The sequence below is a fragment of the Theropithecus gelada genome, chromosome 14 (genome assembly GCF_003255815.1).
Source record: "Theropithecus gelada isolate Dixy chromosome 14, Tgel_1.0, whole genome shotgun sequence".
Lineage (NCBI taxonomy): Eukaryota > Metazoa > Chordata > Mammalia > Primates > Cercopithecidae > Theropithecus > Theropithecus gelada.
This window is the reverse complement of record NC_037682.1, coordinates 77687463-77757960: the sequence shown is the minus strand read 5'-3', so window position 1 is coordinate 77757960 and position 70498 is coordinate 77687463. Positions and strand designations below refer to the sequence as shown.

Below are 70498 nucleotides of genomic sequence, written 5' to 3'. Positions count from 1 at the left end.
TGTGTGCCAAGGGCTCCAGATACGAGGATTAACAGGGTGAAGTGTCTGTCCATATAGAGCTTAAGTTATTGTGGCAGTGGCAGGGACAGAAAAGCCTTCATCACTAGTCTGCCCTGTAAAAATATTTATAGTCCTAAATGTATGCTTTGAGTAATAACAATAACATTTATGGAGCACCAGTCACTGTATTAAATGCTTTATTTACATTATTTCACTGAATCCTCACAGGTCTATGAGGTAGTTACTAATGTTACCCCCAAAGGAACTGATAGTTCAAGAAAGTAAGTAACACAGCTACAAAGTGGCAGAGCCAAGATTCAAAATTGAGTCTGTTAGACACTAAAGCCTCAGTCACACTAACCTAGAGCTCATCCAGTGTCATCTCCAACCCAGTACAGGAGTCCTCCTAACTCCCTTATTCCCTGATGAATTTTCGTCTGGCCTTTACATTAACTTGAAGAAAAATCATTGCTCTGGAAATTATGGTAATGATCACAAAAATGGAGTCACTCAGACAGTTGAACAGTTCTTCCTTATATTGAGTTTCACATCTGCCCTCCCAGTGAAGAAAGCTCTTCTTAGCTTCCACTGGTGGTTATAATTGGGTAATGACTTTCCCTCTTTCCCCTACCCTCAATGAGCTGTTTCTTTATAAATACAAAGCTTCCTTTTTTCAGGTAAAAGTTATGGAACTGAAGTGGACTGGATGGACTCTACTTCAGAGGAAGTTGCTCTCTGGGAGAAGATGGTAAACTCCCCCAATACTTGGATTGAAGCAACACTGCCTCTCAGAATGCTTTTGATTGCCAAGATTTCCAAATGAGCCCAAATTCCACTGGCTCCTCCACTGAAACTACTAAACCCGTGGAATCTGATCTTGAAAATCTGAGTAGGTGGACAAATATCCTCACTTTCTATCTATTGCATCTAAGGAATACTATACAGCATGCAAAAGCCAATCTGCATGTGCTTCTTTGATTACAAGGCCCAAGGGATTTAAATAATAACAAAATGTGTAATTTGTGACTCTAACATTAAAGAATATATTTGAACAAGCTAGGAAAATTGAACATCTGCTGCTGCTTCAAAGAAAAAGTTGCCCCAGAGCATTAAACATGGGGTATTGTTGATAAGCAAAATGTTCTTGTTTGCCATCATGTGTTTCACACCACAATTCTGTGCCACAGTTAAGAGGGTCTGGTACCCTTGCAGGACCTTTGTAGGTTGTGGGAAAAAGTAGCAGAAAGATACTCAAAGTGGGGCGCGGAATGGAGACAGGACATCAGTGATGATTAAAAAAAAAAAAGTGGATCTTAAGAAACTATTTACTCTGCAATCTCTAATAAAATGCGGAATTCCATGTTAGGACAATGAGACTGAATTTACTGGTGTTTTCTGCCTTGAGAAAACAGGCAGTTAAAACAAGCCTCAAATGTATTTTAGTGCCACCCACTGGCCATAGGTAAAATTCAGTTGTTGGCTTGTTTTGACTTAATTCTAAGATAGATCTCAAGCCTGTATTTTTATGAGTTTATTTTTTTAAAACCCTGCATATATATGATTGTTTTTCTTATAACTTTATTATATGAAATCAGCATAAGAGTAGTCACAAACATGTTTTACAACAAAGTTTTAATTAGAATGTAAGTTGTTCAGTTATACTGTACTTCTTATGTATGTAAAATTTTCATAAAGTATTTCGTAAAAACCCTTAGAATAAATTGTCATTTGATTTAAATTGTATTAGAAAATTAGCCTGACTTCTCATTTTAAATAAAATATTTTAGGAATTCTAAACATCTAAATTTCCTAACAAGGCTAATGAACTTCTTCTGGGCTAATATTTCTACAGTCTTCACTACAGTTCTGGGAATCATCTCCTCTAAGTGGGCAACTTTGGCTATGTTATTAAGAGTAGGAGTTTTATTTTTATTTATTTTGTTTTAAAGGACATAGCAGATCTCAAGGATTTTTTTTTAAGTAGTTAAAATCCTTTGGGGATGATTTTAGTATATGAAGCACATTACTCTTCCTTAGGACCCAACCAGCTTAATTTTCTCAAAACAAGCACTGATTTAATGTAGGTTCAAGAAAGCCTGAGTGACAGGTGAACATGGGATCTAACAACAAGCATCTCATAAATGTCATTGAAAACAACTAGAATACTTGCCTCTTTTCCCAAACAGATACTAGAATCTTCTACCCACTTGCCAATAAGAGCAACTAACCTAGGTCAATGCCCTTTCCATTGTCTCCTCAGGTCTTTTTTTTTTTTTTTTTTTTTTTTTTGAGATGGAGTTTCGCTCAGTCACCCAGGCTGGAGTGCAATAGCGTGATCTCGGCTCACTGCAACCTCCGCTTTCTGGGTTCAAGCAATTCTCCTGCCTCAGCCTCCTGAGTAGCTGGGGTTACAGGTGCCCACCACCACGCCCCGCCAATTTTTGTATTTTTAGTAGAGATGGTGTTTTACCATATTGGCCAGGCTGGTCTCGAGAATTCCTGACCTTGTGAATTGCCCACCTCGGCCTCCCAACCCAGGTTTTTTTATTAGAGTGCTTAGTCCAGCTCTATTTCTCATTCCTGCTCTGAACTTAAGGAAGGGCAAAATGAGCTAATTAGAGTCACGCTTCCTAGAGCACAGTGGCAGAAGCACAAACTCTGTTCTGGCTTCTGCCACATCATAGTACAAGTGACTTTCTCAGCCTTTCTTTCAGTTACCTGTAAAACCAGCATCTGGCCAGCTCTGGAGCACTAATGAGATTGGCTCCATTATCTCTCCATCTAGGACCAGGACTGCCTGCCTTGTCCTATCCCCCGATCCCTCATCTTCAAAACACCAAAGTGGACAATAGAACCCCCCACCTTCCTTGCATCTATCCACAGCACTTCTGACTGACTCAAGAAGTCCAAGGAGATGTTTCACATGAAAAAGAAAGTGTAAGTCATAAAGTGAATCTCTCCTGGTTCAAAAGGAAGGCCAAGTGTGAGCTTCATGCTTTATGAAATGTAAGCATGGCTGGGTGTGGTGGCTCATGCTTGTAAATCCAAAATTTTGGGAGGCTGAGGCAAGAGCATTGATTGAGGAGTTCAAGACCAACCTGGGCAGCATAGCAAGATTCCATCTCTAGAAAAACTAAAAAAAATTAGCCGGGCTTGGTGGTGTGTGCCTGTAGTCCTGGCTACTTGGGAGGCTGAGGTGGGAGAATTGCTTGAGCCTAGGAGTTTGAGGCTGCAGTGAGCTTTGATTGTGCCACTGCACTCCAGCCTGGGAGACACAGAGATATTCTCTTTTAAAAAATGTAGGCAACTTGAATTCTTTAGTGAACTCGGGTTGACATGCTTTTGAGCCAGTGTAACTTTTAGGCAAAGACCCTGCTAAAACTTCAAAGTACATTTTTTTAAGCTAGAGACATTTTCTTGAACTGCATATTTTAGGGCTTTTTTTTGTTTTTTTTTCAGAAGCCCAACTGCAAATAAGCCAAAAAGGAGGATTTATTGGAAATATACTGGGTTAGGTCACAGAATAAAGAAGTACTGCAGGAACCTAGGTTATTTTGGGGACCTGCAGGCTGGAACCAGAAACTCAGATGTGATCTCTGTCCTTCAGGGAGTGAGAAATAGCACCTCAGCCAGGTTCAGCATCACAACCTCTCAGCTCAAGCACTTCTTTTTCCTAGGTTCAGCTTGAGAGACCTATGGTGGAAACTGGCCAGGTCTGTGTCATATGCCCACCTATTGGACCATTCACTGTGGATGGTATGATTCACTTAGCCTGGGTAATGTGCCCACCCTGTGGCCAAAGGAAAATGGTTCGTTGTTAGAAGAATGGGATGTTATATAGACACTGGCGAAATCAAGAGCTAGGCATACATGCAGTTTGTTTCTACCTCAAGTGAAAATATTTCAAAATACCATTATTTTTAAAATGAAGTAAAATTTGTAAGGGTCACTGCTGACTCTTTTCAGAGAGGCCTAAATTCTTCCACTTACCATGACTACTGTAGCTTCTAAGTAGGTGGTGAGGATCCTGGGAACTCCATGGACTTCTCACATGGTCTAGCAGTCCACCCAAAGCCTGGTTACTGTTAACCTAGGCTAGCTTCTTTCAGAGATGCCTACCACCCTTCCCCTCAGCTGTATTTTCCAGGGAACTTGCTTAGACATCTTTTCAGATCCCTGGCATCCATACTCACTATAGGAGTAAAAAGCCCCAAATATCTCCTTCCACTGTACTTTCATTCCCATTCTGCTTTGGGATTGCTCTCTCATCTACTCTCATCTTCACTCTCTCCCAGGCTTATTCACTAGTTTGTTTTATTAAAAAACATGTCCCCACATACTTGATTCAATCACAGACTATTCCCTCTATTTCTTTGGCTGGCTTTTTCCAAAAGAACTGGTTCTCCTTCAACCTTACAAAAAGAAGACTCACTCTCTCACACCCAGTACCTCAATCAGGATGTGGGATCAGATTTCAGATCATTGCTCCTCTCTCTTCCTGTAAATGTTTCTAAGGCTGTGTGTTGTCCAGCCTTAGAAAGGAGTACAGTGTATCAGGAAGGGAGTACAGTGTAATGGTTAAGTGACCTCCAGAAACAGGTAGCTTGGATTTGAATCTCAGTTAAACCACTTAGTAGCTGTGTGACCTTGGATAAGTTATCTAACGTCTTTGTGTCTCATCTGTAAAAAAAAAAAAAAGAAAAAAGAAAGGGGGGACATTGTGCCTACTCTATAGGTGAAAATAAATGAATCAATATAGTGCTCACTTTTGACAGATAGCATTCTGTAAATGTTTGCTGTCCCTTCCACTCATTCTTGTCCTCTACTATCCTTCTCAACTCATTCATTGATGACCCTGGCACCTGACTCTACAGCATATGAATGTTCATCAGACACCCTGGCTTCTTAGTTCCTTGACTTCCTCAATTTGAATGTCCTTAACCTCTATTCCTTTTCAGCCACACAAATCCATGAACTTCCTTGTAACTGGGAAGTTCTACCATTGAAGCATTAAATGTAAACATCCCACTCTGACCAAAATCTTCTATGCTCTCAGCTTTCAGTTCATTATTCTGTAACATTATTTTTAAAAGTCACTGTGGACTCCATCCCTCAAACCCCTATCAGTCATCTCCCACTATCACTCCTCTAGCCAGTCAACCACTCTCTTGCCACTAGCCTCAAAATTTTTGCTTTCTTTAATTTCCACTGTTACAGATCCCATCCCCACATAAATTCAGTGGAACTACCCTGTCCTTGGTGTAAACTGTGGCTGGAGAAAATCACACATCCACCCTGTCTACAATAGAGATGAGAAATAGATGGAGAAATAAAGAGTCCTGGTGGCTTTGCATCTGCAGTTTTGGTTCTTGAGGTCCTACCTGGTTCCTGCCACTCCTGCTTTGACTCTATGAGCTCCTTCAGTGCACTTTCTGTGAGCCAATATATTTCCACTTGCTTAGCTAAATTGAATTGGGTTTCTATTAAAACAATCTTGACTAATATGCCCCTTCCATCCAAGACTGGTTTTGTATCCCTTCTTTGTTCCTTCAGTAACATCCAGTGTTTACCACTGTATTTTTGAAAAGAGCGATGTCTAATTTATCCATGATTACTTTAGCAGTGGTCACACTGAATTGTTGTTATCTGTTTATCTGTCTCTATCACTAAACTGTAATCATCCTGAGAATTGGGACTTCAATCTTGGATATAATAGTTTCTCAGTCTATGTGAGATGAATGAATGATCAAATGGACAAATGAAGTGTGATCTAAGATCATGGGCTTTGGTATCAAAAAGATCTAGACTTGAATTCTGGCTGTATCACTTATTCTCTGGGTGACATGAGATAATTTGCTTAACCTCTCTGAACCTTGGTTTCTTTGTTACCTGTAATCTACAAAATGTGGATAATAATGGCTACCCTTCAAGAATATCATTAGAATTAAGTGAAAGATGTACAAATAAATGCCCGCTACCTAGAAGAGCTCTGTAAATGGTAGCTTTAAAAGGGAGGGAGGCATGGAAAGATGTGAAGATAAGTGGAGAGGACTCATTGGTCACTACTAGGGAGAGCACTGGTCACCTTGGATCTCTGGGAAGGGAATATACAGGATACTTTCAGGAGGGTAGCTAGAAAAAAAATGATCGAGCAAAGAAGACAACCACAACAGAGAGGAACCAAAGTGATTACTAAACTAAGTTATTTGAGGATAGTGACCGTATCTATTTTATTAATATATTTTTAGCACCTAGCATTGCAAACAACCTTGCAAATGTTTATTGAATAAATGAATGAATATTGATTAGGATCTTATCAGATTCTTGGCCTTGATAAATAATCTATAGATGTATGTTATTTAAAATAATGTAAATATAAATTTAATAGAAACGGGTATTAAAATATATTTGCAAAAAAGAAATATAAGCTTTTTTAAATGTGGAAAATTTAGCTGGACATGGTAGTACACACCTGTAGTCCTAGCTGCTTGGGAGGCTGAGGCAGGAAGATTGCTTGAGCCCAAGAATTCAAGACTGCAGTGAGCTATGATCACACTACTGCACTCCAGCTTGGGCAACACAGTGAGACCCTGACTGGTATTTAAAAAAAAAAAGGTATGTATATTTTTTGAGTATTTTTCTGAATTCTTTTCCTCCCCTTTGGAAATATATTTTGTGAATTCACTTTACGATATCAGATAACCATATAATCAACAAATAAAATTTTCAGTGTTTGTAAGACCCTTTTATTTAAGAGGACCATCCTAACTCTCTAGTCATTTACCTTGAAAATGACTAGATAAACTCCATTTAAGCATATGAAGCTTTAAATTTAAGGAAAAAGACAGAAGAGAAATGTGGAAAAATTACAAATAAGTTTAATTCACATTTTTAAAGTCTTTGGAACTCACTTCACAAAACTTCAATAGCCTATTGTTTATGTAGTTGTTAAAATTTCAGCTTAGGAAATTTCCCCAGTCCTCAGTCTTGGTTTCCATAGATAGATAAGAAATTCAGGATTTGAAACATGAGACATTGATCTTTGACAGTGAGGGAAAAACCTGAAACTCTTCTTTCATTTTTGTTTTGTTCCCAGTGAAATCTGAAGCATTTAAAAATTCATCCCATGTCTATATTGACACCCAGGGTTTTTCCTTATCATCATGACTTGGGAGATAGTAAGTCTGACCACCAGAAACTGTGACCACAGGAATAGTCAACTCTTTTCCCTACCCTTAATTTTCACAGGATTGAAATCATCTGAATTTTAAGTTTTGTATTTTGCCTTTTTCAGTTATATTTCTAACATAAGACTTTTCCGTGCAATTAAAAATTACCTATAAATGTCATAATGTTTAGTGGCTGCACAGTATTTGTTGTATGAATGTATCATAATTTTTGTAACCATTCCCCTTTTTTTGAACACTTGGGTTTCCAACTTTTAGTTGTTACAAACCACACTACAATGAAAAGTTTTGAGCAAAATGTTTTATTTCAGATTATTTCCTAAGCAAAGGTCTCCCCAGAAGAGTTACTAGTTCAAAAGCCATAAAAATATCTTACTTTCTCAATACCTACTGTCAACTGACTTTCACCAACAGTTTACGAGAGTGTCTATTTCAATATGCCTTTCCAGTCTTGGCTAGTCTTAAGAGAAAAGTTTTTGACTAATTTGATACATGAAATTATGTCTAATTTTAACTTGTATTTATTGGATCACTGTAGAGGTTCAATTCTTGGCCATTTTTGTGAATTGAATTGTTTATTTTTCTTTTTAGATGTTAATGTTTTGTTGATATGCATAAAATCTTTATTTAAAAAATGTAGTGTCTGGGCTGGGTGTGGTGGCTCATGCCTGTAATCTCAGCAATTTGGGAGGCTGAGGCAGGTGGATCATTTGAGGTCAGGAGTTCAAGACCAGCCTGACCAACATGGTGAAACCCCACCTCTACTAAAAATACAAAAAGTAGCTGGGTGTGATGGTATGTACCTGTAATCCCAGCTACTCGGGAGACTGAGGCAGGAGAATTGTTTGAGCCCAGGAGGCGGAGGTTGCAGTGAATCGAGATCCCACCACTGCACTCCAGACTGGGCGATGGAGGGAGACTCCATCTCAAAAAAAAAAAAAAAAAAAAAAAAGTAGTGATGTAGTGTCTGTCATATTATGGATATTTTTCTCAATTTGATTTTTACCTTCCACTTAATACACATTTATGTGAATCTCCCCCATGTGCCAGGCACTAGTCTAATCATCAAGGATGAAATAGACACAGTCCCTGCCCTTAAGGATCTTACAGTCTAACAGAGGGAAGCTGGCAGATAAACAGTGACTGCAATAAAATTTTCACATCCTCCACCAGAAGTACAAATAGGCTATAGTGGATGCACTAAAAGACATGAGTGGCCAATTGGACATGTCGGGGCCAGGAAAAGGCTTCAGAGACGATTCTTAACTAAGAATAAAAAGCTTTACTAGAGTGACAAGGGACAAAGTAGGAAAGGCATTCCAAGCAGAGGAACACCAAAAGATAGGGCCGGAGATCTGGTTAGTGGATTTGGGTTTGGCTTCAGTAGTTGGGTTTGTCTGAGGAGTAAAATGTCAGGAAAATCCAGTAGAAGAAAGGGCTGGAGAGACCTCAGAAGTCACATAATTTTAAAAATCATACATAACTTTTTGAGTAAGCTTTCCCTTTCTGATCTTACATAATGTTTAACATTAAAAAAAAAAAATCCTTCCTAGCCCCAGAGATTTGATGTTTACCTTCATTTTCTTCTAGTTTCTGTTTACATTTAATCTATCAGGAGTTGACTTTGGTATATAATGGCAAACTTCATTTGGATCTTATTTTTTCTGTTTTAATGTTTATATGGTTCACTAAACTTCCTTCTGTAACCTTACTTTAATAATGGGTAAAAACAGGGGGTGTTAAATATCTAATAAAGAGTATTTATGCCCAGGTAGGGACAATGCTAAGGACAACAAAAGAAATTTCACTGGGGTTTGCTATTTTAATACCTAAATACAAAAAGGGAGCTGTGCCAAACATCACGAGTGCAGATATGCAGCCTTTTAGGGTCCTGGCTCTCAGAATACCACTACTACTTTGTATTCATAGACCTCAAAAATTCATAATTTTTGAGGAGCCAACCATGTTTCCACAAAAAGTAATTTATTTACATGATAACTGAAGAGGGGAGAGGGAGGAGAAATATATCATTGCCTGCTTCATTTGTTTACTACTACCAGAAATTAGGTGGAGTCAGGCTTTCTCCCCTGATGCCAGCTGGAGATTGAGTGGGGTTGGCATCTCTCTGCTGTACCGGCCAGACACTGAGACAGTTGACAACTGAGAGCTGTGATTGGTTAGAAAGGCAAAAGTAACCCTACCAGATTGGCTCTGGACTCCCCCAGATTCCCCTGTTGTTACTGCATAACATTCTGAAGACCTGTCCACCAATCACAGGACTCCTTACTGGAAAAACCAACTGCTGGGGAGTGCCAAGAATCCCTAGCAACGCCCTGCCGCTTTTGAAATCTGAGGGGAAAATACTGTAGTCAGCCCCTAGTGGATGAGAGCACCTATGCCCCAGAAAGAGCAGGCTCCCAGGATGGACACCTCGCCCCCTGAAGAACGCTTAGAGAAGCAAAATGAAAAACTGAACAACCAGGAAGAGGAGATGGAGTTTAAGGAACTGGACGATCTGAGGGAAGCCTTGGCAAACCTGCGGGGACTGTCAGAGGAGGAGAGGAGCGAGAAGGCTATGCTTCGCTCCCGCATTGAAGATCAGTCCCAGCTCATCTGCATCCTGAAGCGGAGGTCAGATGAGGCCCTGGAGCGCTGCCAGATCCTAGAGCTGCTCAATGCAGAGCTGGAGGAGAAGATGATGCAGGAGGCTGAGAAGCTCAAGGCCCAGGGTGAGTACACTCGGAAGCTAGAGGAACGCTTTATGACCCTAGCAGCCAACCACGAGTTGATGATCCGCTTCAAGGATGAATACAAGAGTGAGAACATCAAACTGAGGGAGGAGAATGAGAAACTGAAGCTGGAGAATAGCAGCCTCTTCAGCCAGGCTCTGAAGGATGAGGAGGCAAAAGTATTACAGCTCACAGTCCGGTGTGAGGCCCTCACTGGGGAGCTAGAGACGCTGAAGGAGAGGTGTGCTCAGGATGCTTGCCAGGCACAGGCGCGCGAGAAGGAGCTGCTGGAGCTACAGAGCCAGCAGGCCTGCACCCACACCAAGGAGACAGGACAGCTGCGCAGCCAGCTGCAGACTCTCAAGCAGCAGCACCAGCAGGCTGTGGAGCAGATGGCTAAGGCAGAGGAGACACACAGCAGCCTGAGCCAGGAGCTGCAGGCCAGGCTGCAGACCGTCACTAGAGAGAAAGAGGAGTTGCTGCAGCTGTCAATGGAAAGGGGCAAAGTGCTTCAGAACAAACAGGCAGAGATCCGCCAGCTTGAGGAAAAGTTGGAGATAGCAAATGAGGGCAGGAAGCATGCGCTGGAGCGGTTTAAGCAAGAGGCAGTGGCTGTGGACAGCAACTTGAGAGTCAGGGAGCTTCACTGCAAAGTAGATGGGATCCAGAAGGCCTACGATGAACTCAGGCTGCAGTCTGAAGCCTTCAAAAAGCACAGCCTGGATCTTTTAAGCAAGGAGAGAGAACTCAATGGCAAACTCCGCCATCTCTTTCCATAAGCAAGTTTCTGCTTCCTCTGGCCTGCAATTCAGAATTCAAATATTTGTGTCATAGCATTATGGCAAGAGTAAAGATGATATCCCATTTATTATACTTTTAAGCACAAAAGGCAACTCAAAGAAAAGCTACTTTACTATGATATTGTTGTGATTATTGTAAAGCCATTATTAATTTTCATTTCTACCACCTAGAATACACAAGATTTGCCAGATTTCCTTCTGTGCCTTAGAAATCTTAAATTTACTAGTAGTATCTTCTCCTACCCATTACTTCTTAATTCTCAACCTCAGCTATCTTCATATATTTTAGGATTTTAAATTGGCAACTTCTATGATTTAAGTCAATCTAAATGCAGTGAGATGTGCCATTGTGAAAAATAATTAGCACAATTACCCATTGTAGATAGTTAGGCTTATAGTCTCCCATAGTTGAGACTGTAAGCAAACAGTTATCAGCATAATAGCATGAATACTTTGCGGGAAAAAACATTGTCTGACTTTATTTTATTTTGCACTAGCTTGGAAAATGATTGAGATCAAGTTCTTTAACGAAGTGGGTCAATTTTATTCTATATTAGCAATATGATTCAAATAAGTTATATAAAACCATTTTTATTTTTTCTGCAAGCTTAGATAATATTCCTTTTTTTGTTTTCTCAAAAAGAGGATTTAGATGTGCAATAATGCAAATACCAGTAGCTTAATTTAATATTGCAAAATATGCTAATAGACAATTAGACAATTTCGGGTAATAAATCATAGCAGACATCTATAGAGTAACTCAGAAATTGTTTTCTGTTTCTATTAGCATTTTTTGTAATTAAGTTTTTCCTTTTTAAAAAAAAATCTAAGCTGAATGTGTATATGTATGCTTGCAGCATTTTTGTAGTAATACCTACATTTTGTAAGAATACTTATAAAAGCATAGTTTTTATATATATATATATATATCTCCATATATATATATATATATATATATATCTCCATGTAAAGTTCTTTAAAAAGTTCTCAAAGGTATATTTTCTTCCTGTAATTAGGTATTGACATATAAACATTATTATGAATACCTCTCAAAATAGATTGTAATGTAGTATTTTTCTCACCCATTTTGGTGAAGGCTACCAAGTTACATAATGAATTTACTTAAAAAATATGACTTGGTGCCTTTTTAATAAAACTATTTCCAAGCAAGTGTTACCTTACCTCAGGTAATTTTTTACACCCATTTTTTCACACTTCTATTAAGATTATGCTATTAAATACAAACTTTTCTCGTCAAAATAGAAACCACACTGCCAGCTTCAAAGGACTATTTACTTCCTCCTACAGGTTACCAAGAGTCAGAATATAGGAGCTAAGTTAATCATGGATATCCTTTATTGAGCCCATACTATTTATCATTGTGCTGAAGCAATTTGGATGAATTACTTTATTTAATCCTTAGGACTATTCAAGAAGGAAAGTGTGCTCATTTCTATTTTAAGGAAGAGGAGACTGGTTTCGGGAATTTTGCTTAAGGCCAGTTGGTCACTGGAGGAGCTGGGATTTTGATGAGTACAGCACATTGAAAGATAATTTTTGGCGACTGAGTGCCAGGTGCTGGGGTAGGCACTAAGAAGAAGCATAAAGAAGCATGTTTACTGCCCTGGAAGAGCCCTCATACAGTCTAAGGGCAATAATAATAATCATAATAATAATAATGATAATTACATATACTGTGATCACAGGGGAAAGACATAGGTAGTATCTAGCCCTGCCTGGTGGTAAGGGTTGGGTTGGTGGGGAGGACTCCTAGGGATGATTAATTTCCTCAGGTGGAGAAAAGGGAGAAAGGGTTGAGACAGCATCGTGTAGAAAGCATAGAGGTATTTTTAAATGCCCAGAATACTTGGGGGAATCATAGCAGCTGGGAAGAGAGGAGACGCATGTGTGCAGATAAAACTGTAAACAGTAGGTTGGGGCCATAATATAGGGGACCTTGAAAGCCAGGCTGGCCCGTTATATGAGAGAGAGGGAGGGGCGCGAGAGGAGGGGCAAACGTACAAACGGAAGCCACGGACCCAGCCCGCGTTTTCCCATCCAGGTCCGCGCTGCTCTGCGAGGGGCCTGGTGCGCATGCGTGCCGACCCTCACGCGGCTCTACCGCTCCTCCTACCTCACGTAACCCGCAAGTCCTTGCTCGGCTCATCCACCCCAAACTGCGGCCTCGTGGTCGTCCTTGGGGCTTAAGTTTTGCGCCCAGCCTGCTGGGAGAAGTCCCATGGGCAGAGGCCGAACGGTTCTGGAACAGGCTGAGGGCCGTTTGGGTATGAATCCCGGAATTCCGGGTACTGGAGTGTGGTCTAGAAGGGGAGTGAGCTCCAGGGACTCCACGTTACGTGGGGGAAGAGTGCGTCGGGAAGATCGCGTCGGGGGAGTAGGGCAGGGGGTAGGGGCGCATGTCCCCCAAAACTCGGGCGCAGGGGAAAGAGCCCAGTTGCCCTGGTCTGAGGACCGTAGTGTTCCAAGCTGTGCCAAGGAACACATACGTTTGATTGTTATTTGCCGTTTTGTAGATCCTAAGTCGTCAGATACGGGCCATTTAATAAGATTCACCCTAATACCCATTTGAAAAATTTTGAAAGTGGGAAGTGAGAGTAGAAAGTTAAAGATAGATGGCTCTGAAGAACAACTGCAGAAGAGCCCTCAACATAGGCCAAGAGGAATGTGCACCTATCATGTGTCAGGTGCTTTTCATTCCGCCCTCATAACAACTCTTCAAGGGAGGTTCAGTTATCACAATTTTACAGGTGAAAAAAAGGGAGACTCAGGGTGACTTGTCCAAAGCCAGGAAGGTTTGGAGAGGCAAGAGTGAGTTTTGAACCTAAGGCCCTGGGTATGCTGCCTACACAGGCCCCCACACCTGGTTTAATGCTCACTGTTGCTGTCGCGAAATTCTTATTATTTTTTTAACAAGCGGCCCCATATTTTAATTTTTGTTCTGGGTACTATCAAGGAAGTAGCTGGGCCTGTTTTCTGGCTCTAAAACCCATGCTCCAGAAGGAGCAAACTCCTTCTTAGGAGCCTTAAAAAGGCATTGTCTTCCTCTGTGCTCCGTGGTACTTTATATTCCACTCTGTCAGTCCTCATATTTAATCTGTGACCCAGAGCCACATCAGGGGATAAGCAACCAGTTTATCTATTATGGTATGTTGCTCTATTAAGTGATGCTTATCACTGGAACAAAGTGACAAAATGTAAATCAGCCTCCTCCAAACTACTGCCTTTGAAATTTAAGCAGACCTATATCCCTGCTGAATTTTTCTGTAACATCTACAAGCAGTAGCTCTCAAATGAAAGCAGAACAGAGATCCTAAAAGCAAATAATGTATGAGTAGTGCCGTGTAGCTGATAGCTGTGACTTTTTGTTACCTAAACTGTGAGCTCTTCAGTGTGCTGTAAGGAACTTGTCTGGTTCCAAAAAATTATGAAAGAGAGCTTGAAAAGAGGAGAGCTACAGGAGAAGTGAACTGACTGGTATTTTAAGAATACTAACTCTGCTTCAGTTAGAGAAAATGAATTCAAGTTAGTTTGTTTCTAGTAAACAAAATATTAATAGAAAATTTTTGTCAACTTGACTCCATATATTAAACAATTATTTAAAGAAAGTTGTTTGAAGGAGTACCTGCCCAGGTGCCTGCTGTTCTACTCAGCCCTCCTTTCCCCAGATACCGATGAGGTAGCTGTGGCTGAGTCAGGTCAGGGATATTCTGCTTTCTACTATGACGAGACCAACAGAGCTGGGCAGACTTGAGATACCACCTCTTTGCCCACAAAGAAAAGAGGACGATGACTCTTAACTGCTCCCCTAAAAGCCTACCCTCCCCCTCCAGACAGCTTGTCTGCCAGTGTCATTGGCCAAAATTGGGTCATATGCAAATACCTCAGCCCAGCATCTTCATAGGGCATGTTGCCAGCATGATTGATTTAGACCAATCAGGATCCACCCTGAGATGGGAGTGAGGCCAGTCTGTGCCACATAGTGGAAGGGACTACCTGGCAAAGGCAGGGCTCTGCCAGCAGGAATGAAGGAGGATGGATGTTGGATGGTCCATCAATAGTGTCTTCTGTGCTACATCTGTTTAGACTGCCAGAGCCTTATCAGACAAGGGAGCCTTTTTAAATCCTTAATCACAAGTCTTGGCCTCTTAAAAAAGTTACTGGAATTTGGGGAAGTGGCTGAGAATAAGCTTTTCTAATTATTGTGTAAATTGGATGTTACTTTCTAAACACTAAAAACATTAAACTTAGGGGACACCTAGAGCTCTACAGATGAGTCTCCCTACTTGATGCTGTTCTCTCTAAAACCTCCTGTTTATTCCACTTGGGAAAAATGAATTGAAGAAAAAAACTTGTTCTTGCACAGATCTGTCTGGTCATTCATTACACATTCAACTGACTATGGTGCTCTCACAACACCCTTAATCCCCAGTCCCACAGAGGGACTCCTACCTTAGCTACTTGCCAGACAGTTCCCACTTAATGCTGTAATCCACTCTTATTTGTACTAGTCTAAAATAATCTTCGTTTTCATGTTTAAGGTTATTCATTCCATCATTGTTACAGCAAAAGATTGGAAATAGCTTACATACCATCAATAGGGAACAGGTTATATGAACTATGGATCCTTCACACTGTGGAACACAGTGCAACTGTAAAACAAAAGGAAAAGGAAGATGTTAATGTATTGATATAGAACTATCTCCAGGATATATGCAGAAAAAAACACAAGCTATAGAGCAATATCCATATAATACTATATTCTGTGTAAGGGAGAGAGGAGGAGGGGTATTAGCATGCAAACATTTCCAGCTGCATAAATAAATATTGGAAAAAAAGTTGTTATTAGTGGTGTGGAAGCATAAAGGGAATGAGGTGGTCAGGGATAGGAATGGGAAAGAAACTTCTTAATGTATACCATTTTGTATCATTTGACTTTTGAACTATGTGAATATATTACCTATTCAAAAGATAGTAAAATTGAAAACAAAAATAAAAGAATCTTCCATATATCTGTTTAATTTCCCAATAAGCTATATTTCTGTTTAGGCGATTCAAAAGCCTGCACATTTTCCCCTCTCCAAGAACTGGGTAGGCACGGCATATTTTAGATAAAGCCAAATATGGCCTGACAGATCTGGGTCAGAACGTTCAGCTGGAAGCTGCTGCTTTCACAAATGTTCAACAACATATGCCTAATGATAATATCTTTTTCTTCCCTAAAGAATGCCTCTCAATGATTAGTATTTCTCTCCTAAAGATTTGGATGTGTTAGCTTCTTTCATGGATTTTCACATGTCTGTATAAATCTTAGATTTTAGAGAGTCTGTTTTCTTATATATTCAAGCTTTTAGGCTTTTGGTATTCATTTTTGTTTTTATGCTGACATACCAACAAAAGGTAGAGGAGGTAGATCAGCCATTCTGATCTTTCATTTCTGATCTTTCTGATCCTAATTACTAACTCATTCACTGAGTATATTGCATTAATTTAACAAATATTTATTGAGAGTCTATTAGCCAAGACACTATGCTAAGTGGTGGGATACAATGTGAGCAAGATAGAGACCTTATCTTCACTGACTTTGCATCTTTCTGGATGAGAAAAATGCTGAACAATAGGAGGACATGGAAGTGCATAGCAGGGTCCTCCAACCTAATGTAGGAGTGATTAGAGGAAGCTTTTCCTGGAGATGGATTTAAGGTATCTGTAGAATGTGTAAAAACTGTCCAAGAGAAGAGGAAAACATGAGAGTACAGTAGCTTGGAAAGCTTCACAGTACCTCCTGTTCCTGATCAAGAAAACTGCCTTTCCCAACAACTGTACCATTCAGGGCTACAGAATAAGCAGCTCCAAATAGATTCAAGAGATTCTCTGGCCAGATTAATCCCATTATGCTCACATCCACATTTACATTAGTCCTTTCCAGAAGTCTGAGCCTTCATAATCTTACTCAATCCTTCCCCTCCCCCACCACCATTCCCATGCAAACTCTTTGACTGAGCCCTTTGGAAACTCAGATCTATGATCAGCAAACCAGCTGAAGTATTAGTGTAGTAAGCAAAAGGGTGCATTGGCATAAGACTGCCTAGATTCAAATCCTGACTGTTACTGGGTGACCTTAAATTAGGTCTTAGTGGGTGAAGAGGTAATCAAAAAGCTAAAATCTTCAGTAAGGAAGAGATATGAGGATGACATGGCATGAATTTCAAATTGGTATAACCGTACAAAGAAAAGAATTATCCAAAAGGCTTTAGAAAACAGTATTTTCAATGAATATCCTTAATGGAGTATATTCCAAGGACAAATTGAACTGCAAAGAAATCTTAGTAAATTTCATTCATTAGCTTGTTAGTTGTAATATTGGCAATTATATGAACATTTTTATATATATTGAAGCGAAAGCAAAAAATGATTATGTTATTGTTGCTAGGGAGAAAATTTTCAAGACTTAAGTGCAGATATTTAAAAAGTTAAGTAAAAAATTATTTAATGTTTAATTTGAATTTAAAATACCAGTCTAAATCCCTGACAGTTTTTCTGTTAAAAAAAAAAAAACATATTCCCTAGCTCTGTCAACTGAAATGCCTAGAAGCAATAAAAATCCAATGCAGTGAGCATCCCTAGGGCCTGTTTCTGGCCTCCCAAAACTGTTTTCCACTAAATTGAAGAAAGGCTCCCTGGAGGAGACGCTGATTTCAGAACTGGTGTAGGAAAGGTACAAGATAAACCTGAAAAATCTAGGTGTGTCAGAAAGCAAATTAACTATCAGAAACTAATGGAGTTCTGTCAAATAGACAAGAGAGCTAAATTGGAGGGGCTCTCAGTGGCCAAAGATGATTGATTTGAGCACCAAAATCTATAACCACAATTGAGTGAAACACTGAATATCATGATACACCCCCCAAAAAGATTAATTACAATTAAAGAGAATTAATTGAACATTTATTCTACTTTGCCTGTTCTCTGTATTTCAGGAAAACAAAGTGACTTCTAAGTAATGAAAGTTGCTTTTCACAGAATAATACCAGATAAAAGTAAAAAGGCATTTTAAAAATAATTGTGTAACCTTGACTGAAATAACTTAGGAACTGATCATCATTAGATGAAACCATTAGGAGAAAGGTTAATGGGGAATTTTGCAGTGGGGGAATTAGACTGTCACCACTTGAAAACATTGATCAATCTTAGCATCAGTACAGTAAAACAGGACAGCTAAGTATTGTGTGCCTCCTGGTATAATGCAGTATGCAGAGCAGCACCTCCTAGGAAGTATTCTTGCCAAAAATGTTGAACCTTAAGATAATTAAGCCCTAAGAACTAACTTCCCATTTACAGAAAATATGTGGGCTATTGGGATAAGTAAAATAACATCACAAGAAAGCAGACAAATCTAGAATATGAGACATTCAATAGGACAATTGACCTGGTTTCACACAAAAGGCATTTCGGAAAGGGAGCGGGGGATTGCTGTCCTAGATTAAAAGAAATTTAAGAGACATAACAACCAACTGGAATGTGTAGAATTGTTTGGATCCTGATTAAGTTATCTGTAGATAGACATTTTTGAGACTACTGAATGTGGACTAAATGATATCAAGAAATCCATAATAATTTTATTAGTTGTAATCATGGTGTTGTGGTTATAGAAAAAAAAGACTTAGGCTGGTGGCTCACACCTGTAACCCCAGCACTTTGAGAGGCCAAGGCGGGTGGATCACCTGAGGTCAGGAGTTCGAGACCAGCCTGGCCAACATGGTGAAACTCCTCCTCTACTGAAAATACAAAAAAATTAGCCAGTTGTGGTGGCTGGCGCCTGTAATCCCAGCTACTCGGGAGGCTGAGGCAGGAGAATCGCTTGAACCTGGGAGGCGGAGGTTGCAGTGAGCCGAGATTGCGTTACTGCATTTCAGCCTGGTGACAGAGCGACACTCTGTCTCAAAAAAAAAAAAAAAAAAGATTTTACAGTCAAACATGGTGGCTCACGCCTGTAATTCCATCACTTTGGGAGGCCGAGGCAAGAGGATTGCTTGAACCCAGGAGCGTGAGACCAACCTGGGCAACATGACGAAATCCCGTCTCTACAAAAAAAAAAAAAAAAAGAAAGAAAAAATAGCCCGGTGTGGTGACTTGCAAATGTAGTCCCAGCTACTCAGGAGGCTGAGGTAGGAGGACCACCTGAGCCCAGGGTGGTCGAGGCTTCAGTGAGCCATGTTTGAGCCACTGCAGTCCAGCCTGGGTGACAAAGTGACACTCTGTCTCCAAAAAAAAAAAAGAAAAGAAAAAATGACATTATAGTTAAGGATGTACACTGCCATGTATAGGGATGAAACGACATGATGTCTAGGATTTATTTACTTTAAAATATTTCAGTAATAAAAAAGATAAAGCAAGTGTGGAAAAATCTTGATAATGTTAAATCTGGATGATGGGTCTATAAGGATTCTGTGTACTATTCTCTTCAGTTTTGTGTCAGAGTACAAATTTTCAGTATTTAAGAAATTTAACTTTTAAAAGTTTTGGGGGTTTCTAAAGGAGAGAGCAGAAGGAATGATTTGGAATTGGCAATGAGAAGTAAGAGCACAACAGCCAAGTTCTGACTCCGAGGTGCCCGTTGTGGTGAGAGAGGAAACAACTTCCACTTGAGAAGTGGAGTTCTTGCTATCAGAATATAAAAAGCTTTTTTCCTAGCCTTCCAAATATTTCATGCTCAAACTTCTATGCCTACTCCCTTTCCCCCACTGAAATAGCAATTCTCAACTTGAGTGGCAGCAACTGTGAGGTTTGATTAGTTAGGACATATACTAGTAATTTCTCACTATTTCAGTTGGTTACAAATGATGGTCATTTTAAAATAAAACAAAATGTATTCCACATTAGTCCACAATAGTATAATTCTCATTCAGTTGCATTTAGAAATGCTTTCTTGAGAAGGAGTTAGAGGAGTGGAAATATAATACAGCTAGCACACCTGGAATTGCACATTTCATGCAAATACGCATGTAGTGCTTGTAAACACAATCCAGCAGTGCTGTAGACATCGTCAATCACCTGATTCTTCAGTTTTCATCCAGTCATAATGTCCTGTCTCACTACCCCTTACACATTATACTTCATGGGTAAACAGGCAAACTATAGTAAAATGAGCACCCTCATCTTTGTGCTACTGGTATACCTTGTTTTATTGCATTTCACTTTCTTCTGCTTCACATATATGGCATTTTTTACAAATTGAAGGTTTGTGGCAACCATAAGTTGAGCATGTCTATCAGCACCATTTTTCCAACAGCATGTGTTCACTTTGTGTCTCTGTGGTTTGTAACTCTCACATTATTTCAGGCTTTTTCATTATTAATGTCTCTGTCATGGGGATCTGTGATCATTGATCTTTGATATTACTATTGTAATTGTTTTGGGGTGCTGTGAACAGTACCCATATAAGGTGGCAAACTTAATTGATGAATGTTGTGTGTGTTCTGACTGCCCCTGACTGGCCATTCCCCAGTCTCTCTCCCTCTCCTTGGGTCTCCTTGTTCCTGAGACACAACAATATTGCAATTAGGCCAATTGATAATCCTACAATGGCCTCTAAGTGTTCAAGTGAAAGAGTTATACATCTCTCACTTTAAGCCAAAAGCTAGAAATGATTAAACTTAGTGAGGAAGGTGTGTTGAAAGCAGAGACAGGCTGAAAGCTTGGCCTTTTGCACCAGTTAGCCAAGTCATGAATGCAGAGGAAACATTTTTGACGGAAAAAAATTTGAAGGAAATTAAAAAGGGCCACTTCAGTAAACACATGAATGATAGGAAAATAAAACATCCTTATTGCTGACATGGAGAAAGTTTTAGTGATCTGGATAGAAGATCAAACCAGCCATGACATTCCTTTAAGCCAAAGCCAAACCCAGAGCAAGGCCCTAACTGTTTTCAATTCTATGAAGGCTGAAAGAGGTGAGGAAGCTGCAGAAGAAAAGCTGGAAGCTAGCAGAAGCTAGCAGAAGCTAGCAGAGGTTGGTTCATGAGGTTTGGATATTCTGAAGGAGAGAGGAGAAGAAATGATTTGGAATTAGCAATGAGAAGTAAAAGCACCACAGCCAAGTTAGAGAGAAAAACCCATCTCTATAACATAGAAGTGCAAGGTGAAGCAGCAAGTTTTCCAGAAGATCCAGCTGAGATAATTGATGAAGGTGGCTACACTAAACAACAGACTTTCACTGTGGACAAAAAGGCCTTTTATTGGAAGAAGATGCCCTCTAAGGCTTTAGTAGTTAGAGAAGTCAATGCCTGGCATCAAAGCTTTAAAGGCCAGGCTGACCCTCTTATTAGGGGCTAATGGGCTAATGCAGCTGGTGACTTTAAGTTGAAGCCAGTGCTCATATTTACCCTTCCAAAAATCCTAGGACCTTCAAGAATTATGCCAAATCTGCGTTGCCTGTACTCTATAAGTGGAATGACAAAGCCTGAACGAGAGCATATCTATCTACAGCATGGTTTACTGAGTATTTTAAGCCCACTGTTGAGAACCACTGCTCAGAAAAAAGGATTCCTTTCCAAATGTTACTGCTCATTGACAACGCAGTTAGTTACTCAAGAGCTATAATTAAGATTTACAAGGAGATTTAAGTTTTTATGCCTGCTAAGACAACATCCACTCTGCAGGCCATGAATCAAGGAGTTCTTCAACTTTGAAATCTTATTGTTTTGGAAATACATTAAGGCAAAGCTGCCATACATAGTGATTCCTCTCATCAATCTAAGCAAAATAAATTGAAAACCTTCTGGAAAGGATTCACCATTCTAGATGCCATTAAGAACATTTGTTTGGAAGTTTGGAAGAGGATTCCATCCTTTATGGATGACTTAGAAGGATTCAAGACTTTAGTGGAGGAAATAACTGCAGATGTGATAGAAGTAAGAAGGGAGCTAGGATTAAAGTTGGAGCTAGATGTGACTGAATTACTGCAATCTCATGATAACACTTGACTGGATGAGGAGTTTCTTCTTATGGATGAGCCAAGAAAAATGGATAGTTTCTTGTAATGGAATCTATTCTTGGTGAAGATGCTGTGAACATTGTTTGAATGACAACAAAGGATTTAGAATATTACATAAACTTAGTTGATAAAGCAGCAGCAGGGTTGGAGAGAATTGACTCCAATTTTGAAAGAAGTTCTCCCATAGGCAAAATGGTATCAAACAACATCATGTGCTATAGAGAAATCTTTCATGAAGGGAAGTGTCAATTGATGCTGCAAACTTTATTGTCATATTTTAAGAAATGCCACAGTTACCCCAACCTTCAGCAACCACTACCTTAATGAGTCAGTAGTCATCAACATTGAGGCAAGACCCTCCACCAGCAAAAGGATTATGACTCACTGAAGGCTCAGATGATTGTTAGTATTTTTAGCAATAAAATATTTTTAACTTAAGGTATGCACATTTCAAAGACATAATGCTGTTGCACACGCAGTAGACTACAGTATAGTGTAAACATTTATATGCACTAGGATACCAGAACATTCACATGACTCACTTTATTATGATATTCACTTTATTGTGGTGGTCTGGAATCAAATCTGCAGTACCTCCGAGGTATGCCTGTACATTTGTCATTCTACTATATCTACTCAGAAAAATACTAACCCATTCCCTGCTATCACTGCTTCAGTTGTCTGCTATAGAAAATCCAGTAAATGTATATTGGTGCTGGAGTACCATAAAGTCATGATCTTTGGGGAGATCTGATAGACTTGGACTGATCTATTCCAATCCCCCTTTCAATGTGCTTTTCTGTGTTGCAGAAATGTAAAAGCTGAAACAAAAGAAGCACAGAAACAAACTATATTTGCCAGACTCCTCTGCAGCCATATTTGGAAGGTGCAAATGAGGCAAGGATCCTTGGTTTCCTCCTTTTGCCACTATAGCTTCCAAGTATATTCTTGTGGAGACATCAGGTTTTTCTGCAACAGCATCTCGATGTCCATTCACTAACTTTATAGGATGTGGTAGCCAGCCCCTTAAGACAGGCTTTCTAATGATTCTTGTCTCCTAGTATTCATGTCCTTGTCTCATCCTCTCCCAGCACGAATAAGGTCTGACTCATGTGACCAAAAGAATCTTACATAAGTGATGGTATATCATCTCTGAGGCTAGGTCATAAAAGACATTGGTGCTTCTTCCTTGGTCTCATGGACCATTTGCTCTAGGTGAAGACAGCCACCGTGAAGTGTAGACACTCACACAGCTCTGTGGATGAGCCCACATGGAGGAGGAACTGAAACCTCCCTTCATGGCCAACGAGTTAGCCATATGAACGAGCCACTTGGAAGCGGATTCTTTAGCACCATTCAAGCTTTCCAGAGGACTGCAGTCCAAGCCAAAATCTGACTAAACCCCATGAGGATTTCAGAGCTAGAACTAACTACCTAGCTAAGTCACTTAAAAATTTCTGACCAACAGAAAATGTGAGCAACAATAAATGTTTATTGTTTTAAACCACAGTAATAAACAAGTGCTTATTCTTGGATATTTGTCCTTTTTTAAGTTTTGGGTAACTTGTTAGGTAGCAATAGTTAGTCAATAGTTGGAGTTGAGTTGCGCGTGGTGGCTCACACCTGTAATCCTAACATTTTGGGAGGCCAAGGCGGGTGGATTACCTGGGTCAGGAGTTCAAGACCAGCCTGACCAATATGGTGAAACCCCGTTTCAATTAAAAAATACAAAAATTAGCTGGGCATGGTGGCGGGCACCTGTAATCCCAGCTACTCGGGAGACTGAGGCAGAATTGCTTGAACCCGGGAGGTGGAGGTTGCAGTGAGCTGAGATGAAGCCATTGCACTCAAGCCTGGGTGACAGAGTGAGACTCCGTCTCAAAAAAAAAAAAAAAAAAAAAAAGAAAGAAAGAAAGGAATAGTTGGGGTTGAGAATTTGGGGAGCAGCAGTTTTCCTTATCCCTAAATCACAGCTAAAGCAGAGTTTTTTGAAGTCAACATTCCAGCTGTCTATTTTACCACTTTTCCAACTGGGGCAGAGATAGTAGCTACCAAGTGGGCCTATTTGGCAATATTGTGCTGAGAGGCATTCTTGATAATCCAGTCTAATGCCCACTCCTCCCTCCAGTCTTTCCAATGACTTTTAAAGCACTACATTCTCTGAATTAAATTTCATTCCTCCTAAAGTAGCTAAGTTGGTTTCTGTTTCCTGTAGTTGAGCACTGAATGATACAACAGGCTTAGCTAGATTCTTGGCATATTTGGTTAGCCTCTCTTCATCTCCTTTAACAGTTTTACTGAATGGCTGCCATGACAAAGCAGTACCCAAAATCAGGTGGTTTAAAATAACAGAAATTTATTGTCTCATGGTTCTGGGGGCTAGAAGTCCAAAACCAAGGTGTTGGCAAGGCCTTGCTTTCTCCAGTGGCTTTGGGGGAGAATTTTTCCTTGCCTCTTCCAGTTTCTGATGTTTGCTGGCAATTCTTGGCATTCCTTGGCTTGTAGACACATCATTCCAGTCACATGGTTGTTACGGTTTGGCTGTGTTTCCACCCAGGTGTCATCTTAAATTGTAGCTCCATAATCACCACATGTTGTGGAAGGGACTTGGTGGGAGGTGATTGAATCATGGGGGAGAGTTTTTCCCTTGCTGTTCTCATGATAGTGCATAAGTCTCACGAGATCTGATGGATTTATAAAGGGCAGTTTCCCTGCATATGCCCTCTTGCCTGCACTATGTAAGATATGCCTTTGCTCCTCCTTGGCCTTCCCACATGATTGTGAGGCCTCCCTAGCCATGTGGAGCTGTGAGTCCATAAAACCTCTTTTTCTTTATAAATTACCTAGTCTCAGGCGGTTCTTTATAGCAGTGTGAGAATGGACTAATACAGTAAATTGGTCCTGGGTAGTGGGGCGCTGCTGTAAAGATACTTTAAAATGTGGAAGCAACTTTGGAACTGGGTAACAGGCAGAGATTGGAATAGTTTGGAGGGCTCAGAAGAAGACAGAAACATGTGGGAAAGTTTAGAACTTCCTAGAGACTTGTTGAATGGCTTTGATCAAAATGCTGATGTGATAACACTAAGAAGTCCAAGCTGAGGTGGTCTCAGATGGAGATGACGAATTTGTTGGGGACTGGAGCAAAGGTGACTCTTATGCTTTGGCAAAGAGACTGGTGGCATTTTGCCCCTGCCCTAGAGGTTTGTGGAACTTTGAACTTGAGAGAGATGATTTAGGGTATCTGGCAGAAGAAATTTCTAAGTAGCAATGAATTCAAGAGGAAGCAGAACATAAAAGTTTGGAAAATTTGCAGCCCGATGTTGCAGTAGGAAAGAAAAAACCCATTTTCTTGGGAGAAATTCAAGCTGGCTGCAGAAATTTGCATAAGTAACCAGGAGCAACAGGTTAATCACCAAGACAATGGAGAGAATGTCTCCAGGGCATGTTAGAGATCTTCGAAGCAGCCCCTCCCATGGCAGGCCCAGAGGCCTAGGAATAGAAAATGGTTTCATATGCTGGGCCTAGGGCCCCATGCTGTGTGCAGCCTAGGTTCTTGGTGCCCTGCATCCCAGCTGCTCCAGCTGTGGCTAAAAGAGGCCAAGGTACAGGCTCAGGCTATGGCTTCAGAGGGTGCAAGTCCTAAGCCTTGGCGGCTTCCATGTGATAATGAGCCTCTGGGTGCATAGAAGTCAAGAATTGAGGTCTGGCAACCTCCCCCTAGATTTTAGAGGATGTATGGAAACACTTGGCTGTCCAGGCATAAGTTTGCTGTAGGAGCAGGGCTTCCATGGAGAACCTCTGCTAGGGCAGTGTGGAAGGGAAGTGTGGGGTCAGAGTTCCCACACAGAGTCTACACTGGGGCACTGCCTAGTGGAGCTGTGAGAAGAGGGCCACCGTCCTCCAGACTCCAGAATGGTAGCTCTATCAACAGCTTGCACTGTGCACTGGAAAAGCTGCAGTCAGTGCCGATGCATGAAAGCTGCCAGGAGGGGGCCTGGACCCTGCAAAGCCACAGGGATGAAGCTGCTCAAGGCCATGGTAACACACCTCTTCCATCAGTGTGACCTGGGTGTGAGACATGGAGTCAAAGGAGATCATTATGGAAATTTAAGATTTGACTGCCCTGCTAGATTATGGACTTGCATGGGGCCTGTAGCCCCTTTGTTTTGGCCAAGTTCTGTCATTTGGAATGGGTGTATTCACCCAATGCCTGTACCTGCATTGTATCTAGGAAGTAACTAACTTGCTTTTGATTTTTCAGGCTTGTAGGCAGAAAGGACTTGCCTTGCCTCGCCTCCGATGAGACTTTGGATTGTGGACTTTTGAGTTAATGCTGAATGGGGGATTGTTGGGATGGCATGATTGGTTTTGAAATGTGAGGACATGAGATTTGGGAGGGGCCAGGAGCAGAATTATGTTGTTTGGCTGAGTCCCCACCCAAATGTCATCTTGAAATGTAGCTCCCATAATCCCCACATGTTGTGGAAGGGACCCAGTGGGAAGTAATTGAATCATGGGGGCAGGTTTTTTCTATGCTGTTCTCACTGTAGTGAATAAGTCTCACAAGATCTGATGGTTTTGTAAAGGGCAGTTCCCCTACATATGCTCTCTTGCCTACCGCCATGTAACACATGTCTTTACTTCTCCTTTGCCTTCCACCGTGATTGTGAGGCCTCCTTAGCCATGTGGAACTGTGAGTCCATTAAACCTCTTTTTCTTTATAAATTACCCAGTTTTGGGCAGTTCTTTGCAGCAGTGTGAGAATGGATTAATACACATGCTTATCCTCTACCTATGTGTCTTTCCATTGTCTTCCCTTTGTGTTTGTCTCTATGTACAAATGTTTTCTTTTTATAAGGGCAAAAATCATGCTGAATTAGAACCCACCCTAATAAGCTAATTTTAGCTTTATTATCTCTGTAAAAATCCTATTGCCAAATAAGGTCACGTTCTAAGGTACTACGGATTAGGACTTCGACATGTCATTTTTGAGGGACACAATCTAATCTATATCAACTCCTATCCTCCTCTTCACTCTTAGCTGACAACCTCTTCTTCTAATCTATCTAGATATTGATGCTACATTGTATTCTGGTGCTCCAGCTGAAAAATTTATGTATGCATGTCTCAGGGGATGAGTTGACATTCTTTTCCTATGTTTGGAAAATCTATGGTTAAAGAACTTGAGAGGCCTGGTGCGGTGGCTCACGCCTGTAATCCAGCACTTTGGGAGGCTGAGGCAGGTGGATCACGAGGTCAGGAGGTCAAGACCATCCTGGCTAACACGGGGAAACCCCGTCTCTACAAAATATACAAAAAATTAGCTGGGTGTGGTGGCGGGCACCTGTAGTCCCAGCCACTCAGTAGGCAGAGGCAGGAGAATGGCGTGAACCCGGGAGGCAGAGTTTGCAGTTAGCAGAGATTGTGCCACTGTACTCTAGCCTGGGTGATAGAGCGAGAATCCGTCTCAAAAAACAAACAAACAAACAAAAAACCTTGGGATCTTATTGTGGGGGGATTAAAATGTTAAGAGGAAATAAAGAATGCAAAACAAAGTATCAATGGCCCTACATGTCTTAAATTAATTTTCATTTTGTATTACATGCTTGCTAGAAACTTTCAGGATTTTTCTTCTTTCAAGTTCCAATGAAATGCTTGTGTATTTACAAACATGTAATTAGGCCGGGCATGGTGGCTCACACCTGTAATCCCAGCACTTTGGGAGGCTGAGATGGGCAGATCATGAGGTCAGGAGTTCAAGACCAGCCTGGCCAACATGGTGAAACCCTGTCTCTACTAAAAAATACAAAAATTAGCCAGGCATGGTGGCAAGCACCTGTAATCCCAGCCACTTGGAAGGCTGAGGCAGGAGAATCGCTTGAACCCGGGAGGCAGAGGTTGCAGTGAGCTGAGATCATGCCACTTTACTCTAACCTGGGCAACAGAGTGAGACTCTGTCTCAAAACAAACAAACAAAAAACATTTAATTAATTCAGTTGTAAATAGTGTGTATACAAACACATGTCCTATGATGTCTCTTCTTACCCACTCTGCTCCAACCTTTTTGTCTTTGTTTCTTAACACACTATTGAGGTTTCAGCTGAAATTTTATTTCCTCAGAGAATTGTCCATTGGCTATCCAATCTAAAATAATTATAGATTTATTTTCAATTGGGTGACCCTTTAAAAAAATCTCTGTATAGCATTTTTATAAAACTTTCCTATTTATTTGCTGTCTTCTCTCATTACAAAGTCGGCTCCATGAGAACTTTATCGACCTTGCCCATCATTATACCCACAATGCTTATAACAGGATCTAGCTCAAAGTAGACCGTGTGTGTGTGTGTGTGTGTGTGTGTGTGTGTGTGTGTGTGTAGAATGACTGAATAAATTATTTTCTTGCTTTGGTCTTGCAATTCTAGACAGATGCAGAATAATGTAGGTATGTGAGATGGGTCAAGTTTTGCAAAACCTTTATTTAGCTACGAGAAGCTGAACAGATGTTTTTCAAACTGCCTCCCCAATATACAAAACCCAATACACAGAGTTATAAAGTTTAGGCTTCTCTCACAATTATCTTAAGCTAGTGAACCTTACACAGTTTTTACATGGCTTTATACCTCCTTCCCTCCAAAGATTTGGAGTATAGTTGAATCCTGACACATGCTGCAAGTCATTTAATAAAACAGCCATTCATGTTGTTAAAATCTCCATGTAAAATACAAATAGGAGCATGTTTCTTAATCTAATAAAAATACTAATCTCAAGTCAATAGCTAGACAGTAAAGGCATTCCTGTTAAAGTCAGGAATAAGACAAGGAAGTTTGCTATAAACACTATTATTAGACATGAATCTGAAAGTGCTATTATATTATCAGTCAAGATAATAATAAATATTGCAAAGAAGGAAGCAAAATAGTTATATATAAGGTTATGTAATTATTAAAAATTGATAAGCTGAAAATTAAAACAAGAAAGTTTGGTGCACTAGTCAGTTAAAAATTTAACAAAAAAGATAAATAGCTCTCCTACATAGTAACAATAACCATTTAGAAATAGAACGGAAGAAATAATCTATTTTATGCAAAGTTTGCATAAAAACTAGGTAAAGTTTGCATAAAAACTAGATAAAAGAAATGAATACATTTAATGCAATTTCCATAAAAAATTCTAGCTTTTTTGAACTTGGAAAGTCTTCTAAAGTTATGTGGAGAAATAAATACTTAAGTATAGCTAGAAAATTCTGAGAAAATAAAAGTGACAAAGAGGGACTTGCCATATGAGATATGAAAATGTAATATAAACTCCAATAAAAAGTGGAGTGATTTTGCTTCTGGAATTGCAGAACTGATCAATAAAATAGATAAAGACCAGAAATAGAGCCAAGTGTATGTAAGAATTTAATATATGGCACACATGTTGGGAAGTCAGTGGGACAAGTATGGATTATTCAATGAATTGATAAGTGGATTTTTTTTTTTTCTTCTAAGACATAGTCTTACTCTGTCGCCCAGGCTGGATGGAGTGCAGTGGCACGATCTTGGCTTACTGCAACCTCTGCCTCCAAGGTTCAAGTGATTCTCGGGCCTCAGCCTCCCAAATAGCTGGGATTACATGCATGTGCCACCACACCTGGCTAAATTTTTTTCTAATTTTTTGTATTTTTAATAGAGATGAGGTTTCACCATGTTGGCCAGGCTGGTCTCGAACTCCTGGCCTTAAGTGTTCCGCCTGCCTCGGCCTCCCAAAGTGCTGGGATTACAGGTGTGAGCCGCTGAGCCTGGTCTTTGATAAATTGACTATTTAAAAATTACAGCCTAAGAAAGAACTTTACAACTCCACCCCTAGTAAATCGTAAAATTATTTTTTAAAAAAGTTGGAAAATATAAGAGGCAAAGGGATGTTTCCCTTATAATGTAAAGAGTTCACATAAATCAAGAAGAAAAAAGACAAACATCTTCCCTGAAGAACGTTTTCCCCTACTTCAAAGATAAATAAATGGGTTAGGGAAGTGAAAATCCTATTCACATTAGAAGTCAGTTGGTCATGTGACAAACATTCAACCTTCCAGTAATCAAGGAAAAGCAAATTTGGGAGGTTGCGGTGGCTCACGCCCACAATCCCAGCACTTTGGGAGGCTGAGGCAGGTGGATCACCTGAGGCGGGCAGATCACCTGAGGCCAGGAGTTCAAGACCAGCCTTGCCAACATGGTGAAACCCCATCTCTACTAAAAGTACAAAAAATTGGCCAGGCAAGGTGGTGGGTGGGGGTTGGTGGGGGGGGGTTGGTGTCTCTCTATGTTGCCGAGGCTGATCTCAAACTCCTGGGCTCAGGCAATCCTCCTGCCTTGGCCTCCCAAAGTGCTGGGATTACAGGCGTGAGCCACCACACCTGGCCAAATCATGTGTATTTAAAACAAAATTTTGTAGTTTAAAAAATATAATAAATCAATCAATAATATTGAATTTTGCCTAAGGGGAAAATGCAGTTGACTGGGATTACCAGCCATACAAAACACCTGTACTCAAGGGAGGCCAGTGTATACATATATCACCTTGAACTGTGTGCTGTTGTTCTTTAGCAAAATCTTTCCTAATGGAATGTTAAGCAGGACAAGGAGTCCTTTTATTTATTCTTCTAGATACCACAGGTCATACTTTTTTCACACCTTGAAATAATTGTTTTCATTCAGTTGAGCTTTAGTGTTATGCCTTCAGTCAAAACTGTAGACTTTGTTCACTCACTCAATAAATATTTGTTGAAGCCTGTGCAGTGTACCAAGCACGTTTCTCAATATTTAGGACCTGTCAGTGTTCAACTTTCCTGGAACTTGCTTTCTGTCTCTCTTAAGAAATACTGTATAGAAGCAGCTATCCTAGAGGATATCTGCTACATTATTCAGTATCCTATAGAGAAGTTTCTTTAAGATTTAAGAACTAGAAAAGTGGTTAAAGAATTCATATATACTTTACTTATGAACAAAGGAAAATTCATTTCTCTTTTTTTGTTTGGGCTCTCAGGAAACAATTTTAGCCCAACTGAAACAACTGAGTAAGATATTGCATCCATCCAATTCCAATATTAACCGTTTCCCCTTTCAGAACTCCTTCTCTTCCTAGTTCATCTTTTTTTTGGCCTTGCTTTTTAAAAATTCAAAATGTTTTGTTTTACTATATTCTAATGTACTTGTAAACTGCTTCAAATCTCAGATCTCTTGTGGGATATGAACCTAAATATCTGTATTTGTAAACTGCTTCAAATCTCAAATTCTTTGTGGGATGTGAACCTAAATAACAAACGGAAAAGGTCTCTAAAATAAAAGATGTGCATTGAAAATAGAGCATTTCAATGGGAAAACGCATGCCATAGTAAACTATGTGTGTATGCAAGAAGACGAAGGAAGACAAAGGGTTTTAAAGGAAAAAAAATGAGGATGGTTACACATTGTTTTGAAATAATTATCTTGACTACAAAGGTCAATAACAAGGGTGACGTCAGTTCAAGGTTGGACAGGCAGCTTCTGGGCGACATCCTTGCAGAGGTTTTGTATAAGGTCGTGATGGTTTTTGTGCAACGTTGTGGTTTTGCAGTCTTTGTTTTCAGGCATACAAGTATGAGTACCCTCTCTTCATAGCCTTTTCTGGCTCTATTTGTCAGAGTTTTTGTTCGTTACCCCAATGCAGTAAGTCAGTACTGATTGGATCTTGGCTCAAGTGAAAATACCTACTTGTAAAAAATGGCATGAACAACCGAAGACAATTTTTGTAAGGAACGTTGTATTCTACATTCCTTTTTTTTTTTTTAATTGACAAATAATAACTGTCACATTCATGGGGTACATAGTGATGTTTCCATACATATGGAATGTAGTGATCAGGTTAGGGTAATTAGCATATCCATTATCCAACTGAGGACATCTAGTATGGCCCAGGTATTAAATAGTATTAGTAAACGATTGTTAATTTTCTGAAGACTTGGTAATAGTATTATGATTATGAAAAAAAGTCCTTAGTTTTAGAGATGCACACTGAAGTACGCAGGGGTATGGTGTCTTACCTGCAACTTTAGGATGATTCAGCAAAAAAAATTTACAAGCATTTATGTAAAGATAAAGCAAATATGGCAAAACATTGTGTTGAACTGTTGAGTCTGGGTATTGGGCGGTATTATTGAATTAGGGTGGATAAATCTAGAGTCTGTTGTTATTTTTGCTGCAGTTATTATGACGTCACTAGAAAGCTGGAATTATTCCCACTCCAAAAGCACCCTAAAACCTCGCGATAATACGGCCTGGTGGCGCGCGAAATGCGGTGGGCGGGGCTGGGGCGAAAACCACTGACTTCCGGCCAGGCCGTTGTCTGGGTGGCGCGGTTGAGTCATCACTGGGCCTCACCGCTTCTTTCTCCCGACCCTCCCCGCGCCCTGGCGCGGGGGGTCGACTAGCCAACTGAGGCGGGAGGCTACTCGGACCTTTCCCTGCATTTCGTTTCGGCCAGTGCCGGGGGCTACCCGCCCTGGGGCCTGGGATCCTTGGGGCCCGTGAGGCCCACTCTTAGCGGCCAGGGCCTACCGCGGCCCGCCGCCGGCCCTCATGAGGCATAGCCTGACCAAGCTGCTGGCAGCCTCGGGCAGCAACTCCCCAACCCGCAGTGAGAGCCCAGCCCCGGCTGCAACCTGCTCGCTGCCCTCGGACCTCACCCGGGCGGCAGCGGGGGAGGAGGAGACAGCAGCGGCCGGATCTCCCGGCCGCAAGCAGCAGCTTGGCGACGAAGGGGAGTTGGAAGCCGGGAGGGGGAGCCGCGGCAGGGTGGCCGTGCGCGCGCCCTCGCCCGGGGAGATGGAGGAGGAAGCGATCGCCAGCCTCCCCGGAGAAGAAACGGAGGATATGGACTTTCTGTCTGGGCTGGAACTGGCGGATCTCCTGGACCCCCGGCAACCGGACTGGCACCTGGACCCCGGGCTTAGCTCGCCGGGGCCTCTCTCCTCGTCTGGCGGAGGCTCGGATAGCGGCGGCCTGTGGAGAGGGGAGGATGACGATGAGGCCGCGGCTGCTGAAATGCAGCGCTTCTCTGACCTGCTGCAGAGGCTGTTAAACGGTATCGGAGGCTGCAGCAGCAGCAGTGACAGTGGCAGCGCCGAAAAGAGGCGGAAAAAGTCTCCAGGAGGAGGCGGCGGTGGCGGCAGCGGTAACGACAACAACCAGGCGGCGACAAAGAGTCCCCGGAAGGCGGCGGCGGCGGCTGCCCGCCTTAATCGGCTGAAGAAGAAGGAGTACGTGATGGGGCTGGAGAGTCGAGTACGGGGTCTGGCAGCCGAGAACCAGGAACTGCGGGCCGAGAATCGGGAGCTGGGCAAACGCGTACAGGCACTGCAGGAGGAGAGTCGCTACCTACGGGCAGTCTTAGCCAACGAGACTGGACTGGCTCGCTTGCTGAGCCGGCTGAGCGGCGTGGGACTGCGGCTGACCACCTCGCTCTTCAGAGACTCACCCGCCGGTGACCACGACTACGCTCTGCCGGTGGGAAAGCAGAAGCAGGACCTGCTGGAAGAGGACGACTCGGCGGGAGGAGTCTGTCTCCATGTGGACAAGGATAAGGTGTCGGTGGAGTTCTGCTCGGCGTGCGCCCGGAAGGCGTCGTCTTCTCTTAAAATGTAGGGTCAAGTAATCTGCTCTTTATCCGCGTTTACCCCTTTCAACTCCCTTACACCATGTCAAACTTATCTTAGTGGGACATCTTCACCGGACACATTTCAGAGGAGAGAAAAAAAGTAATATTGAATCTTAAAGTGTTTAGCTAAAAGCATGAATGTGACACAGTAACCAACTCCTAATGATAACATGTGACTATTAAATCTCTCTGACAGTTTCTTTTTTAGGTGATTTCCTTCCTGCCAGGCTCCGTTGTAGGGGTTACAGAACAGTCGTTCCCGCCTCACAACCTGGTAAGGATCCATCTCTTCCCGTAACGCTCATGCTCTGCTGCTTAGTCTACTTTAATGGGCAACATCTCAGTCTGTGTGTGTGTGGTTTTTTTTTTTCCTGTTTTGGAAGGTGGGAGGGAAATCTAATTTGGGCCCTGTCCACCCTGGAAACAGACTTGTGCTGGTCAAGAATGTATTTAAGATGCCTCTTCTGGTTGAAATAGCTATTAATGTGTCCCCTTATTCAGACTTGCGTGTACCTAGCTCTTCTGTCCCCAGTGTGGACATGGCCTTGGATGACATCGGTTCCAACTGTACACTGAAACCTGCTTATAGAGATACAGTTTGGAGACAGTGAAACAGGTGAAGTTGAATGGAAGTTCCGAGTTGTACAAGGTGCAAATTGGAATTCCGATTTTAGGGCAACTTTTCAGAGGTTGACAATAAGTATTTGGGGCATGCACAAATGTGATAGTTATTTTGCTGGAGGTGACAGGTATCTCTGAAGTATCAATGCCTTTTAGTTTTCAGTAGGAGATATAGAAACAGTCTATACGGAGTAACAGATTTTAGTATCTCACCATTAGAGAAGTTGGAAATTAACATGCATATCAGACTCCTGTGTTTTAGTTACTTGGAGAATAAGAATGGTTAATATTTCTTTGAGGACCAGCAGTGATTACCCTATCACTGAGTATGAATAAATTGTTGAACATCTTTATTTTTGTTGTATTAAAATTTTAGGTTAAATTTATATATGTATGATTAGATATTGAAGGTTGTGAAATGTGAATGAAAACGTGTAAAGTGAGGCTTCACAAAGAATCTTATTCTCTGTATTTCAAAAGTATTTGTCCTATTTTAGAATAATTTTTTAAATTGAGTGCTTCTGGCCACTTAAATAACACGATTGGCACTATTTTCCCAAAGGTGGGATTTATTCTTCCCTTGAATCTATTAACCAGTTGTATAAATTGAGTTATGGTGTCCTTCAGTGTAAGAGGCATTAAAAAATTCTTTGTGAAACATCACTGCTTGATAAAGTATATACGTATTTAGCATCCTTGTTTTTCTTTGTGCTAAAGTGGATACAGCTGTTGGGGCAGAAGAGACGGGACCAGCTGCTGGCCACATTTCCTGCTTTATTTTAAAAGGTAGTATAAGAAATGAGGAAAAAGAGGTAATATCAGGGCTTCTGCTGTTTTTTATTTTTAAAATGTTCATAATTAAAAAGTATTTTCCAGCAGTCCAAAGATGTAAGTTATCTTACACATAAAATGTTTTATTTTGTTGTTATTTGGTTATGAAAATGGAATCCTTGTTCTTGCACAACTGTAAATGTTTTGTTGCTAGATAATACGATTTGAGACCTGAATTGGTCTTTGGTTTCCAGTGCATCACAGCATATTTTGTAAAATCATCTACTACTGCACTTGAGCATGATGGGTAGTAGCCAAACTCACAACTTGGAGTGATGAACCTGCTTATACCTAAGGGCAGGAGCAAGCCCCTCACAATGCAGCTGCATGGGTTTTTAGTGCCTACTGAATTTTATATATATATATACATATATATAAACCAAAAGTAGTTGGAAAGATTATTTGAAATGACTAATTTGTGCTATCTTTATGAAATATGTTAAATGTAGCTTTTTTGAAACAGAAGCCTTGAATTGAAATTTAACTAATACTTGAACATTTTTGTATATATTTCTTTGTATATAATTTTGTGCAGTACCAATGACAAAAATATGGTGTCATAATAAAACCAGGTTTGTTGATCTTTTAGTTATGGGCTCAAAGAATTTATTCATCTCTAACATGACATTGGAAAATAATGGATGAAAATAGGAAAAATGATTGTTGTTAATGCTGACTGTGGGTCTTAAAAGGTTCTGGAAAGCAGTAAGTTCATTTTTCTAAAAACTATAACATTCTCTTGGAATATTTTCTTCCTTACGTCAGTACTTTTCCTGCATTATTTGAAGTTGTGGGCTGGGGAGAAAACAGCAGTCAAAGCTTTCTGAATTGAGATGCTTTGAAATTCCAAGTGTAGATTTTTAGAATGTCATTTTATAAATGGCAGTTTTTGGAATTACTTGATAAAGAACTTTTGAAAATGGAAAGATTAGTATGGCCTATTTTTAAAGCTGCTTTGTTAGGTTCCTTATGTTTTATTAACTGTCTTTCCTCAGTTTCCATTTCATTTTTTTTTCTAGTTTTGGTGACTTAGTGATTTTGTCATTTTTTACATCAACTTCATGGTCTTGTTTTTACATGGTAATTGCATGTATTTAGGATCTATCTAATAGGGGCTTTAAATAAATTTGGTCATATTTATGTGTAAGCACATTTTACTGTAAATGTTTGGGTTTCTGAATTTAAACAGATCTGTTTATTTCAGTATGTAGTAAACAATATCTTAAAGTGTCCGACTCACTACTTGTTAATTAAAAAAGTTATGATTAATGTGAAACTGTTGTCTTACTATTTTTAGAAAATTGTGTTCTGGATGATTAGCACATGGATAAAGGAGATTTCTGGCATATAAAATGGATTGTTTTTGAAATTTCTAGGTTTGGCTCTATTTACTATAATGGTTGAAAACAATTTAGTATTTGGGTGACCCTTTTGTTTTTCTTCTAAATGTGCCTCTATGGTAAAATACAGAACTAGACTAAAGACGTAGCTTTTTAATATTTGTCTTCGATGGTGGCAGGAGTTCATACATTAATTGAACTAACACATCATATTTTGACCTACTATTTCTATCATATTGACTTACTGTTTCTGCACTTCCTTGACCAGACTTATCTTAAAAAGTCCACTTTCGTTAAAATGTAGTCACACCTGATATAATCCAACAAAAAGTGTTCAAAATATTTTAAATATTTGTGCATTTTATAATCACTAAATTAATCTCTCTCTCTTCTCTTTAAACAGCTTAGCAGTGTCTGCAAAAACGAATCTTTTCCTACAACCTGTTAACTGACTGGACTGATGGTAACAAAGTAATTGTGAGAGCCATGTCGGTCAAAAATTTGGCATCTGCTGAAAAAAATGAATGCCATTTTCAAGTTCCCAAATTACTTCTATACTGATTTCACTTTCCAGAAATGGAGATATGAAAAGATTCTCTGGAATCCTTGAAAGACTTAATAGAGATACATGAGACTAAGTTAATCTTGGAACAAAATTACACTTTTTTTGTCTTTCATGGGAGTGATACTCAGTTATTGCATATCTTTACAAAATTGTAACCGTTGGAGAATTACAGTATTTCATCAAGAAATTAATTAGAGTTTTTAAATAATCAAGAGCATATTCTATGGAATTAACATTTAGTGGACTAGAATTACATAAGCAGGCCATCAGTGATCACAAGGCATATGAGTTTGTATTTATTTCCTGGAACATGAGAGGTAATTTGGAGTACAGACAGACACCCTGCTGAGTAGAATATAAAAGTTAATGTAAAGTTCTTAACGATAAAGAGTAGTCCTTTTAAATAGATGCATTGATTTGTATATCTCTGAAAAAGTTGATTATGATTAAATGTGTGGGTAGTTAATTAAAATTTAGGGTAACAACCAGGATGTATGGATTCTGAGGTTTTGGCTTCTTGAGCTTTCTCTTGAGTACTTGATACTGTTTTTTGAATATTTTGAGGTTTCTAATTAATGGTATGCTAGTTTCTACTGTTTTATATAAAAATTTATCTAGTGTTGTATAAGGGCTTTAGTATTCTGGATGGGAGTGGCTTTTTGTGGCATATCGTTGTTTTACTTAATTGAAATATTTTTTCAGTTTATTACAAGTGTGAAAAAAACACTCAAAACTCTGGATTGTTTTATTTCATTTTTGTTGGATTATGTTAATACATTCCTTCACCTGGTTTAGATTGAGTCATTTTATCTTATTTGGGAAATGTGCAGCTGATAGAAGAGGGTTTGGGTAGGAGATTGGCTCTTAACTACATAGTAAATATACAGTTGGTTATTGTATTATTCAGAACTTACTAAATCCAGTCAGTTTCTTATAATTTTAAGTGTATTCAGTGCCTGTGAAGCCAGGCAGCCAAGAGTATTCCCACTGGCATAAAACTTAAGTGCTGATGCTCCTACAGTACAGCTAGTTATAATTCCAGAACCAAAGCCACCAACATGATTTGGTGACCTTAACTACTACTTTGATAGAACAGACTGGGTAATTTACTAATAATGAGTCATTATCTTTTTAATATGTGATTACCTATTTCAGCATTCTGAATGTGTAGTTTAAGGTCTCTCTGATTTAGTAAAATTTTAAAGCTAAATACTCTGATGACTCTTGAAAGTTTAATTGGTAGTATGACATTTATAAGTGTTTTTTCCCCCAGACTCACAGCCAATACAAAGTTTTGAGACTCTAGTAAATGTTAATATTTTTGCTGCTTTTCTGAGCTGTTTTTTTAATTTACTTACCATCTAATCTAGGGACCAAAACGGGAATTCTTCCATTAGAAATTTGTAGTGTTATGTTTGGCCAGCACAGTATTTTTCAGATTTGAATTTCAGTACCTTTATGTGTAGCCTCAGTACTCTCAACACCAGTCACTCTTTATTGTCTTAAAATACTCCATACTTTTTGTTGACCCAAAATTGTTGAATATTTTGCTCAGTTTTCACAATGAACTAATTGAAAAGTGTAGTTACTGTGTTGTAAACATTTGTGTAGTTCTGTTAATATACTGATTTGAATTTTATTTATCTCAACTTCCTTTAGCGTCTGCCTCCAGATTTTGTCTTTGCTGTATACCCACTGAGATCAATTTCCTAGACCCCTCTGGCTCTTAGTGTACTATGGTTTGGGCTTTATAAAATATATTAATGTCTTAATTTAAATAGAATGTGAGCCCTCTTTTTTTTCTTTAAAGCCAAATAACTACACACAGTAAATTATAAAATATTTAAATAGTTTGTCTACTGTGTCTAGACTGAAATATTAAAAATTGACTTAGGGTAGTTTACTTCAGGTGTTAGCTACAAATGACTAAATGTCCTTAAATAATGCAGATATCTGCTCTCTGAACAAAAATTTTGGCAAAGTAAATTTGCAGCAACAGACTTAACATGCTTTATTGTTTATGTTGCCCATTTCTGCTAATGGAAAAGATAATTTAAAAATATGTGGCAGAGGACAGATTAGAAATACTTTTTGATTACAGAAACCATTGTAAACTCATCCCCATTTATACATGGTATTATGCTAGGGAGTAATTGGACTAGGAATGTTTAAAGATAAGTAAAGAAACAACGTGTGCTCAGTTGTCAAAGAACTTAGTTATATCATTGGACTTTGAATTATCTAAGTTGATTACACAATTCTATATTCTTAAGGAGTCTAACTGGGTACTTGGGTTAACATCAGAAATTACTTTTAATTCATTGTTTTTTCACTGTGATGAGTAGAACTCTGCTTTTAGTAAAAGTGACAGAATGTAGGTAAAATGGATGATTTGGGGTCAGAGCTTTTCATCTTAAAATAAACAGCTGTATTGTTTTGCCCTTTAAACATTATATATATCTTTCTGTCTTTCTTTCCCTAGTTGTAAAAGTAAAGCATATTATTTATAGAAAACTTGGAATATCCTGAAAGGAATCAAGAAGAAAAGAAAAATCACCCTTATAACTATAAGCCGTAGAATATCCACAGTAAACATTTTGGCATGCTTCCTTCCTTTCAGTTTCTTGTGCATACAGATTCTTTTGCCTCATAACTGGGATCATTTTCTATATAAGTTTAGTAGATAATACATTTTATGTGCCTGTTGAAAGAACAAATCATCTTTGGTTTCTGAAAAATTGAGATTGTATTTTGTTAATTTCACATAAGCTTTTCATCTTTGGCAGCACTGCTTATATTTTTCTTTAAACAGACGTTAAAGGCCAGTTTCACTCACAGAGATGCCTTTTCTAAATTATTATATATAATTTTAAGCAGCATAAGATTACTTAACACATATGTCACTATTTGGAAGTAATAGTTAAGAGATTCATGAATAATCTTGGATGCCACTTAAAATTTTGTTTGGTACTTTTCTGTGATGATTGGCTTGCTTCATAAGAAAGTGTTGGTTTAGATCTACACTGTCCAATACTGTAACCATTAGTCACATGGCTAAACATTTTAAATGCATTAAAATTAAAAATTCAGTTACTCAGTTGCACTAGCCACATTTCAGGTGCCCAGCAGCTACATAGGCTAATGGTTAACATATTGACAGTGCAGATATAAAATATTTCCATCATCACAGAAAGCTCTGTTGGACAATGCTGATTCAGTTGCTGTCACAGAAGAAAATGGTTTAGAGAACTAGGATGAGAAATGTTAGGACAACAGAAGAAAGCACATCAAAAATTTAAATGATCTTAGGAAATCAATCAACTAGGATATTTCACTGAAGGCAGAGAGATTAGTTGATTTTGTGATTCTAAATATCCTACAATAAATGGAAGTGTGAAAGACTACCTAAACTAAAAATACAGCTTTCCAAATAAGGTGACTCGAAGTAGGTAGATCTATATCATAATAGCTGAAGCTGAGCCTGAATGACTCAAGAAGATGGCTGATTTAAGGAAGGTTGTTAAATCAGTTCTAAGAATCTATGGATTAATAATTTGAATTGAGAAAGTGAATTATAAGTAACATTTGGTATAGTGTATGGATATATATTTTTTCATTTTTTATTCCCGTTTGGCATTATGAAGTCTTCAGTGTAAAATACTATATAGTAACTTTTTCCTCTTGTGTACTACAGACCAAACTCGATACCTAAGGTAAAAGAGTAGAGCAAGCAAGGTAGAAGAGACAATACTGGGCAAACTAGTGAAGTTAAACTTGTTTAACTGGGTAGCTTTTACTTAGATTCAGCCTTTTGTTGTAGGTCCCAGAATTATCCTCGTGATAAATTACAAGTCTATGTTTATGCATAACATTAGACATAAACTGTTTTTACCATTTTATTTTTGTTTACATATTTGTTTAAAATCAGTGAATTTCTTGGCCAGGTTCAGATAACTGAAGGGCCTTTATAAGTAGTTTATATTGTTTAGACCCAAGGTATGCTGAAAACATAGTCTGGAGCATAATAGGAAATAACATCTTTCTAAAGACAGGCTTAGAAGTTCTAATCCAGTAATTTAAGATGTTCCCTTTGTGTGGTAACAGAGCTGATTGGTACCTGTAAGAAAACATTGAGATAGTTCAATAGAAAAGATTGTTGTATCAAGTGGCAAACCTATCTATGATATATATTAGTCCTAGAAGTCTTAAGATGAAACTAAAGATTAAGGTAAAGGTCTTCAGTGTCTGTTAATCCTAAAAACTGTTTTATTTTGTTTCTTTATCCAGTTTGCTTCAGGGCTATAGCATAGATTGCTGATCCAAGAGTTCAACAGAGAATAGCCAGAATTATTTTAGAATAGAAGGCTAATATAATAGCTACACATTTTCTGATGGAATTTTCCTTTAGTGCAAGTGTTCAAACTCATCCAAGATAATTATTTATATGACAGAAGTTTCATGCATAATACTCTTTGCAGCTTTGTAGTTAGTTTAGTATTCAGTACACAAATTAACGTTAATAGCCTGAACTATATACCAAGTAGAACTGTTTGAAATTCTTGATAAGTAGAATTTGATTATAAGAAGAAACAGGTCTTGCTAACTTCTAAACAAGAGGGTAACATCGCCTTTGGTCTAAATGACTTAAAAACTAAATATATTTGCTGCTTTAAGTTGTGAATTTTATAGGTAATCATATATTATAAAAAGTTTTTCATTTCCTACCTGGCTGCTAGGCTACCATTTACAGGTATAGCCAAGAAAACAGGGTACAGACCACCAACAACAAGACCTATCAGTCCACTCCGTGTTACGGTACAGGTTTCACAAGCCACATCACCTAGGAAATAAATTAGTTCTGGACATGAAGGTTATGATAATCAAGCAAACATAATTTAAAGAATGTAAGATCCTCTTTTATGTATCACAGATATTTTTCAGGCAATATATCAAATGTAATTCTTACAAAGCATGATAAAAGGTATAATTACATCTATGAGTAACTTAAAATAGCTCGGAATGATTGATAAAACTATTTTAGGAAAAAAAATTCTCTAATTTGTTCTGAACGTAGATATAATAAGCTCATGGTTTGGGCTGCTGCTAGCTTTCTGCACTTGTTTTTTATCAACAGACCCGGGCTAATATTTTCACTCAATCTGTTCAATTCAATGGGCAATTCAGTCTGTTCAATTCAATTCAAATAGTTCAAACAATTTCTGTGATCTCCCTTGATCATAGAAATTGTTTCCACTGGTCATGGGAATTAAAATACTCGTCCAATTTAAACAAATTTGGAGCAGCACTTAACAAAATAAAATTTAGATGGACTGGCTTCCCTAGCACCCATGGTAATATCTTTATTTGAAATCATTAATCAAAAGATTTTTTATGATTAACTATACTCAAAGCATTCAGCACACATGGTAAATTTTCAAAAGGAAATCAATTCTCCATGTATTTGATAAACGTTATATATGCATTTAGTGCTTTAAGAGATTTACTATATAAAGAGTCATATTCTCACAAAAATATTTTCCCCCTTTAAGGAACTTCTCTATAAAATATAAATAAAAAATCTAAGGTAGCCAACATATTATTTATATATATATAATATTTCCATATGATTTTCATATATATATCCATATATATATATATGGATTTCCAAATATTTCTTTCTCTAAATGAGCAATGAGAAAGATATGTTAGAAAAAGGAAACTATTGTCAGGTGCAGTGGCTCACGCCTGTAATCCCAGCACTTTGAGAGGCCGAGGCGGGTGGATCACCTGAGGTCAGGAGTTTGAGAGCAGCCTGGCCAACATGGTGAAACCCTGTCTATACTAAAAATACAAAAAAATTAGCCGGCTGTGGTGGTGGGTGCCTGTAATCCCAGCTACTCAGGAGGCTGAGGCAGGAGAATCGCTTGAACCCAGGAGGTGGAGGTTGCAGTGAGCCAAGATCGTGCCAACGCACTCCAACCTGGGCAACAACAGCAAAACTCCATCTCAAAGATAAAGGAAAGTATTTAGAACTGCTGTATATGTGCATCTTGGTTGGTAGACCATGCTAATATGAATTACTTGCCACAGAGAGGCTAGCAAGATTTAATCTTATCTAAACACTGCATTACAGCATATAGCTACCTGATATTAATAACTATGGACTAAAGCTGCAAATAACATATACTAAGGCAAACTCTTTGGTGATAGTGAAGTAGAATTTACCTGTATTCAAAGGAAAACTTACAAAACATCTGTAAGTTAAGTCTGTTGTAACAAAAGGTATCCCTGCCATTGGCAAGCCAGCAGATATACGAGCCTTTGTCACATTCAAGATGCGTCGAAAAAGACTGTTTGCTATGAGGCCACAAAAAGCAGCATTTAATCCAACATAAACTGATCCATTTTCAAGTAGATTCCTGAAAGAGTGAGAAGAAAGAACTTTTTCTTTGGCTTTATTGTGTGTGTGAGCTTTCCCGATTCTGACACATGTTACAGAACTTAATAGGACTTTGGGAATACACTAACTGGATATAACGTCTATCCCTTATAGAACCAAAATCTTAAAAATTGCTTTATGTATAGGTTTTTGCTCTTCTCCCAGCAGCCAGTGGGTGCCTCTCCTCTGAGCTCCCGTAATACTTACCTCTCTAGCACAACACATTACAAGACAGTACTATCTTATATAATCACTGATTTACATGTCAGGCTTCTACACTAGTCTTTAAACAACCGGAAGACAATGGATACAAAGATGTATTCAGCCTGACACAGAAGATGTTCAATAATGTGGAGTTAATGTGTTTACTTTCACTCTTCCCTGAAACATTAGTGTCAGGATTGGGAGTACTAACATTTAAGCAACACCCTATGCTAGGTACTTTATAATAACCCATTGATGAGAAATAAACTGATGTTTTGAGATAGTGGTAGAACTGGATTTGAAGCCAAGGTTATGTATGAACTTTTAACCTATGTCCTATGCATTCTTTAGTTTTGGGAAAAAGTAATGCCTAACATGATTGCTGAATATTGAAAATATTGACTCCAAACTTTTCAGACTACTACTTAGCTTTTTTACCGCTTGCATTGCTATCTACAATACAGTCAATCTTAAAATTTCATTACTCTTAACTAGCCATAGTAGTCACACAGTACCCCCTCTAACTTCTATGGCTTACACTCATCTAAAATAGCTTTTCTAGGAACTCTAAGCTTCCTACATTGTATAAGGTATTACTTTTCTTATCTGACACTGCAGTCATGATGCCTATCATTGAGAACCCCACTGTATGCAGCAGACTCAGTGCTAAAGGCACAAAAAATTATCTTCTATCTTCAAGGTTAACATAGTTAAATATTACTGGAGAAGAAAGATATGTAAACGAGATAGAAGTCTATGAAAATGCTCATGGTAGTACAAGACAGCGGCAGTTCAGGAACTTGGGGTACATAGATAATAATTAGTGATGACAGCCTGGAGAACCTACCAACCACAAAAACCATGTAAATGTGAAAAGCCTATGTTTTTTTTGTGGGGGTTGGGGGAATAAAAAACTTGAACACTTCCTCTAAAATATTATTTCATCATAACAATCATGTGAAATGTATATTATCCCCATTTTAAATCCCAATGCTCAGGTAAATAATTTGCCTATATATATATATAATACATATAAAATACATATATACATATGTTATATATAAGTCCATTTGTTTACAAGTATGTTACATATACAAATAAATAAAAAGTAGTACAAGTGAAATCTGCATAGCAAACTTTGCTCTCCTAACCAGATTTTTCCCATAGCTAAAGTCAAAATTTTTAATTAAAAATTAGCACAGACCAGGCACGGTGGCTCAAGCCTGTAATCCCAGCACTTTGGGAGGCCGAGACGGGCAGATCACGAGGTCAGGAGATCGAGACCATCCTGGCTAACACGGTGAAACCCCGTCTCTACTAAAAAATACAAAAAACTAGCCCGGCGTGGTGGCAGGCGCCTATAGTCCCAGCTACTCGGGGGCTGAGGCAGGAGAATGGCGTGAACCCGGGAGGCGGAGCTTGCGGTGAGCTGAGATCTGGCCACTGCACTCCAGCCTGGGTGACAGCGAGATTCTGTCTCAAAAAAAAAAAAAAAAAAAAAAAAAAAAAAACAAAATTGTTACCTAGCAGCCCCTTGCCAGTTTTCCAAAAAAGTATCTGTACCAACTAAAAACTCAGGACTTTTTGATAAGACATAACACAAGAAATAGACATGAAATAGCCCAAATTTAACAAATGACAAACATGTGCATGAAAGTATTTCTGTAGATCAGAAAATGAAGTTTTTGATATTAAGAAAGCTCCATACACTGGAGGACATGCCAAGTAACTGTTAAATACCTGATTAATAGTCCAAGAAGAAATGAAGATTCAAACTTAGAAGATAAAATGGGAATGAAGAGAAAAAATAGGAACAAGGCTAAGATAAAAGGACACTGTCATCTGCCCAGTTTAGATGCCAATGATTGCAAGCATTTATTGCCTCTAAACTAAATTTTACTTTGCAGTTCCATATATTCTTTCTAATTTGGTAAAAAACCCAATGACAGCCTACTTTCTTTTCTTGAAAGTTGCCACCGTCTACCGTCTACTCTTTTTTTGAGACAGTCTTGCTCTCACCCAGGCTGGAGTGCCGTGGCATGATCTCGGCTCACTGCAGCATCCGCCTCCCAGGTTCAAACTATTCTCATGCCTCAGCTTCTCCAGTGGCTAGGACTACAGGCACGCGCCCCCACACCTGGCTAATTTCTGTATTTTTAGTAGAGACAGGGTTTTGCCATGTTGGCCAGGCTAGTCTTCTCCTGACCTCAAGTAATCAGCCCGCCTCCGCCTCCCAAAGTGCTGGGATTACAGGTGTGAGCCAGCAGGTGTCACACCATTACAGGTGTGACTCTTCCTTTGTCAGTCTCACTTTCCCTATCTTGCTGGCCTGGAAACATGGACATAGTTCCTTTTTTGCTTTAAAAGTTTTTGTTACCTCAGGAAAACAACTAGAAGGGAGTGGAGTTGGAGTGTGGGGATGGGGGTGAAAGAGTTTTTAAAATCTCACCAAGTTCTTACCACTAGCCTTTTTTTTTTTCTTCCCCTCAGAGATCCTTGTTCTGAACACTACTGGGCTTGATTTATAGGTTCTTCCTGATTAAGATGATAAGTGGCAGCAAGATGGGGATTTGTTCAGTTTTTATTCCTGAAGATAGCAAGATTATGCTTCCAGAATGTATTTTAAATCCATCCTCTTTTCATCGCAACTGTCACCACCCCTACCATCTCCACTCACTAGGATTACTATGCCGGTTTTTCTACTGGTCTTTGTATTTCCTTTCTTTCCTACCTCGAATCTGCTTTACAAAAAGCAGCTGGAATGTTCTTTAGAAATGCTAAAATCATTCACCTGCTCAAAACTATTCTTGGTCCTTATGCCCACTTCCTTAGTACTTCAGTAACAATGGTTACTCAAGTACCACAAGCCTTGGCTATCTTGTGGCTAGGCATATGCCATTCCCTCTACTTAAGACACTGTCCCTCTCTCCTTCCCAGGTGGCTGCTTTTCATCCTTTTATATTCAGAGAGACCTTCTTGACTGTCAGCAAAGTGTAAGACATTTTGTGGAAGTACACAGTAGCTGCCTGGCAAAGATCAGTATGTTCCCTATATTGGTTTTTCTCTTTAACAATATCTTTTTTTTTTTTTTTTTTTTTGAGACGGAGTCTTGCTCTTGTCGCCCAGACTGGAGTGTAGCGGCGTGATCTCGGCTCACTGCGACCTCCGCCTCCTGGGTTCAAGTGATTCTTCTGCCTCAGCCTCCTGAGGAGCTGGGATTACAGGTGCCCGCCACCACGCCCAGCTAATTTTTGTACTTTTAGTAGAGACGGGGTTTCACCATGTTGGCCAGGCTGGTCTGAACTCCTGACTTCAGGTGATCCACCTACCTTGGCCTCCCAAAGTGCTGGATTACAGGCATGAGCCACCACGCCTGGCCCTCTAATAATATCTTAAAGAACTTTAGCCATGATCCTATTTCTCTGACATTCTCTATCTTGCTGTGTGTATTCTATGGTACTCTTAGACTGGTAAGCATACTGACAGAATGAACTGGAAACAAAAGACATTTTAAAAGTTATTTTAAAGTTTTGTTATTTAAATGGGTCTGTAAATGTTTACATTTTACTATACTCCAAGCCTAATGGAAAAACTCAAAACATTGTACAGTTAGATATGTTCAAAGACATGAGTTCCAGCCTCAACTTCCACAATTAGCTATGTGATATTGAGCAAAATGGTTAAACGCTCTCATCCAGGCAAGAAAAAGGCAATTTCCTCCTGACATTCCGTGTTGTTTATACTCAAACTAGATAAATTTGAGATAATGAATCAATGGTGAAAATCCACCTGATAAAAGATATTTTTAAATTAAGAAGGGATCTTACCTTTCTGCCTCTGGAAGCTGGTTAATTTTTCTGAATACATCAACAATTATGTTTTCCTTGGTATTATTGGATTTATGATTTTCCATTTTGAACCTTAAAAAACATGAAGATATCATTTCTCAAGAATTTATAGGAAGAATTTTAAAAACCTTCTGAAGACTAATACTGTAGAGCTAATGTGAAAAAAACATTGCATATATGTTATAAAAAAAAAAAAAATCTAAGTGAAACAGAAACCAGAACATGAAAAGCAACACATAAAGCTTTTAGGAAATACAGAGTATCTTCATAATCCTTGAAACTATTTCCTAAACAATTCACAAATAGCACTAAACATAAAAGACTTATAAAACTAACAGTACTGAGGTTAAGAACCTACGGTTATCAATGTATACCATAAAGAAAAGCTAGTGTGGGAGAAAATGCAATACAACTGACAAAAGAGTAGTTAGTACCCAGAACATACATGGAACTACATATCAACACGAAAAAGGTAAGCAGCCCTATGGAAAAACTGACAAAATATTTGAACAGGCACTTCACAAAAAGTTAAACAGCCAATAAACATGAAAATATGCTCACCTTCATTATAATTGGAACAACCCACAGTGAGATACCAATAGGTACCCATAGGTTAGCTAAAATTAAAATCTGACAATTCCAATTATTGGCAAGAACGTGGAGTAGCTACAACTACATTCTGTGTACAGAATGTGGGGCAGCTTTACCCAAACTGTACAGTCACTTTGGGAAAGAATTTGGTATTATTTAGCAGGTAGAAGACACACATACCTAGCAATTTCATTTCTAGGTATACCCGAGATCAGGGCTGAGCAAACTTTAAAGGGCCAGATATAAATATGGTAGGCTTTGCAGGTAACATACAGCTTTTGTTGAATATTTGTTTTTTAAAAAACTCTATAAAAACATAAAAATTATTCTTAGCTGGTTGGCTGTACATAGGCAAGCTATAGGCCGCATATGGCCTACATGCCAATAGTTTGTTGTGTCTGTACTAGTTAGGGTGAAAATGTCAAAATTAAGGGAATAGTGAATGATGAGTTTTAAATTAAAGATTTGGCTCATTAAACAAGTTTCAGGGTAACAGTTAAGAAAAACAAAGGCTGGGCGCAGTGGCTCACGCCTGCAATCCCAGCACCTTGGGAGGCCAAGGCAGACGGATCACCTGAGGTCAGGAGTTCAAGACCAGCCTGGCCAACATGGTGAAACTCCCTCTCTTCTAAAAATACAAAAATTAGCCAGGCCCGGTGGCAGCTGCCTGTAATCCCAGGTATTCGGGAGGCTGAGGCTGGAGAATCTCTTGAACCTGGGAGGCGGAGGTTGCAGTGAGCCAAGATTTCGTCACTGCGCTCCAGCCTGGGTGAGAGGGCGAGACTCTGTCTCAAACAAAACAAAAAAAAAAAAAAAAAAGTTCAGGGATAACAACAAAGGAAAACATGGTTTTATGAAACCAGATTTTCTCATTTCCTACAACGTTACAGGCGCTCGTTTAAATATTTATTGCTACCTGTTTTATATTGATAAGAGGTCATTTGGAAATGTTGAGTACATTGACATTCCATATCTCTAGACTTAAAGTTAACCTAATAAGGACAATGCAACCTTAGAAATTTAGGTCTAGGTTTCTGGTAGTCAAATTTTTGAGGGCCTTGGCTACAATAATGATAAGACACAATCCCTGCTGTACAGGAGCTCTGAATGATTTTGTGTATGGGGTAGTGGAATATATATAATCAAATTCAGTATGTATATATTGTACTGAGCAGTATATACATATATATGAAATGTATGTGTAATATGTCAGAAATAAAAGAAGTGATTTCCCCAGTATATTCTGCCCAATGGTATCACTACTTTTCTTTGCATATTGGTGAGGTTCCAAGTCCTGTGAAATACCCACTTCTACACTGTGTTTGTCTAGTCACCCTTAATTCAGTAGAAGTCCTGACTGGGCAGCCCCTGTGGGCATTTTGTCTCCGATATTAATAACAAATACCTATCAAAGACAACGCCGCCTGTAAAAACTACAAATATTTCGAAAGATTTTTGTGTTACCTATCTCATGTCATTCTTGGGAGAGCTCTGAGAGATAGGCAATGTGGGGCCCATCTGAGAGATAGGTAAAGTGTGGCCTCTGAAAATTAAATTTGGCCGTGGACACCTTGTAAATTGACAGTAAACCTGGGATTAAATTCAATCTCAGGCATTTTTCCCTTCTATTGGGTTAATTTAAATATAAGGTCTTTCCTTCTAGAGTGCAAAGTGAAGAGACAGCACCAAAGGGCCAACTACACTTCTACTTGCTCTCATTTACGCGCAGCGCTGCTGGTAGCGAGCGTGTTACTGCGCCGTGCTTCTCTTGACACCGGGACATTTACTTCACCCCCTCCCCCGTAATACCAGTACCTTATGCTCTCCTCCCAGCAGCCTGCGGGTGCCTACTCAGTTCTTCCTCAGCCACGCCGGAGGTCACTGCCACTTTTGCTCAAATTGCCTGGGCGCAGCCATCTTTGGCTGACTCGTGACGCGGCCTGGGTGGGCGCCGGGTCGCGGCTGCTGATTGGACTGCGGGACGGACGTTGCGTCCAGGAGCTGCTTTGGGCTGAGACGCTTCCGGCCCTAGGAGGTGCGGGGCAGCTAAGCGTTGAGGTTTGTTTGCCTGGCATAGAGTGTGCTCATTTCACCTGCTCTTGCCTCCAGGACAGAGCTTGTAGAAATTGTGACATTTCGAGATATAAGTTGGGTGACCCTCAGCCTCTTCCATTGAAAACATACCTCGGGCATATTAACTTCCTGGTCAGTAGAGCCTACTTACGTTGTTGGCATGGGGTAAATGAAAACTGCACAGCTCTTGGCATAGGATAGCTACTCAGGTTAAAAATAAGTCAAAGGGGAAATATTTCTTGGCTCTATCGATTTTCTACTCTCTCTTGGAAGTTAAGCTCTCTGTGCCATGTTTTGATCTGTATTGATTGCCCTACCATAATCAGCACCTCAGAGCTGGAGCTTATTTTTCTGAGGATTCTTCGTGTGCTCCAGAATACTGCTTATTTGGAAGCAGTGTTGGGTGAAAGTCATCTTATTTCTTCTTGCTTTTTAAGTATAAATACTAGAAAATTTAAAATTATATATGTGGCTTGCATTATATACCTATTGGACAGTGCTGTTTAGAAGGTACATCTAATGCTCTCCTCCCAGCAGCCAGTGGATGCCTCACCAAGCCTTGCTCAGCCGTGATGGGGCTCCCTGCAACCTTTGCTCAGTTCGCTTGGACTCGTTAACCCAATAGAAGGGAAAAATGCCTACAATTGAATTTTATCTTAACTCTATTAAGATTAGCAGGTAAACACTATGCCAAAAAATACATAACTAACTGTAGCAATAAATACATGATCATAACACATATCAGAAATCTTATTCTCATCCTTTCAAATTTTTGAACAAGTGATAAAGTGTTACATTGTCCAGATAATTTTTATGTTCTCTGTCCATTGCAGGGTTGCTTGACCATTAGGCTCCATAGTGCCAAGAAGTCTGTAATTGCAGTTTCTAAACTTGCACAGATAGAAAGACTTACTTTCATGAAGGTGTACAAGAAGGAAAATTCCTAGTCTTAGTTTTTTTTTTTTTTTTTTTTTTTTTTCTTTTTTTTTAGACAGAGTTTCGCTATAGTCCGCCAAGCCGGAGTGCAATGGCCTGATCTCGGCTCATTGCAACTTTTGCCTTCCAGGTTCAAGCGATTCTCATGCTTCAGCCTCCAGAGTAGCTGGGATTACAGACGCGTGCCACCACGACCAGCTGACTTTTTTTTTTTTTTTTTTTTTTGAGATGGAGTCTCGTTCTGTCACCCAGGCTGGAGTGCAGTGGTGTGATTTCGGCTCACTGCAAGCTCCACCTCCTGGGTTCACGCCATTCTCCTGCCTTAGCCTCCCAAGTAGCTGGGACTACAAGCACCCGCCACCACACCTGGCTACTTTTTTTTTGTATTTTTAGTAGAGATGGGGTTTCACCGTGTTAGCCAGAATGGTCTCAATCTTCTGACCTCGTGATCCACCCGCCTCGGCCTCCCAAAAGTGCTGGGATTACAGGCGTGAGCCACCGTGCCTGGCCCCTGCAGATTTTTTAGTAGAGACAGGGTTTCACCACGTTGGCCAGGCTGGTCTCGAACTCCTGACCTCAGGTGATCCACTGGCCTCGGTCTCCCAAAATGCAGGGATTACAGGCGTGAACCAGCATGCCTGGCCATCTAGTCTTTCTTTTACTCACTTTGCTTTTCATCTCAAGGTTTTAAGCAAACAAATCACAATATTGTGCTCACTACCTTTGCCTGAATGGAACTTCACTAGGCCTTCTCTATAACTGTCTGTTTCCTAATTATGTGGACACTATAAACCACCATCTTGTAGAGAATAATGGCCAATAGATTGAAACGTTAAAAAAAAAAAAAAAAAAAAAAGCCAGAGTGTGGAATACTTAAAATGCCAGACTAGGAATTTTCTCCCTTTTGTTTGCTTTATTTTCTGGGAAACGTTAGTTATTAAAAACGGGAGTTAAAAAATTCATAGTTACACTATGATAAGAGGCATATGGTGCAGAAAAAAATGGAGGCAATACTGCAGATGGATATTAGATAGGTGCCTCCAAATAAAAATCTCAAGGACATCTCATACTCCAAAGCTGAAAATCACATATGTTTTCCTCTCTCATATCTACTGTTTTTTGTCTCAGGGCTTGACAACACCATCCATTTCGTTGCAGAAGCCAGAAACTTAAGTTCATCTACATTACTCCTTGCAGACTAATCAGTCATGAACATTGATTGATTTTCTTCCTAGATATTCTTTACACAAATCATCTCTTATTTAGGCAGTGGAAGTGACTCTTTATTCTCACAGATTCCACTCATCTTCCATTCAGCATTTCTCTACATAGCATCTATGAAAATTTATGTTAGACAGTTTAGCTGAACTTGGGCTGTGCATGGAAGAGAGGGGATAGAAATGTAGCCAGAAATCAGCAATGTCTATGATACTTGCACCAGACAACCATAAGCTTTTTTTGGAAATAGGAAATAAAGAACAATTTGTCAAAGCATATTTTTCTATTACCAAAAATACATGCAGTTCTTTTGATTTTAAAAGTTTTGAGAAATGCTGAAAGAGAAAAGATAATTTAGTTTCTTATAGCTTGTCTGAACTCTCTAACAACAGAATATTGGTACATAAAATAATCTGAATGAAAGAAAATGTAATTTGACCACTTGTCACTACCTTTATTGCTACTACCTATTATCTCTTACCTAGACTGTCTATAAAATCCTGTGTCACGCAGAAAAATTGCTGGGATATGGCTGTGACTTAAATGCTGCATGAATCTGCTGAAAATAGTTGATCCAGGAAGATTCCATACTTTTCAAAGATAATAATCATAAAATAAAAGAGGGACTTCTAGCTTCTGGAAGTGACACAGTAGCTTATGTTGGACAGACCCTGTTGCAAATTACAATTATAAACTCTGGACAAGGAAGAGATTCTTTTCGAAGACCCTAGAAAGCAACCAAAATAGCATGAAAACACAGGAGGGTATACAATTCTAGAAAGAAGGGAAAAATAGTGGGTAAGATCCACATTTATCCAGGATTTTTCATGAGGGTATTAGTCTGTGCAGTACATGGGGAATAGTGTGCCAGTATAAAGCAGCATTCTTCCCATTCTAAAAAACTCAGAAGTTGAAATTTGGAAATGCCAGATCAACTGAAAATTGGGGCAGGAACCTTGAAAAGGGAGTCCCAAAATCTGTCTAAAAAAATCCCCTCAAAGCTTTAGCTCACAATATAACAGTACATGCAAGTGGTAAGACCCAAAGAACCCAATGGACAGCAACAGTTGGAAGACTGGAAGAGCTGAAGTGAAATTTCAGCAGTCGTCTGATGCTGGGAAGATAGTGTATTTTTGAATATTTAAATTCAAATATTTGAAATTTAAATATTTCCAAGTTATACAGACTGGGTGAGAACTTTGGACATTCCACTGAGCAACATCTTAGAATTAATGACTACATCCAACGACTAAGGCTTATGCCCTAGAATCAAGGGCAAAATCAACCAAATCAATATTTTTTTTAAAAAAATCAAATTAAGCAAAAAGGAAGTCAAAGAGGAAGGAATAATAAAGGTAGGAGTGGAAATAAATGAAAGAGAAAAGACAAAAACAAAAACAGTAGATAAACCAACTGTGATTCTTTGAAAATAATAAAATCAATAAGCCCTGATAAGACTAATCAAAAGAAAAAGAGACCAAACAACTAAATCGTTTTGGACCGAAAGAAGGGACATTAATACAGATTCTACACACATTAACAGGATAAGGAGAGGATATTATGAACAACTTTAACCTAGTGTGTTCAACAATTTAGACAAAATGGACAAATTGCTTGGTCTTGTTAATTGCTTATCTGGAGAGTTACAATTTATTTTTTCTTTTAAATCTTATAACCTACAACCTTGCTAAATTAAATAGGATTTTAAAAATTATATAGATAATTTTATTTCTTCTTTTCCAATCTGGCTAGACTCTCCCATACAATGTTGACTAGAAGCAAAAAGCAGACATTCTTGCATTTTTCCTGATCTTAGGGGGAAGTCATTCAGTTTCCCACCATCATCATGTTAATTATAGTTTTTTTTGTAAATGCCCTTCAAAATCTTAAGGAAGTTCCCTTCTTTTCCTCATATGCTGGGAGTTTTTATCAGGAACAGATGTTGGATTTTGTCAAATGCTTTTTCTGTGTCTATTCAGATGATCATTTATTAACAGATCAGTGAATTATATTGTGTAGAGGCTCCACGTTCCCCAGTCATCTTTCTGTGTCCTGACCAAAAATCACAGAGTGCCTTGACTGCTTTGTGACCCGGTCAGCTGCAGATTTTTCCCAGTAGGCTTGAATCCAAACTGAGACCTTAAAACATTTCCAGGCACTGATAAAGGTATCTAGGTTGTTGCCCGAAACACTAAAATAAACTGGCCCTGAGCCAGATTCCTTAAGCCCTCATATAAACTCCATATCCTAATCCCCTTGTTGTGAATTTCTAGCCTTTTCTCTTGCTGTTTGTGGTGAGGATTGCTGCAGTTCACCCATATAAAAGTTCCCCTAATAAATGCTTTGGACTGATCACCCTGGTGTTTAGGGCTTCTTTCTATGAATCCCAACCAGCCTAGTCTCAGGATGACTCAGGACATTCCCTTGTGGAAACTCCCCTGCTGCCACTTTTGGGGTGACTCCTGCTGTGGGTTTGGTGGAACAAAACATATTGAGTGATTTTTTAAATGTTAAGCCAATTTTGCAAGCCCCGCTTGGCCATGAGGTACTATTCTGTGTACATATTTTTGTATTTGGTTTGCTAAAAGTTTGTCAAAAGTTTTTATATCAATGTTCATGAGGAGTATTAGGCTGTAGTTTCTTTCCTCAAAATATTTTTATCTGGCTTTGACATCAGGACATTGCTGGACTTATTGAATGAGTTGGCAAGTGTTCCCATCTCTTCATTTTTTTTGGAGAGTTTGCATCATATTGTTATTATTTCTTCCTTACATGTTTGATAGACTTTACCAGTGAAGATTTCTGGATCTGAATTTTCCTTGTAGGGAGGATTTAACTACAAATTCAGTACTCATGATAGATATATGGCTACTCTGATTATCTATTTCTTTTTGGGTGAACTTCACAAATCTTCACAAAACAAGATCAAATATTCATTTATTCATTTTACCTAAGTTCTCAAGTTTATTGGCTGAAATTGTTCAAAAATATTTTCTTGTTATATTTTAACATCTGTAGAATCTGTGGTGAAACATCTCTCTTGATATTGGTCACTTATGTCTTCCCTTCTTTATGCCTGATCTATCTAATTGTTTATTATTTTTGAAAATCTCAAATAACCACCTTTTGGTTTTATTGATTCTTTTCTATTGGTTTCTGTTTTCTATTTTTTTCCCTTTGTTCTATATTATTTCTTTCTTATTCTTATCTAGGATTTGACTTGCTCCTCTTTTTCTCATTTCTTAAAAACGTAGCTGGGGCAATTGATTTGAGATCTTTTTCCCCTCTAACATATGTGTTTATCATTACAAATTTCCAAGTACTGCTTTAACTGTATCCCATAGATTTTTAAATGTTCTGTATTATTTTAATTCAGTTCAAAAGAATTTCTAATTTCACTTTGCTTTCCTCTTTGGCCTGTGGATTTTTTTTTTTTATACTTTAAGTTCCAGGGTACATGTGCATAACGTGCAGGTTTGTTACATATGTATACTTGTGCCATGTTGGTGTGCTGTACCCATCAACTCATCAGCACCCATCAACTCGTCATTTACATCAGGTATAACTCCCAATGCAATCCCTCCCCCCTTCCCCCTCCCGATAATAGGCCTCGGTGTGTGATGTTCCCCTTCCCGAGTCCAAGTGATCTCATTGTTCAGTTCCCACCTATGAGTGAGAACATGTGGTGTTTGGTTTTCTGTTCTTGCGATAGTTTGCTGAGAATGATGGTTTCCAGCTGCATCCATGTCCCTACAAAGGACACAAACTTATCTTTTTTTATGGCTGCATAGTATTCCAAGGTGTATATGTGCCACATTTTCTTAATCCAGTCTGTCACTGATGGACATTTGGGTTGATTCCAAGTCTTTGCTATTGTGAATAGTGCCGCAGTGAACATACGTGTGCATGTATCTTTATAGCAGCATGATTTATAATCCTTTGGGTATATACCCAGTAATGGGATGGCTGGGTCATATGGTACTTCTAGTTCTAGATCCTTGAGGAATCGCCATACTGTTTTCCATAATGGTTGAACTAGTTTACAATCCCACCAACAGTGTAAAAGTGTTCCTATTTCTCCACATCCTCTCCAGCACCTGTTGTTTCCTGACTTTTTAATGATTGCCATTCTAACTGGTGTGAGATGGTATCTCATTGTGGTTTTGATTTGCATTTCTCTGATTGGCCTCTGGATTTTTTAGAAGTGTGTTAGTTTAGTAACAGTTCCAATTTTCCAGATACCATTTTGCTATTGATTTCCAATTCAGTTCCATTCTGGCCAGAAAATATACTTTGTATGATTTGAATCCTTTTAAGTTTATTGAGATTTATAAAGTAGATTCTGGTCCATCTTGGTAAGTGGTCCACATGTGCTTGTAAATAATGTATACTCTGCTGTTGTGCCAAGAATTCTAAAAACATCAATTAGCACAAGTTGGCTGATGGTCATTATCCTTTCTGAATTTCTACCAACTTGTTTTATTAATACTGAGAGAAGGTTATTAAAATCTCCAACCACTATGAGGATTTTCTGTTTTTCGTTTCAGTTCTATTAACTCTTGCTTCACGTTATTTTCAAGCTCCATTATTGTATGAATAAACACTTAGGATGAATTGATCCCTGTATAATTGTGAAATAACCTCCTTATTTCTTGGTAATATTCTTTGCTTTGAAATTCACCCTCTCCCTCTCTCCCTCGCTCCCTTCCCTCCTTCCTTTGAGTCAGGGTCTCACTCTGTCACCCAGGCTGGTGTGCAATGGCACAATCATGGCTCATTGCAGCCCCAACCATCTGGCAAGTGATCCTCTTGCCTTAAGCACCTGAGTAGCTGGGACTACAGGATACTATGCCCAGCTAACTTTTTATTTTTTGTAGAGACAGGATATCACTATGTTGCCTAGGTTAGTTTTGAACTCCTGGGATCAAGCAATCCTCCAGACTTGGCTTCCTAAAGTGCTGGGATTACAGGCATGAGCCACTGTGCTTGGCCTGTTTGATATTAGTATGGCCACTCCAATAAGTTTTTTTTGATTAGTGTTAACACAACACAGCTTTTCCTATCCTTTTAACCTATTTGAGTCTTTAGATTTCATGCAGGTTTTCTTTTAGACCATATAGGTGGATTTTGCTTTTTATCTAAATTAGGCAATTTCTGACTTTTCATGGGGGAGTGTTTAGACCATTTGTTTATATGATTTTTATATTTTAGAGTTTAAATCCATCAGCTTTCTATTTGTTTTCTATTTGTCCTATCTGTTCTACATTTCCTTCTGCCTGTTTTTGGACTAATTGATTTTTTTTCCATTTCATCATCTTTCGTATCCTACTAGTTGTAATTCTTTTAAAAAATTGTAATGATCGCTTTAGCATATATAGTACACAGGTAGTTTCCTAAGGCTATCTTTAGAAAGTACCACAAACTGGGTGGCTTAAAACAACAAATTTATTCTCTCACTGTTCTGGAGTCTGTAAGTCTGTAATTAATGTATTGGCAAGGTTGGTTTCTATTGGAGGCCCCGAAGGAGAATCTGTTCGATCCTTCTCTTTTAGCATCTGGTAGTTGCCTGCAATCCCTGGTGTCCGCTGGTTTATAGATGTGTCATTCCAATCCTTGCTTTTGTACTCACATGGTATCCCCCCTTATGTATTTGTGGCTTTATGTGGACATTTTCCCTCTCTGTTGTGTTTGTGTACTCAAATTTACCTGGTATTATAAACACATCAGTCATTGGATAAAGTTCATCCTAATCCAATATACTGCATCTTAACTTGATTACATTTGCAAACACCCTGTTTCCAAGTAAGGACATATTCACAGGTACAGAGCTTAGGATTTGAACATATGTTTTGAAGGGGCCAATTCAACCCCCACAAGAGTATCTTTATCATGATCTACTTTCAAGTAATATTATGTCACTTTATGTATAGTATTAGAATTTTATACCTTCATGTCTTCCCTCCTAGTCTTTGAGTTATTGTCATACATTTACTTCTACTGGTTATAAACCACATAATATAAAGTCATTTGTTTTTGAAACAAGTTTTTAAAATAAGGACAATTTATATTTACCCACAGATTTGCCACTTCTAGTGTTCCTCATTTTTCTAGATTTCCATCTGATATCGTTTTCCTTCTATTTGAAATACTTCTTCAAGATTTCTTAGAATGCAAGCCTTCTGGTGATTCATTATTTCACACTGTGTAAGTCTAAAACAGTATTTGTTTGCAGGATTTTTCTGTTGTTGTAGTAAAAGCACATAACATTACATTTACCATCTTAACCATTTTTAACTGTGCAGTTCAGTAGCGTTAAATATATTCACATTGTTATGCAACAGATCTCTAGAACTTTTTCATCTTGCAACGCTGAAACTCTATACCCACTAAATACTAATTCCTCCTTCCCGTTTCTCCCAGCCTTTGGTAACCATCTTTCTACTGTATTTCTATAACTTTGACTACTTTAGGTACCTTGTATGAGTGGCATTACACAGTATTTGTCCTTTTGTGACTGCTTATTTTGCTTATTTCACTTTGTGTAATGTCCTCAAGTTTCACTTATGTTGTAGCATGTGGAAAGATTTCCTTCTTAATGCTGCATAATATTTTGTTGTATTATACCACATTTTCTTTATTAATCTATTGAAGGACATTTGAGTTGCTTCCGCCTGTTGGCTATTGTGAATAATGTGCACAGGTCTCTTCAAGGTCTTGTTCTGAATTGGATATATATCCAGAAGTGAGAATGCTGTACTGCATGGTGTTTTCCTTTAATTTTTTGAGGAACCACCATACTGTTTTCCATAATGGCAACATTCACAACACAGTGCACAAGGTTTCTAACTTCTTATTTTCTGTTTTTTGGATAGTGGCCATCCTGATGGGTGTGAGGTGATGGTTTTGATTTGCATTTCCCTAATGGTTAGTGATGCTGGTGTCTTTTTATATGCTTAGTGGCCATTTGTATATCTCTTTTTTGAGAAATGTTTATTCAAGTCCTTTGCTCATTTTTGAAGTCAAGTTATTTGTTTTTTGTTGTTCAGTTGTAGAAGTTCCTTGTATACTAACCACTTATCAGATGTACGACTTGCAATACTAACCACTTATCAGATGTACGACTTGCAATTATTTTCTTCCATTCTTTAGGTTTCCTTTTCATGCTGTTTTTTATTTTGACACACAGAAGTTTTTCAGTGTGATGTAGTCCCAATTTGCTTGTTTTTGATTTTGCTACTCGTGCTTTTGATGTCGTATCCAAGAAATAGCTGCCAAATCCAATGTCCTGAACAATTTCCCCCAAGCTTTCTTGTGGTAGTTTTGTAGTTTGCTTTGTCTTTGGGTTCACTAATCTTTTCTTCTGCAATGTCTAATCTTGGGGAGACTTTGGAGTGGATTTCTTTGTTCCTGTAGTGAAGTTGGTGGGGTTTAGGGCTACCAAGATTCAATTATTCATGTTTATTAATGTTAGTTTGCCTGTTTTTTAGAATGATAAAGCTAGGGGAGTATGGGGTATGCATCTTTGGAAGACTCTTTTTTTGTTTTTTAATGAAGCTGAGGAAAGTGGGTGAACAAATTCTATGAAATTCAACCACATGTGTAAAATACTATTTCTTCATTATTAGATTACTATTTAAACTTGAAAATTCAAAAACTGAATAGTTAATGCAAGATAAAACAATTGTACAAAAGCAGAGAGAAAATCAGTACACAATACAACCCAAGCAATGCAGTGCAATGCAATAACAACACAAAAGTGGGGAAAATCACATGGTGAAGGGAGTCAGGCAGGGGAAATGAAGAGGTAAGAGTGAAGGTAAGTTCTCATAAGAGGGACCATATCTTAGTTATTATTGTACACCTATCAGGAAAAACAGACAATGTAAACACATTTATTGAGCAACTTCTACATGCCAGGTGTGGTATGGTATGGTTTTATGTACTTTACTCTTTAGAACCACAGTATAAAGCAGTTATTAATATGTTTTAAAACACAGAAAGTTTACATAACTTGCTCAACCTGTAGTATTGAGTGTTGAATCAACATTAGCTGAATAAGTGAATACATGTTTATTCAAATGAAAGATATGTTGTGGATTATCTTTGGTGGACTTTTCTAATCTTCTCTACAGAAGTGCTAGACTGATAACTACAGACTAGGAAGAGGACCATAATACTTGACATGCAGCAATAGCAACAATAATTGCTGCTGCTATGGTCTAAATGTTTGTGCCCCTGAATTCATATTTTGAAATACTAACCCCAAGGTGATGGTATTAGGTGGTAAGGCCTTTGGGAAGTGATTAGGTCATGAGGACAGAGCCCCATGAATGAGGTTATTACCCTTATAAAAGAGGCTCCAGAGAGCTCTTTTGCCCCTTCCATCATCTGAGGACACAAGAAGGCATTACCTATGAATCAGAAAGCAGGCCCTCATCAGACACCAAATCGTAGCTTCCAGAAGTATGAGAAATAAATTTCTGTTGTTTATAAGTCACCCAGTCAATGCTACTTTGTTACAGTAGCCCAAGTGGATTAAGATAGCAGCTAATACATATAGACTTCCTATGAGTTGGGTACTGTTTTGATTTACATATATTAACTCATTTAATACAATACTTTGAGACTGAGTACAGTTTTTATTCCTCATTCTATAGATAAGGAGACTTAAGTGCAGAGAGATGAAGTAGTTTATTCAAGATTATCCTGTTAGTAAGTAATGAGGCCAGGATTTGAACCTTGAATGGAGCTCCAAGCTGTACTTCACACCTTCTGCACATGTTGCTTTTCTTCACTGGCTCACCTGGCTTCACCTTTGGGTTCAGGCCCAGAAGGTCAAGGTTTCCCTAATTTCTCTTTTCAGCCTCTTATAGTCACTTTGACAAGTAGTGCTTTCCTAAGCTAAAGGAAATATTGATTGCCTTGCCAGCTTTTTTTTATTACAAAGACAATCTGAAGTCATGGAGTAAGGTACAAATCTATTTAGCTTTCTGGTGGTAGGAGAGGTGAACTTAAGTCAACCTTGTTATATTTCCAGGATTACCACATTTTAAATCTCAAAATGAATATGGTTAGGATATGGAGAATGAGATGTACAGTTCCATTCTGTAATTCTTCTCATCCATGTTCATTTTCTGAACTAAGATAAATGCGTAGCTCAGGGATGCCTTAGCAGACTCTAAAGAAACATGCTGTAAACTCTTTAGATTTTAAGCTTCTTTAGCGACAAGCACTGAATCTTTGTACCCTTGGTGCCTATCTCAATGCATGGCAGATAGGCACTCAATAAATATTCTTTCTTGGAAACAAGAACTGAAGGTTAAAAACAATTTCTTTGAACTATATAGTGAAGACAATTTGTAAATGAGAAGATAGTATCAATGCAGAGAAATGGGCTATGTTATTCCCATACCTTCCTTAAGAACTTCCAATTCCTCCTTCAAAATTTGGCTCAATTGTTACTTTTTTCCACCACAGCTTCCCCTTCTGCCTAGTTAACAAGCATACCCTCAGTGCCCTTACAGAATTATGTGTATACCTCTCAAATCCTCTCATAGTATATGTTCACACTTCTTATCCTCCTCAATTGAGTTCCTTCCAGGTAAGGAATGTTCATTTTCTTTTTTTTGTTCATATGGAGTTCTGCTCTGTCGCCCAGGCTGGAGTGTAGTGGCGCGATCTCAGCTTACTGCAGCCTCTGCCTCATGGGTTCAAGCGATTCTCCTGCCTCAGCCTCCCAAGTAACTGGGATTACAGGCATACACCATCATGCCCAGCTAATTTTTTTGTACTTTTAGTAGAGATGAGGTTTTGCCATGTTGGCCAGCTGGTCTCAAACTCCTGACCTCAGGTGATCCGTCCGCCCTGGTCTCCCAAAGTGCTGGAATTACAGGTGAGAGTCACCATGCCCAGTCAGAATGTTTATTATATTTAACACAGTGCCTGAGAAATAGCTCAATAAATGTTTGATGAATGAATGAATATATAGCTGCACAGATGAGACCCTGACGCCCAAACCCATTTCCGCATACAAAAAGGAAAGATGAAACTTCTATTATTATATTTATTGATACTGAATATTTATTATCTGTTACATACCAGGCAAAATGGACACACCATCAGGAGATAAAACTTGTATCTTACATGTAAGATGAAACTTATATTTATTGATTGAATTATTGAATATTTTTTGAGTATTTGCTATACCAGGCAAAAGGCACAGAAACAAATTATCTGTTCAGTTACTTTTAACTCTTTCAGCAATGCCTGAGTCCTCTTTATAAAAACTTCATTCTGCTAAGTTAGCAACCATTCATTTTTTTTGGTTACTCTTCATGTATAGTTTTCTCAAGTGTCCCTTCAAATATTGCATAATGGTATAGACCATTTAATATTCCAAACATAGTCTGAAAGACTAGAGGAATCACCATTAATTTCATTTGTGTGTGACAAAGCCTCATCCAATGGTGTAAAACCCTTCCTTTTGGTGGCAGTGGAACGGTATGATACCTAAAAAGAAAAAAGAGTTAATCACTTCTTCTGGATATGAATGCTATTAGAAGTTTGTTGACTTCTCCTAAACTGGTAACTGCCTTTCTAGGTCTATAATGTAGAGAGCAAAAAAGTTAAAAGTTAGCGATCTGAAATACCAAATGACCACATTTTGATTCAAATATATCATAGACAGCTAACGAAAAAAGAGAGTTTATTAACCTAAAAAAAAAAAAAGTAAAAAAGAAGGAAAAGGAACAACTTACTTAGTTGCCAGACGTCCATTTTTAGTAAAAGCCAAAGAACTGGGATAGAAAACACCACAAACTATGCCGATCAGTGAACTTCTGAAAACACAGTTTTCCTTGCTTATATTTTCTGGAAAACAAAAGTAAATTTGGTTTTCCTTTAAAACTCAAGAGCTATTAAGACCGTGTTGTACCTCAGAGTAGTTATCTGCACTATCCTCAACCACAACTAAACCATAGAAAGAATATCAGAAATTCAAACTCTGTGGCATATAACAGGCTAAATGCAGCACATTTAAAAAAGTTTTTATTGTACTTTATCACATAGAGAATTACCTCTAACATATGTGGTTGTTGTAGAAGCTATTTTATTTTTTGGAGACAGAGTCTCACTGTGTTGCCCAGGCTAGAGTACACTGGCACGATCTCGGCTCACTGCAACCTCTGCCTCCAGGGTTCAAGCAATTCTCATGCCTCAGCCTCCCAAGTAGCTGGGATTATAGGCGTGCACCACCACGCCCAACTGGTTTTCTATTTTTAGTAGAGACTGTGTTGGCCAAACTGGTCTCGAATTCCTGACCTCAAGTGATCTGCCCGCCTTGGCCTCCCAAAGTGTTGGGATTACAGGCATGAGCCACCATGCCCAGCCAGAAGCAATTTTATAATGACAGAATACTAAACTAGCAGACCAGACCTGGATTCTAGGTTAATACATTTTTATGATCTACTATGTATCAGGAATGTGCTAGGTGCTAGGAATACAGTGGTATATAAAAGAGACCTGATCTCTGACGTTCTGGCCAGTTTACAGGAATGAAAGACATGAGATAAATATTTAAATAGATAATTATAAGTGTACACAATACTTTGAAGATAAACTATATAGAGAATGTATCTAAACACCTAATGTGCAATGAGGGAACCAGAGGTCTCCCTGGGGAAAAGATACTTAAGCAGGGACCTGAAGAATGAATGATGGATAGAGGCTCTATCAATTACTAGTTGTGAAACTCAAGGTAAGGTGAAGGGCAGGAAATAACATTAAAAGCCCATAATATGACAGATATTGTGGTAGTCATTTAACCTACAGTATCTTTTAATTCTCATAAAATCCTGTGAGGTGAGTACTATTAGTCCTAATTCATAGATAAGACAAGGGAGGCTCAGAGATGAAATTACTTGCTGAATGTCACAAAACTTAAGTGGCAGGAGGTAGGATACTGAAATGATGTGTGTTATATGCCACAGTCAATTCTTTTCCCAGTAGGTTGTTTATTAGTGTACTTGAACATGCCTCAGTTTGGGTTGCTTGCTTATCTACAAAAAGAAAAAAATACGATTTACCTCATTAGGAGGATTGTTGCAGGGATTAAATACGACAAGGTATATGAAGGGACTTTGTAAACTGTATAGCACTATATAAATGTAAAGAATTATTATTAGCAGTAGCAACAGCATATGTTAATCAGTAACTTTACTTAGACAAAACTACATTATACATTAGTGAATTTAAATTCACCTGAATACAAAGGATCAATTACAAGAAGCTTGTAAGTAACTACAGTAGACAAAAATGGAAGTGTAGCCAATGATGCATATGTTTTCAAAGCATCGTGTTTAACCTTGAAGCAGCGTCTGAACAGGAAGTTTGAGAATATTCCAGAGAAACCAGCTGTTGTTCCAAATGACGTCGTTTGATATATATTTGGTGTCCTAATAGAAAAAAAGAAAAATTCAGTTCACTGTAACATTGAACTTAATGGATACAGCCTTTCCTAAAAAGTTGTTATTGCATATTTACTCAATATGAAATACTTCTTGAGCATTTACTATGTGAAAAGTATTTTCTAAGTGCTTAAGATAGGGCAGTAAACAAGGCAAAAGAAAAAAAGAAAAGGAAAGAAATTTCCCACCCCTTATAGAACTTGTCTTCCAATGACAGGACATGATTCTCTTTCTGAGAATATTTACAGTAGTTCTAAAATAGAGCTCTTTTAAATAATTTTGGTCACAAATAAATATAAATATGCTCCAATGTAGCCAAATTTTATGAGTTACCCAAATCGAAGAATACCTTTCCTGCAACTAAAAGATTTACTTTGCTTAAGTTCATCTAAAAAAAAGCTATTTACATTTGGTTAGGCCTTCTATTTCTGCATTAGTCCCAGATACATTTAAAATAATTTGTCCAAGATTTAGAAAATTTCATCCAAAAAAATCTGATCTAGTTTTCTTATTAAGACCCATACCTAAATCCAGGAAATAAGATCAACTGTCCTTTGGTTTTATTCTTGAACTCCATTCATTTAAAAGTCAAAATGGCCAGTCTGGCCAACATGGTGAAACCATCTCTACTAAAAATACAAAAATTAGCTGGGTGTGGTGGTACACGCCTGTAATCTCAGCTACTTGGGAGGCTGAGGCAGGAGAATCACTTGAATCTGGGAGATGGAGATTACAGTGAGCCGAGATTGTGCCACTGCACTCCAGCCTGGGTGACAGAGTGAGACTCTATCTCAAAAAAAAAAAGTCAATATGTTAATGTGAGACTATATTTATACTATGAAATCTGTATTCCCTTTTGCTGTACTAAGTACTGTGGCTGAGATAATCAATCCTTAACTGATTATAATTACTCACCAATTAAATATAAGTACCCCCCCAATGATTTTCTCTTACTTTTAATTAAAATATATTTACTGCACAAATGTTTTAGCAATACTTTCGGATACTTTTTAAGAAACAAAAGAAATTATCCACAATCCCAAATATTCCAACAAACCACTATTTTCATCTGTTCTTGTTTCCCTCATTCTTTTTTTTAAGGATGTGTTCTTCATAACCAACTCAAAGAATAGGATAACAAAGAATAGGATCTCAGAAACAATGGCAATACAAAAGACTTGCAAATAAAATGATTTTCAGCCTGGGTATTTCTCTTACCTTTCTTTTCTAAGATAGTCAAAATTTTTTTCTATGATTTCTATGATCATTGGTCTTCTGAGTTTTGCATCTTCTGGAGAAGGACTGGGTTGACCATGCATAGATGCTGTCATCTTGACATCCTGGAAAAAAAAATTCCAGAGCCATAATAGCTAATGATATTCATATTACATAAAACCTTACAGAATTCTACAGATTCAGATTTGAAAACATTTACAGTTTAGTAGTGTGCCAGGTACTGTGTCGTCTGCTTTCACATATTTTGTTAATAATTCAATCAACATGTACTGAGCTCTTATTATCTGTTAGACATTGGCTTTTTGTTATTATTTTTTATTTTCTTGCTAAACATCCTACAACACACAGACATTGGCTTTCTGATTCACACACTAACTTGAGAAATTGGTAGTATAATGATTATCTCTATACAGATGAGAAACTGAGGGTCTGAAAGGTTGACTTGCTTAAGATTTAGTTTAGAGGGATAACATACTGATACTGTTTCTGTTTTCCTCTCTCCTCATTCTGAGAAGGCAGTCAGGCCCTTTGTAGTTGTCCTCCTAGCTCTTCAGGTGGGGAGGTGGAAACAATGGCTGCTTATTGACATCTCTATCCTCAGTTTCTCATGAAAGACTGAGTTCATTTTGGAAATCGTGTTTCATTTCCTAGAGAGGTAGGAGAGAGCAGGGATTGCCTTGGAGAACAGTGAGAGAGAAAAATCAGAAAGAGGGACACTGCTCCAGGAAGGGAACAGGCAGTAGATTGTGGCTACTACTTTGAAGTACATAAATTACATAACCAGTTCCCTATTACCACCTGTGGTGGAAGCAGAGCCTTTGCTAGAAATGATTATGTAGTATAGCAGAGACCCACACCTGCCACCACACCTGGCTAATTTTTGTATTTTTACTAGAGACGGGGTTTCACTATGTTAGCCAGGCTGGTCTCGAACTCCTGACCTCAAGTGATCTGCCTGCCTCGGCCTCCCAAAGTGCTGGGATTAAAGGCGTGAGCCACCGCGCCGGGCCCCAGAGACCCACAGCACTGGGCTCCTTGGTTGGAAGGTTCTTGTGTCCCAAGTGTGATGAACAGACAGCTGCCAATGTCAAGGGACCATGAAGACTTGGCCAGTAGCATTTTAACAGAAACTAGAGAGATTAAAAAACAAAACAAATCAACAACAACAAGAAAACAAACCCTGCACTCTCAGACAGGATCCTTTCTGAATGTTTTGCTCTGGGCAAGACTCTAGAGTTTCTGTGAAAAGTCTTAATAACATTTGTTAAATCCAAATATGTAGTTGCAAATGTTTACCTACTACAGCAGCCAAGTGGAAAGTCTATTGCCACTAAATTCACTGCTTTTTACTCTTTTTCCTCCAGATTAGCCAAATAGCCTCTTTACAAATGTACACTAATCTCAATTTTAACGTTTATATTGAAGGCAAATACTAAATCTCAAAGTTAAGGAGTCCTAGACAAGAGGATTAGAGGGGATAAAGCATAATGAACACACAAAATACTTCATAAATCAGTGGTTCTCAACCTTCAGCATGCACAATAATCACATGGGGTATTTATTTGAAATGCAGTCTCATGAACTCCCTCCTGAGATATCTGGATTCAGCAGGAGTAGGATGAGGCCTAGAATCTGCATTTTAATAGCACCAAGTGCTTTTGATGCTGTAGTCAATGGACACATGTTGAATATTACCGTAATACTCATTTGCTGAATGAGCTGTATGTACCAATCCTAACTATAGAAGGGCCAGTTCATTATACACGGCTCCTGGCATCAACATATGTAAGTTATGAGCTCCTTTGAACTTTCTTATGGCATTACACAATGAGTAATAATGGACCAATTTCTTTCTCTGCATCATCGCAGAATTGTACTCAATCTTTTTCTGTAACATTTCTGGAGAGGGCAGGGGGGAAAAAAAGTAAAATATTTTACAAATTACAATTTTTCAGTGACTAGACTTACATCTTTTTCCTCTCCTGGACACCCAAATGGAAAGTATAAGGGATAGTAACATCTAAGGGAGATTCTATACCTAACCCATCTATTGTACTAAGATGGCAGATGTCAATAACATGAGTAACCATAAACCTTACATAAATTTTTGTTTTGCTCTCATCCAATTCACTGAAGTCCTCCACCTTCCACCAAAAACAAAAAACAAAATAAACTTCCAGGCAATATCTTCTACTAATCTCCTACCTAGTCTACACCCTAAACTCTCTATAGGGAAAGCAGACACCCAGGATTATGATTACAGGATAGCAAATACTGAAATACTGAAAAGAACACAGGAAATATTATTGAGTGCTTAAGCTTTGCAAGGCACTGTCAAAGAATCGACTGCTTTCATTACACCCCTCCCCTCTTAAGGCCACTCAACTAGTCACCACGCTTATACCAGTAAGAGTGGCTTATAGTTTGCAAATCATTTAACGGTTTTGTAGTGCTTTCATGTGTATTATTTCACCTAATAATACATTTTTCACCTAATAATAAATTTCAACTTTAGAATTTTATTCAGTATTCTCTTATAATTTAGGGACCACCTGGTATATGCCAGGCCTCTGAGTAATCAAGATACAGTCATCCCATCCTCAGGAATCCACAATGTAGTGGGAGTTCAGAACAAAAAAGCTGGCAATTTAAACACAGAATGAGAGAGTGACATAAACGAAAAACCCAACAACCTAAGAAACGGCAAACTTAATCTAGCCAGAGGAGGCGTGGGAAGGCTTCCCGGAGGAAGTGACATTTAAACCAATATCCGAAAGAGAACAATTTGGCAGGGGAGTTGGGACGGATAGAAGCAGGGAAATATTCCAAGTTGAAGAAAAAGCCTGTGCAAAGGCCTGGAGACAAGAGAAAACAAACCGCAGATAATGAGTACTAGAACTTAGGTAATCTACGTTCTCTCCGCCTCTTTCCACAACAGCTGGAGACTTAATCGACTACTCCTTGCATGGACTTGGGGGCTGTTTTAACTTTTCAAATCTCCTTTAAGTGTATCATCTTGGAAGACTCTGCCAACACTTTGAAGCTGCAGCAATCACCCCCCATACCACTTCGGATTTCCGCCTACCTTGGGCGCTTCCTCAGTTACCACCGGCACCACACCTGAATCCCTCAGCTTGGCCCCAGCCTCATGCCCGAACACCGCCATTTTGATGGCTCACGTGATTTGCTGGTGGGCGGGAAGTGGTGCGGGTTTACGGCTCAGGCCTCTCGCTTGCAGCCCGGGCCCGCCCCCCTCAGTCAAAAGCCGCGCCCTCCATCCTGTCTGTGATTGGGCGCGGTGTCTAGAAATTACGGCCACTTATTCGCTTAGAGGAGGTCCAGGTGCCTGTGGGTCCGCCCCCATCGCCAGCAGAGTATTTCCTTCCCTTGCTATTTGTCAGTTTAGCTCCCTGTTTTCCTCGCGTCTTGCGGGGAGGATGGGGCGGCCCCAATGTTGGAATGTTACTGCGCTCCTGCCTCTCCTCAGGGCACCTCTGGTAGCTGGGAACTAGCTGCCTGCCCCTTTCAGTCCTTGAGGGAACTCGCCCCTTTGCCCTGGCCCGTGTGGTGTTAAAGCTCTGTTTCTCGGGCACCTCCTCCTCCAAACCCCCAACCAGCCGCCCAGCGCCGTCAGAGCAGCCCCGACTAGCCGCCTCCCCTCTCAGCCGTCTGACTCGTCTCCCCAGTCTGTAGTCCCCTCAATTTCCATCCTTTAGCCCCACTTGGAAGGAGACCGGAGAGAAATTTGCCCACTACCCCCCGAGAAGACCCACTTGTCAGTCGTGTCTCAGGGTGGGGGGCACTGCAAGGCCTGGCGCTGTTTTGTGCACGTTAAATGCCCAGCAGTATCTCCCAGACCGGCAACCCCCGACCCTCCAGTCTCCATGTCTTAGAGAAGCCAAATTCGAGAGTTATATAATTTCTAGTGCTGCTGTTGCTCCTGCCTGAAGAAACACTTCATCGCGTGGAGGGTGCAGGACATTTCAGTGCTCTTCCCTAAAAGAACGGGGCTTGGGCAGGGGTGGCCAGCGGTGGCAGAGAAATGTCTTGTCTTTTCTGCAAAAGGAAGGTGGGTAGTTTGAAGAGAGATTGAGAGAAAAGGATGTGGATGTGAAAGCCAAGCAGCTGCACTTTTTCATTTTGAGGAAATCGCGGACCGTTTGCATAGCTTATGCTTACATGTCTAATACTACTACGGCGTCTCTGAAAACACCTTTGGGGGAAGGTTTGGCTTCTCTCGAAGTCTCAGTGTTTCTCCTCGCCGGATAGGGGGCTGCTTGGATGCGAAGAGATGGCATGATGTGAATGACTCCAGTGTGAAGAAATCTGCTTCGCCAACTCATCCTGCATCAAGTGCCCATTGAGTAGCACTGTCACTTTAATGTCTCCATGCCAAGGGATTGCTTTCCTTTTTTTTCAATCCTCTCTGTTAATACATGGGAGGATCAGAATCAGAGGTGCATTAAGGATCAAGCCTGGGGGCTTGGAGAGCACAGAAGAAAAAAATGAAAGTGACAGCAAGCTGGATTCTGAGTTACTGAGGGGGTGAGATCCGGAACTTCTGATCAGTAAATAGAAGGGGGCCTTTCGGTGTGTGTTCTGCCACAGAAAACTGTTCAAACTCACCTATCTTTTTAGAGACTGGAGTCAAAGAGGTTTTTAAAAGTATTTTTTGGGAGGTGGGGTTAAATTTTTCTCTACATATTTGAGGATCTTTTTCATCATGTTTCAGTTT

At 39.1% G+C, this 70498-nt stretch overlaps 6 protein-coding genes across 25 annotated transcripts in view; 4 read left to right on the top strand and 2 right to left on the bottom strand.

The window, feature by feature from the left end:
- SYTL2 (synaptotagmin like 2) overlaps window positions 1–1751 on the top strand; it is a 121728-nt gene extending 119977 nt beyond the window's left edge. For all 9 annotated transcript variants that reach the window (XM_025356837.1, XM_025356836.1, XM_025356835.1 and 6 more), the window contains one exon: window positions 678–1751. In XM_025356837.1, the coding sequence (XP_025212622.1) occupies window positions 678–823 (146 nt within the window). In that variant the 3' untranslated portion in view covers window positions 824–1751. The remainder of the gene's footprint in view (window positions 1–677) is intronic.
- Window positions 1752–9429: 7678 nt separating this feature from the next.
- CCDC89 (coiled-coil domain containing 89) lies at window positions 9430–10907 on the top strand. The gene has a single exon (XM_025357525.1). The coding sequence runs from the start codon at window positions 9571–9573 to the stop codon at window positions 10693–10695; it is 1125 nt and encodes a 374-aa protein (XP_025213310.1). The 5' UTR covers window positions 9430–9570; the 3' UTR covers window positions 10696–10907.
- Window positions 10908–32056: 21149 nt separating this feature from the next.
- On the top strand, window positions 32057–39202 carry CREBZF (CREB/ATF bZIP transcription factor). 7 transcript variants are annotated; one of them, XM_025356390.1, is made up of 5 exons: window positions 32057–33380; window positions 33594–33671; window positions 34736–34804; window positions 35439–35554; window positions 36593–39202. In XM_025356390.1, the coding sequence occupies exons 1-2, from the start codon at window positions 32320–32322 to the stop codon at window positions 33607–33609; spliced, it is 1077 nt and encodes a 358-aa protein (XP_025212175.1). In that variant the 5' UTR covers window positions 32057–32319; the 3' UTR covers window positions 33610–33671; window positions 34736–34804; window positions 35439–35554; window positions 36593–39202. The 7 variants fall into 7 exon arrangements, with proteins under 7 accessions (XP_025212175.1, XP_025212174.1, XP_025212171.1 ...); XM_025356389.1 differs by lacking the exon at window positions 35439–35554; XM_025356388.1 differs by having other exon boundaries at window positions 32063–33380; window positions 35439–39202.
- Window positions 39203–40636: 1434 nt separating this feature from the next.
- TMEM126A (transmembrane protein 126A) lies at window positions 40637–49826 on the bottom strand. Of its 2 annotated transcripts, XM_025356337.1 has the most exons (5): window positions 49652–49826; window positions 47225–47317; window positions 42980–43173; window positions 41480–41594; window positions 40637–40871 (listed from the first exon to the last, which is right to left on the bottom strand). In XM_025356337.1, the coding sequence occupies exons 2-5, from the start codon at window positions 47308–47310 to the stop codon at window positions 40679–40681; spliced, it is 588 nt and encodes a 195-aa protein (XP_025212122.1). In that variant the 5' UTR covers window positions 47311–47317; window positions 49652–49826; the 3' UTR covers window positions 40637–40678. The 2 variants fall into 2 exon arrangements, with proteins under 2 accessions (XP_025212122.1, XP_025212123.1); XM_025356338.1 differs by lacking the exon at window positions 47225–47317.
- An 11877-nt stretch (window positions 49827–61703) lies between these two features.
- TMEM126B (transmembrane protein 126B) lies at window positions 61704–68962 on the bottom strand. Of its 3 annotated transcripts, XM_025355459.1 has the most exons (6): window positions 68849–68962; window positions 66239–66410; window positions 65746–65867; window positions 64322–64515; window positions 62821–62932; window positions 62101–62572 (listed from the first exon to the last, which is right to left on the bottom strand). In XM_025355459.1, the coding sequence occupies exons 3-6, from the start codon at window positions 65856–65858 to the stop codon at window positions 62389–62391; spliced, it is 603 nt and encodes a 200-aa protein (XP_025211244.1). In that variant the 5' UTR covers window positions 65859–65867; window positions 66239–66410; window positions 68849–68962; the 3' UTR covers window positions 62101–62388. The 3 variants fall into 3 exon arrangements, with proteins under 3 accessions (XP_025211245.1, XP_025211244.1, XP_025211243.1); XM_025355458.1 differs by lacking the exon at window positions 66239–66410; XM_025355460.1 differs by lacking the exons at window positions 65746–65867; window positions 66239–66410 and having other exon boundaries at window positions 61704–62572; window positions 64425–64515.
- Window positions 68963–68980: 18 nt separating this feature from the next.
- Window positions 68981–70498, top strand: part of DLG2 (discs large MAGUK scaffold protein 2) — a 2171029-nt gene continuing 2169511 nt past the window's right edge. Inside the window, exon 1 of one of the 3 annotated variants that reach the window (XM_025355445.1) lies at window positions 68981–69832. The gene's annotated coding sequence lies outside the window, so the exon portion shown is untranslated. The other 2 variants (XM_025355443.1, XM_025355446.1) reach the window with 2 other exon arrangements.

Excerpts from the sequence above, each read along its gene's own strand:
- CCDC89 (XM_025357525.1), top strand. The coding sequence starts at position 9,571 with ATGAGAGCACCTATGCCCCAGAAAGAGCAGGCTCCCAGGATGGACACC.
- TMEM126B (XM_025355458.1), bottom strand. The coding sequence starts at position 68,929 with ATGGCGGTGTTCGGGCATGAGGCTGGGGCCAAGCTGAGGGATTCAGGT. Across the intron at positions 65,868-68,848 it reads TAACTGAGGAAGCGCCCAAG|GATGTCAAGATGACAGCATC; the intron begins GTAGGCGGAAAT and ends TTTTTTTTCCAG. Across the intron at positions 62,933-64,321 it reads AATTGATCCTTTGTATTCAG|AAAATATAAGCAAGGAAAAC; the intron begins GTGAATTTAAAT and ends TTTGTTTTCCAG.
- TMEM126A (XM_025356337.1), bottom strand. The coding sequence starts at position 47,310 with ATGGAAAATCATAAATCCAATAATACCAAGGAAAACATAATTGTTGAT. Across the intron at positions 43,174-47,224 it reads CAGCTTCCAGAGGCAGAAAG|GAATCTACTTGAAAATGGAT; the intron begins GTAAGATCCCTT and ends TCACTCTTTCAG. Across the intron at positions 41,595-42,979 it reads AAGTTTTCCTTTGAATACAG|GTGATGTGGCTTGTGAAACC; the intron begins GTAAATTCTACT and ends TTTATTTCCTAG.
- CREBZF (XM_025356389.1), top strand. The coding sequence starts at position 32,320 with ATGAGGCATAGCCTGACCAAGCTGCTGGCAGCCTCGGGCAGCAACTCC.